Source organism: Acipenser ruthenus, chromosome 2 (assembly GCF_902713425.1).
Source record: "Acipenser ruthenus chromosome 2, fAciRut3.2 maternal haplotype, whole genome shotgun sequence".
Lineage (NCBI taxonomy): Eukaryota > Metazoa > Chordata > Actinopteri > Acipenseriformes > Acipenseridae > Acipenser > Acipenser ruthenus.
Window position 1 is genome coordinate 48,475,148 of NC_081190.1, and position 72,089 is coordinate 48,547,236.

Consider the following 72,089-nt stretch of genomic DNA (forward strand, 5'->3'; position numbering starts at 1 on the left):
GTGGAAGCTGCATCACACTACCCAGGCACTGCCAAGAAAAGGCCGTCCCTCAAAACTCAGAGCTCAAACAAGAAGGAGACTTGTGAGAGAAGCCAACAATCACTTTGAAGGAGCTATAGAGTTCAGTGGCTGGGAGTGGAGTAATGGTGCACCAGTCAACCATATCAAGAGCTCTGCATAACACTGGCCTGTATGGGAGGGTGGCAAGAAAGAAGCCATTACTCAAAAAGTACCATCTGAAAGCACGTCTGGAGTTTGCCAGAAAGCATGAGAGTGACCCAGCTGCGATGTGGGAAAAGGTTTTGTGGTCAGATGAGACCAAGATAGAGCTTTTTGGCCAAAACTCAAAGTGCTCTGTGTGGCGCAAACCTAACACTGCCCATGTCTCAAGACACACCATCCCTACAGTGAAGTATGGTGATGGCAGCATCATGCTGTGGGGATGCTTCTCATCAGCAGGGACTGGGCATCTTGTTAAAATTCAAGGAAGAATGGATGGAGCAAAATACAGGGAAATACTGCAAGAGAACCTGCTTCAATCTGCTAAAAAACTGAAGCTTGGGAGGAAATTCACCTTTCAGCAGGACAATCATCCCAAGCACAAGGCCAAAGCAACACTGGAGTGGCTCAAGAAAAAGGTGAATGTCCTACAGTGGCCCAGTCAAAGTCGTGATCTCAATCCCATTGAGAATCTGTGGCACTATTTGAAAATTGTGGTCCACAAGTGTCGTCCAACCAACATGAACAACCTGGAGCAAATCTGCCAAGAAGAATGGGCCAAAACTCCGACACTGTGTGCAAAGCTGGTACATGTATTTGTATTTGCTTGCGATTGTAAGTCGTCCTGGATAAGGGCGTCTGCTAAGAAATAAATAATAATAATAATAATACTTACCCCAAAAGACTTAAAGCTGTTCTTGCAGCGAAAGGTGGCTCTACCAAATATTAATGTGTGGGGGTTGAATACTTATGCAAGCAAGATATTTCAGTTTTTTATTTTTCTTAAAAATATTTCCCAACATAAAACCAATGTCACCTTACAATAATTGATTTATTTTGAGTTTCAGTGTTTTAAAATAAAATATCAAACAGAATGAAATTTCAATGTACCATTTGTAATTCAGTACTACGAGAGAATTGGTCAGGGGTCTGAATACTTTTGCAAGGCACTGTGTATATATATGTATAGATATATATTATGATTGCTATACAGTGCCTATAGAAAGCCTACACCACCTTTAAAAATGTTCACCTTTTGTTGGCTTTTAGTCGGGAATTAAAATGCATTCAAATAGTTTTTTTTTCCCATTTGTCTACCCCACAATTTCCAAGTGAAAAAAATATTCTAGAAATTTGCAGAAAATTAATTAAAAATTAAAACTGAAATAGCTTGGTTGGATAAGTGTCCACCCCCCTTGTAATAGCAATCCTAAATTAGCTCAGGTGTAACCAATCGCCTTCAAAATCACACACCAAGTTAAGTGGCCTCCACTGGTGTTAAATTGTAGTGATTCACATGATTTCAGGATAAATTCAGCAGTTCCTGTAAGTTCATTTCAAAGCAAAGACTCAACCATGAGCACCAAGGCGCTTTCAAAAGAACTCTGGGACAAAGTTGTTGAAAGGCACAGATCAGGGGATGGGTATAAAAAAATATCAAAGGCTTGAATATCCCTTGGAGCACGGTCAAGACAATTATTAAGAAGTGGAAGGTGTATGGCACCACCAAGACCCTGCCTAGATCAGTCCGTCCCTCCAAACTGGATGATCGAGCAAGAAGGAGATTGATCAGAGAGGCTACCAAGAGGGCAATGGCAACTTTGCAAGAGCTACAGGCTTTTATGGCCAAGACTGGTCAAAGTGTGCATGTGACAACAATATCCTAAGCACTCCACAAATCTGGCCTGTATGGCCCGTATGGCCCGTTTGAAGTATGCAAGAAAACACTCAGGAGATTCTGTAGCCATGTGGCAAAAAGTTTTGTGGTCTGACGAAACTAAAATTGAACTTTTTGACCTAAATGCAAAGCGTTATGTTTGGCGCAAACCCAACACAGCGCATCATCCAAAGAACACCATCCCTACTGTGAAGCATGGTGGTGGCAGCATCATGTTATGGGGATGTTTATCATCAGCAGGGACTGGGGCACTTGAAAATGAATGGAGCAACGTACAGAGAAGTCCTTGAGGAAAACCTGCTGCCCTCTGCAAGAAAGCTGAAACTGGGACAGAAGTTCACCTTTCAGCATGACAACGACCCAAAGCACGCAGCCAAAGCTACACTGGAGTGGCTTAGGAACAAAAAGGTAAACGTCCTTGTGGCCCAGTCAGAGCCCCGACCTAAATCCAATCAAAAAATTGTGGCATGATTTGAAGATTGCTGTCCATCAACGCTCCCCAAGGAACTTAACAGAACTTGAACAGTTTTGTAAAGAAGAGTGGTCAAATATTGCCAAATCTAGGTGTGCAAAGTTGGTACAGACCTATCCCAACAGACTCACAGATGTAATTGCTGCCAAAGGTGCTTCCACCAAGTATTAACTCAGAGTTATGATCTTTCAGTTTTGTATTTTTTATATATAATTTTTTTCGCAATAGAATTTTTTCCCCCTTAACAGTGTGGAGTATGGTGTGTAGATAAGTGGAAAGAAATCATCATTTAAATGCATGAAACTCTGAGGCACTGACAAAACAAAATGTGAAAAAAGTTCAAGGGGGTGTAGACTTTCTATAGGCACTGTAGTTGTTTAGTAACATAGTATAGATGTTACTTTGTTGCCTGATTTTGTCTTGTACAAAGTAATATTGTTGCTGCTATACAAATAAAGGAAACTGAACAGATAATTTGTGTCGGCTGCGTGAAAAACCTAAATAAGGAAAGAACCCTTCTATCCACTTGGGGAGGGCAGCACCTTGACAAACTGCTAGTCAAGCAAGATATTTTGCAACTCCTTATAAATAATATGAATTTAACAAATTAATCACAAAAAACGTGTTCAATGTTCAACAGTTTAACACATTTGCCAGCTACAGATATAATTTATCAATGTAGGTTTGTAAGGTTTTGTTCTTAGTTTAAAAATTAAGTTTACCTGTTTCTGCCATACAATGCACAGAGTACATGCTCCATGTGTTGTCAACAGGCTCTTCATGTGTAAGGAGGGCCTTCAGCAGGGGATTTGTGGACATGTATGGAGGCCAGAAGCATTTTCTTGCCCCTCTCATCCATTTGGTGCTTATGACTGCCACCTCATTTCTTCCAATGAATTCTGCTATTTTTGTACATTTCCATCTGTTTAAACAAATTGTCCTTAATTTAAAAAAAAAGAAAAGAAAAAAATGTATAAAGGCCTTTTTATTCACGCTGGGTATGCGTGTGGGTAAGTGTGATATGTTTTTATTTTCACAGATTATTCAAAGTGTTCACAGATAAAACAAATACTCTGATGAAACAATTCACAAAGTGTCTTCTTTCATTTAAAGCTGATTTGAAAATGCTAGCTGCTGTATTGAAGCATTTCAAGCCCTTCCAGTCACCCCAGGTAGCCTTTTCAGTTTACCTCAGAGACTGAACATTCTAACTGGCGCTCATCGTTTAAGTCAGACTAGCGAACTTCAGAACATTTCCCCCCATCATCCTCCTGCTCAAGTATCTATGGTAGGGATGAATGGGAATGTAGTGCGTTTGAAGCAATTTTAATTCATGCCGGTATGCATTTACGTCCACAGTAGCGAATATCACTGAAAAATACTGCTAAATAATATGCTACACTGACACATTTGACAAAAAAGGCACTTGAACAGCTGTCGTTATTTGACACGGCAGACATAAATTACACTATCATAATTTACAGTTTTCAAATTACATAGCTATACATTTACCAATTCAATTATACAGTATCCTTAACTTGAAAAACGTTGCCTCTTTTTCTGGAGTTTTTAATATAATAAACAAAATCTAACTATCTAAATCTAACTATCTATCTAATCTACCTATATCTTAGATATATTCTATTAAATCTGTCTATCTATTCTATTAAGATAGTATTAGTCACTGTCCTCCTCTATCGAACTGTCGCCAACGTCTAAGAATTCGCTCGAGCATCAACTTGATTTAAGCAACTGGAGACGAACTTGAGCGTGTGCGTGCACCCCTCCCCCTTCCCCTTCCCCTTCCCCATTCTCTATTAAACTTCATACAACATTTAAAATAACTATAGTCATGTCCTATCAGTGCTGTGAATTTAAAGCTTAAAGAATACACCAAAATATATTTAATACTTAAATTGAATTAATCAAGTTAACTTGACACTTATTGCAATTCAAAAGCTTAGCCTATTTAATAATGCTTGTGATCACAAGAGACACAGTTTACACTTGTAATTGCAATACTGAGAGAGTCAGCGAGCGCCAAATCTTTTTTTATAGATTTAGTTACAGTGTTTTTGGCATCAGAAAAAAATCATACAAATATGTAAATGAACACACTTTTTTTTCTACCGTTGTTATAGCTTCGGTTTTAGTGTGTACTGGCCCAGCATTGGCTCAGCTATGGTGGCTGTATTCTGCTGTACCCGAATTGGGCCAGTGCGGGTTTTGCATGGGCTGAACATGTCCAGGTGCCCATGCTTTGCCCTCATGGGCCCAATATGTAGATGTTTGCTGGATATAGATGTCAGCGGGACATGGGAATTAATGTATGCAAACAATGAGAGATGAAATGCGCTTTATTTTGCGGCAAAGTAACGTAGCCTTAATCTATAATTATTAATGTGATTTTTACCGATGCTCGTGCCTCATAGCTGCCTACCTTGAACACGCACTTTACACTTTACATAAATATTACTTTACACTGACTCACTTATGAAGTCTATTAACTACTACATGTACACATACGAGTGACATTTTTTTTATTTTTTATGTATGCTGAAATGGAAAAACCATTATCAATATCACACAAATATAATTGCTAAACATCAACAGCGAAAAGATGCGCACTCGCTGTACTCATGTACCATATTCTATTTTCCTTTTCTTGTGTAAGACCGGGACATGAATTGCATAAAAATAAAGTGGATGAATTACTATTTAATACGTTAACAGTACATAATACGTTACTGAGATCATTTAAACACGAGAAGTTTTGTTTCTACCTCTCTGTTGGTAAAGCAAATGGGTTTTGTCACGTGATTTACACGGGGGCCATCCGCCTCACTTTTTTTATTATTTCAGATAGAACAATGTTATTCATGCATCAGCTACAGAAACGCCCCCCCCCACCCCCCCCGACTTTTGAAACCATAGTTACGCCACTGTCCGGAAATAGTACCGTATTAGCTAGTACGCAACTCTTAGTAAGCAGCTCAGTACTAACTCTGCAGTTAGTTGCAATTGACCCAGAAAGTTTGACTCTTCTCGCTTCATGTATATAAAGTATATAAACATGACGTAGAACATTGGTTTCTAAGTCTAGAAAGCAAAGAAACAGGAGAAAACCACAAAGACCTGCAAGTTAAATTTCAGACCATAGATCTAAAAACGGAGGTCTGTAGCTTCAGCAAAATGCCCTTAAACGCTATTTTTCTACCTAACCACATTTTTTTCAGAGAAAAAAGGAAGCAGCCAGAGCAGGTCATGTGCCTCCAGTCATACAGAACTGCACAGAAAGTTGCTCATTGGAAAGTTTCTTACCATTCAACCACATCCTGTGGCACAGAGCCCAGGCACCCAACATCACTTCAAAAAGCGAAGCCTTCGACAAAGCAGATTGTTTTTACTATAGACTTGGATAAAACGTTAGAAGCAAGCACTTGATTGGAAAGTGTTTTCTATCCAGGCAAGTAGATCTGGGGAACGTGTTTTCTATACAGGCAAGTAGAACTGGGGAAAGTGGTTTCTACGCAGAATTCGAAAATGGCTCGAACATTTCCGTTAACCTGATTGGTAAATATGAGGGCATTAATCTTTGGTAAAGGACCTCGAATGTTATGTTTTTAAACTAGTTTGATCACTGTTTCAAATCAATGCGCCCGAAAATAACGAAATACGGTATTTGTGTATTTTACCTTTTTTTCTGTTTGATGAAAGAAAATCTGTTCCGCCCTCTGAATGTTGTGCCATTGTAGACTAAGTCTGGTTCCTCGATGGTACTGTCTAAATTTAGTATAGCAAATAAAGTAAAAAAAAAAAAAGTAATAAAATAAAATCGAGAATAGTGTTTGCTGTCAGCGGCAATACGGTAACCACAATAGCAACTAGTCTCAGGTTTGAATGACGAGTTGATTACTTTCAGCAACTTTATTTCAGCATATCACAGTAAAAACAAAGTCAGGAAGCAGGCTTTGAGTAACTTGATGAACTCGCACTGTGAACAAGTTACTGAACAAACAGCACGATCAGCAGTAACACATACTGCTAGTTATGTTTATTACTAAAACTTTTAAAAATATATTTCGCTACTAAATGACGACCTAACGGTAACTTAAATAATGAAACTTACACACATACACGAACATGCACTCAAATCCCAATTCAAAAACAAAAAGTTAGCTGTACTTTTATTATTTTATTGTTTTACAAACAGTTAACAAACCATGTTCCTTATTCGTACGAGGTACCTGAACTGAAGAGCAGTTCCTTGGAGGTATGACACAGGCCCGGTTTTTGGGATGGAACCGCATAACAGTCTCGCGTTTTGATTGGTCCATATCTGTCACATGAATATGTCGTCACACGAGTGGAAAAGCGGGCAGGCATTTTTAACATTGTGATCAGATAGAGAGAGTGATCTGCTTTCCACAACCTTACCATTAAAATATATTGTGGTATTACACTGTACTGATATTACAAACTATGAGGAATTACTTTATATAAATTATCATGTTATGCACGAATGTAAGAATTGGCTTTCTGTGGTGGTGTACTTTTTTCTTTCAAGTAGCATATATCGATAATCGTTTTTGCGATATATTTTAATATAAAACATATACGCTATTGCAGTTTTGTTACAGGATACATTAGTTTATCTCTAATGTAATCACAGTTTTACATATAGACTGCCCCTGTTTTCATTTACGTCGCAAATTCTGGACCGCTTTACTTTTCAGATAATGTCCCAAATTCTGGGCCGATTTGGTTTGCAGATAACATCCCAAATTCTGGGCCGCTTTGGTTTTTAGATAACGTCCCAAATTCTGGGCCGCTTTGGTTTTTAGATAACGTCCCAAATTCTGGGCCGCTTTGATAACATCCCAATTTCTGGGCTGCTCTGGTTTTCAGATAACGTTCCGAATTCTGCATTTTCGAATTCAGGCCAGTTTTTGAGATATTCTGCTTAGCTGACAGCCGAGTTTCTAAGTCATGCATGCACAGTTTACCATAAACTGGACCGTTAATTCATTTAAGAGAACATGAATCAAAGTTAATGTATTTTTTACTCTCCTCAGAAAACATTTAGGAACATGGTATACCAAAAAAAAAAAAGGACATCTCATTTGCTTATGTAATGTCCATCAATATATAGTGAGGCATTATTATTATTATTATTATTTATTTCTTAGCAGACGCCCTTATCCAGGGCGACTTACAATCGCATAGGGGTTTATCAGAACTTCTGGGTTTAAGAGACCAGTGCCCTTCAACAACTTCAAATAAATCCTATTGTATTGTATTAGTCAGCATTTCCCTTATCTATTCCTGATCATTTATACTGTAGGTCAGGGGTTTTCAACCTTTTTTTGAAACTGTAGCCCTTCTATCTGGAGGTTTCAGCTCGAGTACCCCTTTACAATTTTCGCTCAACTGAACGGTACCTCAGTTACAATAAAATGGAGAATAATCTGATGACCCCCCCCCCCCCCCCCCCCCGTTTATTTAATAAATCTGGGTGACAAACTGCTGGTTTAGGACAGAACAACAAACAGTAAGCTTAATTCTTAAAACTTTTAACTACAAGTATTTGGATGCACAGAATTAAAAAGACAAGTATTAGGTTAGGAGCACACCTATTTTTTTGTAACTTTGACGGCCTTTTGTAAAAGTTTGAAGACCTTTTGATACCCAGCATACACTGCAATACCCAGCAAAGTTATACACTGATATTCTGATAGCACAGCAATTCAAATGAAGTTTGTAATTGGTTGTGTTCCTCAAATACACAATAAAAAGTGATATTTATAGGGTATACAGTTATACAGCGATACAGTGGTTTCGGACATCTAAGAACAGGTACTGCGAGCATCTGGATTCATACTCAGAGGTACTCTGTAGCCTCCTGGGACATTCACAGCTTGTTTGACACCCTCTTGTAGTTGCCCGTTACTGCATATAAAGCAAAATGCTGTTTGTCAATCTCTCTTTTTTCTTATAAATCAGTCTTTGCAAGAATCATTCCAAAAACACTTGAATCAGTTAGGCACTACAGGCCTTTAAATTGCAGTACCAATTTGCAAGTTGCTAAGTGGTTGTGTTCCTCAAATTTGCAGTGCAAAGTGATATCTTAAAAGAATAGGGTATGTAGTGCTTTTTTTCGCTTCCCCTCGCTTTTGGTGCAAAATTGTGCTCCGATACACTCAGGCTGATGATGTGATCACAAAACACTTGGAATGGACTTAAATTGGTGCTTCTGTACTCTTTTTAGATGCACAACAATCTTAGCTAAAGAAAATGGGTTCCTTCGAGTTCGTAAGACCCACGACCGCCATTAGCTGAGCCTTACCCCGATGGTGTTTTTATAATGGGATTTGCCATAGGGAAGGGGGTGGTCTCTTATCGTACCCGTATCTCTACGACCCCTGGGCCAACAAACTCAGAAGGACATTCTTTGCATGCACAAGAGTCTTAGCTAAAGAAAGACATCAGCCACGGGTTCAAACGCCACCCCACCGCCAGATGGTGGCCGTTGCCCCAAAGGGGTTTTATAATGGGATTTCCCATAGACATTTTTCAGGGTGCTGTATCTCGGGTTCCGGGGGTCCCCAAGACTTGAAAATCGGTATGGAGGTCTACCTCAGGGCCCCTGTCGATCCCACCAAGTGACGTGTCCCCAGCTAGAAAGGACACCAGTTTAGACTTTTTTTGCCAACCTGGAGCTCAAAAGCTATTGGAAATGCAACCTTGACATGCCATCATGCTGAAAATGTGAAAATTTGTTGAAAATGTAGCATTTGAAAACGGGTTGCTCCCTGTGAAAGAGGGCCCCCAGACATGACCCTAGGAAGTTCAACCCGGTTTCTAGGCCCCGGGGTCATGGAGATATGACCCCGAAAAGGGTAGTTTTTGGACATTTTTGACAGGGCGTATCTCGGGTTCTGTGGGGGTTAGGAACTTGATTTTTTTTTTGCGTTGGGGCCCCATGGGGCCCCGCACAAGGAGTCACTATTTTTATGGTTCAAATGCCAGGACGGCTTGGCAAAGTGAATTTTTTCGTCATGACATGAGTTTTTGGGTCAACCACCACACCTTTTTAGGGGGTGCTTTGGGGTGCTCCCCTGAGTCTATATCACTTTGAATGGTGGTTCTACGGTTCGAGAGATATGCCTGAAAATGTGTTTTATAACACTGCCATAGACATGAATGGGGCTGAATACCCGAAAATATATTTTGCAAAGAATTGCTAAGGTGGGTGTATGCGTGCAGGGGTTGTATGGTGGGTGTATGCGTGCAGGGGTTGCATAGTGGTGTGTGCGTGCAGGGGTTGCATGGTAGGTGTATGCATGCAGGGGTTGCATGGTGGGTGTATGCGTGCAGGGGTTGCATGGTGGTGTGTGCGTGCCAGGATTGCATGGTGGTACACGTGTGTGGAGGGGAATTGGAGTTCAGGTTTTGCGCACAAGAGGGGCGGGGAAAAGACTGGGAAGGGTAGGGTAAAAGAAAAATGACTACAATCATTTATTTTCACTTTCGACTCCCAGTCTCCTTTCCCTCACTTTATAATTTTATTTTGTGATTATTTAATTATTGTCAAAATAAACGGCCTTCATCTACTCACAGTTGCAGTCTCATTTCTGTCCATAAAGAACCTGAAACACTACAATATATTGATGGACGTTACATAAGAAAACGAGATGTCCTTTTTTCAGAATACCATGTTCCTTCCCAAAAATGTGTTTTAATATTAGCCTTTAATAAAGGAAAACGACTGCTTAAATTAATTTTCATGTATCTATTTCAGTGCAATGTAGTTTCTTCATGTAATAAGAAATACGTTTTTTTAACATTTACATTTTTGTTTTTTTCATTAAAAAAAAAAAAAGATTTCTGGGGAGAGTAAAAAATACATGAACTTTGATTAATGTACTAAGGGTTACTCTCAAATGAATTCACGATCCAGTTTATGGTAAACTGTGCATGCATAAGCTCGGCTGTCAACTGATTCCCCAAAACTGGGCTGAATTCAGAAATGCTAAGCGGCCCAGAATTTGGGATGTTATCTAAACCAAGGCTGCCCATAATTTGGGACGTTATCTAAAAACCAAAGCGGCCCAGAATTTGGGACGTTATCTAAAAACCAAGGCTGCCCAGAATTTGGGACGTTATCTAAAAACCAAGGCGGCCCAGAATTTGGGACGTTATCTAAAAACCAAAGCGGCCCAGAATTTGGGACATTATCTGAAAAGCAAAGCGGCCCAGAATTTGGGACGTAAATGAAAACAGGGGCAGTCTATATGTAAAACTGTGATTACATTAGAGATAAACTAATGTATTCTGTAACAAAACTGCAATAGCGTGTATGTTTTATATTAAAATATATCGCAAAAACGATTATAGATATATGCTACTTGAAAGAAAAAGTACACCACCACAGAAAGCCAATTCTTACATTCGTGCATAACATGATAATTTATATAAAGTAATTCCTCATAGTTTGTAATATCAGTACAGTGTAATACCACATTATATTTTAATGGTAAGATTGTGGAAAGCAGATCACTCTCTCTATCTGATCACAATGTTAAAAATGCCTGCACGCTTTTCCACTCGTGTGACGACGTATTCATGTGACAGACATGGACCAATCAAAACGTGAGACTGTTATGCGGTTCCATCCCAAAAACCGGGCCTGTGTCATACCTCGTTCCTTGTAAGTAGAAGCATTTACGTCACAAGGCGGGCCTTATGAGACGGTATAGCCATTTTCTTCGGGTTCTATTGTTTAATAGAACCGGGGAAAGTTGTTTCTATACAGGGAACTAGATGGACCAATGTTGATTGGTAGTTTTTTTTTTGGGGGGGTGACATGGTGAGATGCAATAATATCTATGGTCTATGATAATAATAAAAAAAGCTGTAGATTTTATACAATATACTTAATACTACATTTGCTGTAGTAGAATGTGTTAGATTTTTTTTTATTTTTTTTTTATTTTAAGATAATTCACTTGCTGCCTGTTGGTATAGATACTGTTTATGTTAATTGGACTGAATGTCTAATTGTCTTAAATATATGCATCTTATACGACTGGTACTTTGTTACAACTAAACTGCTGCTGCAATGTAGTTTTCAGCATCCCATTACAAAATAAATGGTTGTATCTTTCAGAATTGTTCAACACTTCCAATATGCGAATGTACACTATAACACCTGTTTCTTAAAAATTCTAATTACACGTGGTGAAGAGATTTGAAAACTAGTGATTTTATGTTATGGTTAATCTAATGCAGAGTATCAAGTAACACTTAAATGACAAAGTTATGAGTGCTTTTGTTCTTGACATAGTAACTTATGGTTAAATACAGGTTCCTTTTTTCCAATTAACATAAACTGTATGCATACAATATTGTGTCAGTGGGTGGACTTTTTTTAAAATTTCTTTGTGAATTAATGTAGGGATGCAATGGAAAGTCATAAATGCTAAAATACTAAAGCCCTTTCACACTGGCACGCTCTACCCGGGTTCAAAAACTACCCAGGGGGCCGTTTCCCAAAAGCAACTTAAGCCATACGAACATCGTAACACCATCGTAAGAGCAACGTGTCAAATCTGATGCGTTTCCCAAACACTGTTGTTAGTTAAGTAGTTCGTGAACAACATCGTAGGTCTACGAGTGATCTGGGGAAATCGTAAGGAGATAAGTGTGTCGTGAAAGTACATATAAATGCATTGCAGGGATTGCTACTCAGCGTCGTCTCATATGCAACGACTTTGACTATTAAACAAGGACACAGAATTCCAGTTATACCATAACCTTTTATTTGTTTGTCACATTTATAAATTATTTTGTACAACTCAAATGTCAATAAACAAGAACATATGATTTGTTACAGATTATATTATATGACATAATAAAAAGGCACAAATGTGAACGTAGGTGTCTAAGCGATTGTCAAACATAATATAAATACATGTGTAACGAATAGATCTTATTGGCTTGTGTCATGGGGGATAAGAACATAAGAAAGTTGACAAATGAGAGGAGGCCATTCAGCCCATCTTGCTCGTTTGGTTGTTAGTAGCTTATTGATCCCAGAATCTCATGAAGCAGCTTCTTGAAGGATCCCAGGGTGTCAGCTTCAACAACATTACTGGGGAGTTGGTTCCAGACCCTCACAATTCTCTGTGTAAAAAAGTGCCTCCTATTTTCTGTTCTGAATGCCCCTTTATCTAATCTCCATTTGTGACCCCTGGTCCTTGTTTCTTTATTCAGGTCAAAAAAGTCCCCTGGGTCGACATTGTCTATATCTTTTAGGATTTTGAATGCTTGAATCAGATCACTGCATTGTCTTCTTTGTTCAAGACTGAATAATTTATATTCTTTTAGCCTGTCTGCATATGACATGCCTTTTAAACCCGGGATAATTCTGGTTGCTCTTCTTTGCACTCTTTCTAGAGCAGCAATATCCTTTTTGTAACGAGGTGACCAGAACTGAACACAATATTCTAGGTGAGGTCTTACTAATGCATTGTAAAGTTTTAACATTACTTCCCTTGATTTAAATTCAACACTTCGAGCATCTTGTTGGCCTTTTTTATAGCTTCCCCACATTGTCTAGATGAAGACATTTCTGAGTCAACATAAACTTCTAGGTCTTTTTCATAGTTCCCTTCTTCAATTTCACTATCTCCCATATGATATTTAAAATGCACATTTTTATTGCCTGCATGCAATACTTTACACTTTTCTCTATTAAATTTCATTTGCCATGTGTCTGCCCAGTTCTGAATGCTGTCTAGATCATTTTGAATGACCTTTGCTGCTGCAACAGTGTTTGCCACTCCTCCTATTTTTGTGTTGTCTGCAAATTTAACAAATTTGCTTACTATACCAGAATCTAAATCATTAATGTAGATTAGGAATAGCAGAGGACCTAATACTGATCCCTGGGGTACACCACTGGTTACCTCACTCCATTTCGAGGTTTCTCCTCTAATCAGTACTGTCTGTTTTCTACATGTTAACCTCTCCGGTCTATTGAAGGTAAGGATGTTGATGGCGCTGGGGCGCTAGTATTTCCACACTTCAGTATCAAGGGGCAATTACTGTATAGGGTAAACCTTGCCGCGGGCACAGGACAGCATGTAACACAATTATTGGTTCCCCCGTCTTCTCGGACCGAGGTCATGAGGCTGGTGCTTGATATCCCTTTTGCGGGGCACTTCGGAGCTGATAAGACAAGGGAACGGAGGCTGTGTGGTCCAGTGGTTAAAGAAAAGGGCTTGTAACCAGGAGGTCCCCGGTTCAAATCCCACCTCAGCCACTGACTCATTGTGTGACCCTGAGCAAGTCACTTAACCTCCTTGTGCTCCGTCTTTCGGGTGAGACGTAATTGTAAGTGACTCTGCAGCTGATGCATGGTTCACACACCCTAGTCTCTGTAAGTCGCCTTGGATAAAGACGTCTGCTAAATAAACAAATAAATAAACAATTTCAGTATCTCCCATATGATATTTATAATGCACATTTCTATTTCATGTGTGCAATCCTTTACACTTTTCTCTATTAAATGTCATTTGCCATGTGTCTGCCCATGCTGGCATCCTTGGGCAGTGCGAGGCTGGCATCCCTGAGCAGTGCGAGGCTGGCATCCCCAGGCGATGGCGAACTGGCATCCCCTGGCAATGCAAGACAGGGCGGCAGCGGTCCCTCAGGAGGCGACGGTGACAGCGGACCCTCGGGAGGCGACGGTGACAGCGGACCCTCGGGAGGCGTTTGCAGGAGGGCAGCCAGGACCAGTGGTGGTGCTGGGGTTGGCCCTCTTCTCAGCCGCGGCGCCCCGGCGGTTTTCCCCCTTGCTCTTCTTAGCAGCCTATTCAAGGGCAGCTGCAGACTGCCAGCATCTTGTCCCGGTCCTCCTGGCGAAGGCGGCAGAGGCTCCTCCCCTTCAGGCTGCGAAGGCGACAGGGGCTCCTCCCCTTCAGGCTGCAAAGGCGGCAGGGGCTCCTCCCCTTCAGGCTGCGAAGGCGACAGGGGCTCCTCCCCTTCAGGCTGCAAAGGCGGCAGGGGCTCCTCCCCTTCTGGCTGCAGTGGTGGAACCAGCAGGTACTCTACCTCTGCTGGTGGAACTGGGCACAGCAAGCGCCCCTCTGGTAGGAGGGGGCAATTGAGTGGGGTATGCCTCCGCTCTCCGCAGATGGGGCACCAGCAGGACGCCTCTACAGTGCGGAGGATGGCCTCCCAGCTGATCTCCTCTGGTGATGGTGGTGGGATCAGCAGCCACTCTTCCTCTGTTGTTGCAGGCTTGGGCGATGGGCATTCGGGCTCCTCACTCCTGGGCATTGAGGACACCTGGGTATGGTCCACTGCCCAGAACCATTCGGCGGCGTCCCCAACCAGGCCCTGGTTCCAGGCCTCCTCGTACTGGGGATCACCGTAGGGGCAGTCCTCCTTGTCATGCCCGAACTCACCACAGGCGTCGCACATGGGGGCCCCTTCAGCCCTCCATTTTTCCTGCTCAGCTGCCCAGTTCGGGGGTCCAAACTGAGTGGACACCCGGGACCACCATCTCTTTCTCTGCTGTGGTTGCGGTTGCTGCTGCTTCTGCTGTTTTTTGCAACTCTTCCTTCCCATCCTCCTCTTCCTCCAAAAAGTTATATACAAAAAAAATGAAGAAAAAACAAAACAAAACTGCAGTATCCTACTCTGCCTGCGTCCAGGAGGCGCTGGAGATCCCACGCAGGACACACGTGTGACAGGGTGGCTGAGTCGGTGACATCACGGCAGAAGCAGGAACGTAAATAAACTGACACCAGGCACTGCAGTTTTCAAATTAAATGAAAGACGCGGCTGCGCCGTTTTATTTAAATACAAAAATAAATCAAAGATTTGAACAAAAAGAAACTTGCTCACAGAGCAAAAATAAAAGTTCAAACAAAACAAATCTCAAACATTAAACAATACAGGTCAGGCTGTAGCCTTCACTGATCCTGTATTTAGTCTTCTTTTAGTTTCGTTTTCTCTCACTGCTTGCTCTCTCCTCTCTAACACCCACTGGCCGTGGGGGACGGGCCGTGTCTTATTAAATTCAGTATTTGGGGGATAGGTGGCAGGGCGCCACTGTGGAGCGCGTTAATTATTTAGTATTATTCAGTCATGGTTTGGCAGCCTCGTCATTTCGGGGACAGGTGGCCACAGCCACTTCCTATCTGCGGCATTGCAATGCATGTAACTTCTCATCTTTTTCCAGCTGGCCTCACGCAGGTAGCCGTCGGGCACCCACAGACGAGGCCTCCAGCCAGATTTATCTTTCACTCGGGCCCTGAGTGCCCACCACAGTCATCGGACCCTGAGCGCCCTTCACAGTTCATAAATCATCTGCAATTGCAATCATCATCATTTGTTCATTGTCATTCAGTAATAGCGGATTCTCCGTGCTGAAACAATGATTTCGGTTTTATAGTTTTGTATGTACAGAGACCCGTTTACACCTGTAAACGGGTATACGTACATACCCATTTATTTTGAAATGTGCATTTTATTATATTTTTTCACTGTTTGTAGTGGTGCTATATATGCGCTCATTTTGAAAATAAAGCCTTTTAATTTTACATTTAAATACGGTGTTTCTGCGATGCAAATGTTAGATATGATGTTCATGAATAAACCTTTTGAGTTGTATCCGATAGTATGTCTTTCATTTTCATAACAAAGCAGTTTAAAAATCTGGCAGTTCTAGTGTTAATAAATAATAAAACATTTTTAAACAAAATGCAAGAGCAATTTGACGCATATAACTATTAGCGGTCAAGTCTAAAAGAATAAGAGCTTTTTTGAGTGTGCAACCAATCTTGTCTCTACGAGTGTCATTGAGCAAAATACACATGGCTCATATGTCGTTGTAAACCATTTTTTAACTCTGTAGAGACATTAATATATAAAGTGCCTTATAGTCAGCACCTCTCTTTGAATAAGTTTTGCTGTGCATGAACGCCTTCAAGAGTATATATATTGTAGTGGTGTGGTAGCGCCACTCTAGTTAGGGTTGAGTAGGCAGTTTAATGTAAAACCCCAATTTCTATACAATAACTTTGATCCCGCTTAATGCATTTGCACAACAATTTGGATGTGTGGCCCCTTTGGTTAGATCTCTTGATTTTGGCCATTTTGTTCTGCTCGGATAGTCCTATTCCGAGATCAAGATAGTGGGGGAAAAAAAAAAATGTCAATCTCCTCCTCCAAAACAGTTTGGAATTTTTGTTTGACAATTTTAGGGTAGGCCCAGAATAGTTTATTTTTCTGATTTGGTGAAAAAATATCAATCTGTTCCTGAGTTATAGGGATTTGAAATGTTGGTTCTGAGCATGCTCAGTACAGTTCTTGATGTTAGATGCTTGATCTTGTAAAAGAATTGGCCTCACTACAAAATATCCTTTTTCGCAAAGGTCTAATCTTCTTTCGCTAAAAAAAATCTTTGTTCATGAGGCAGACATTTTTTTTTCAGTTTATACCCCCCCCCCCCCCCCAAAAAAAAAAACTTGTATCTTTAGTAAACCATGACATGTCTGTATATAATTGGGACTCCATAAGATTCAGTGTAACATTGTCTTTTCACACATTCACAAAAAAGGAATTCTTCTCATGAAAAAAGCAGCTGTTCTGGCAAAAATAGAAGTACTGGCAAAAAAGGAATTTAATCATGAAGGGGATCTTCTTTCGTGAAGTTCTTTCATTCTCATGAAAAAATATGTATTCTGGGGAAAAAAGATTGTGGACAGCGACCACTGACTCCTTGGGAGAGGTTTGCCAGAGACAGGAAGCGGTTCCCGGGGCAGCAGTGTGAGGTACCTCCCTTACATTTGAATTGCTGATATATCAGCCTCTGTTTGAGTTAAAAATACAAGAGACCCCCTCATTTTGTTCCTCTGCTCTCCCTCTACTGGTGAAAACCGAAAAAAACCATTAACCGCCACTGGGTCCTTAGCTAATAATAAGGGGCGGGCATGCAGCTGGAGTCTGTAGTGTAGAGGTTAGCATGTTTGCATAGTATGCCAGATCAGTAGATCGAAAACTGGTGAAACAGCTATGGCCACAACTTTTGCATCATACACATTTTTTGGCAGTGTGGAGTAGTGGTTAGGGCTCTGGACTCTTGACCGGAGGGTTGTGGGTTCAATCCCCAGTGGGGGACACTGCTGTTGTACCCTTGAGCAAGGTACTTTACCTAGATTGCTCCAGTAAAAACCCAACTGTATAAATGGGTAATTGTATGTAAAATAATGTGATATCTGTACAATGTGAAATAATGTATAATGTGATATCTTGTAACAATTGTAAGTCGCCCTGGATAAGGGCGTCTGCTAAGAAATAAATAATAATAATAATAATAATAAAAAAAAAAACCTAGATGAACAGAATTTAGATGTTTTATTTAATATCATGTAATCAAAGAAACTACAGAACGATATCACACAAGTCTACTGGAAGCCATAATAGTTGTACAGCAGTATTTAAGACATGTTGGTTTTCAAAATGTCAAAGTTTTTCGTGAAGTATGGAAAACTACAAAGCGGTAAGTAATTTAGTATGTTAACGTAGCATTATTCCACAGGCTTCATTCGACTCTGTGAAGCAAAATGATTTAATTATATAGGGAGATGCAAAACTTTTGGCCATAGCTGCACTGTATTCTACTAGATAAATGACAACAATAAACGCAGCCTCGATTTATGATGGTCTGTACTGTACAGCGAGATGTCTACTTAACAGTCTTGCACCAGGGCCCAGAAAAAAAATCATAGCGCCAGCACGATGTGAGGGGTGGGGCTAGGATCACTAAACACTTGAATGAATCCTGTGTATTATATATAAACCTGTGTTTAACATATACACCTGTAACGTGTTTAATCAAGTTTACAGATATAGCCAGTTTTTTGTGCTCTATAATAGATTATACAGGCTTTCTAGCTATAAATATATTCTCAAAAAGGAAGGAAATTGTTTGTAAAAAACGTAATTAATGCATCATTTAGGGGGAATCGTATATATCTTGGCACTGCTTATGCAAGTTTAGTAGGAGACAGATGCATAATAGTGGCACCAACATCACACTGTACCTCTATGAATTCCACTGCCATGATTACTGTCTAGTTTGGCATCCACATATTTGATGTGCATCATTTTGTTGGGTGGGGTGGTGGGGAACTGCATGCAGGGCAACATGAGGGGAAGTGTATATGTATGGCAGACTTGTAGCACTTGAGTCCGGGACTTGGACTGGAGTCAGACTCGAGTTGCATTTTTCGTGACTCGGACTCGAGTCATGGCCTCAAAAGACTCGGACTTGGACATTCGGACTCTGTGGCTCTGAGATATTAACGACAAGTCCTTTTTAATTTCTATTACACAAGTAATATTACAAACTGCACAATAAAAACCCACCCAACAAAACATTATCCAATCACTGGTTAGCCCTGTTGTCTTTGCAGCCAATCTTAGTAAGAATAAGAAATTGGAAGCAAGTTAGGTTGTAGCGTAAACACACACTCACACAAATCCAACTTCAACCATCGCAGACCAAGTATTTTTTTTCTTTTTTGCATTAAGTTTTATAAAGAATAAAGAATGTCAGCATGGTAGACAAGTAATTATCTGTCTTTCTCTTTACTACTTTAAACCATGTTCCAAGTTTTTTAAGCACTAGAAATACATTTCTAAAACTGCATTCTTGAAAAATACATAATTTCATTTTGCTGAGCTCCCTGAATCTTCCTGAATTTATTTGTTTCCACTGAAAACAACAGAACATTGGTCACCTTAATAATTTTGAGTTTGAGGAAAAAAGAATAATCATATAAGTGATAATCATATTTTTAGAGCTTCTTAATTCATATCAGAAAGTCGCTGTGTGATTAAATATTATGTTCTTTGCTTCTAATCTCCACTCATTCCCAGCACACGCCATCACTGTTTGCAAACAACGTCAATTAATTCACCTGGCAAATTCAGTGTAAAACCAGGCACTAAAGTCTCAAATTGAAAATTGCCTACCATCAAACAGGCAGATACGGTATATCAGACTGATATGACAGAAGGACTGATTGATAGCAAAAACAAAATAAAAGATGATAGAATAACTTAATACCACTTAATTTACCAAAATGAAAATAATATATTATGGATGCAAGAAAAACACATTAACAATATGCTGTGCAGCATCAACCTAGAAATCTGTCTGTGTGAATTTTTTTATTTCATTATGAACTTACACAAAGGGGAAATACAGATGAACCTGTTTTATATCACCTCGCTTAATATGACACCCTGTTTATTATCAAGGTTTTTGAAAAACTACTCGCCAAGTTCTTTGAAAAATGACCTCTCTTAATATAATCTCACAAACCTGCTTACTGTCACGTTTTGTGCAGCCTGTCAAATGCTGCATGGGAGGGCTTTACTAAGTAACCACAGGATATAATTAATTTCCAAGGCAACTAACAACCAATAATCATCTCAGCTGATAAATGACATTTTGTGCAGGCTGTCAAATTCTGCATGGGTGGTCTTAACAGGATACAGTTCAGTTACAAAACACCAACGTCACCAAATATTAACAGTCAGTCATACAAATGCACAAAAAAAACACACCATATTGATAGCTCTTATCAGTCGACAATTCAATTCAATTCAATTCAATTCAATTCAATTCAATTCAATTCAAGCCTTTTTTAGATACTGACACAAACTATTTTGTTCCACTCGGTTTATATCATGACCTGCTTTATATCACGAATTATGCCTGCACGGAATATGATATAAAGCAGGTTAATCTGTACATAAATATAATATGTGTTTGTGTAAAAGAGAAAAGATAAATGAACTGAAGCACAATCTCATAAATTTATCATTGTATTACTTAATAGACTTAATAAAAGTACAAATGCAATGAAAGTGAAACATAACGTTTCTGTTTTGCAAAACAAATAATACTAAATGTACTATTTAGAACACAGTATATATACAGTTCTGGTAATGTCTAAAGCAGATTTTATTGGAATTGAAGTCAAAGTAGATGCTACTTTGGTGAAAGTAACTTTAATTTCTTACCGCTGTAGTGTTATTTTCAGGTACGCATTAAAAAGTGGTACTCGGCGCACTGCGCTTGCTCACGCATGCCTAGAGCAATGCAAAACGTTTGGCCATAGTGATAGATGAATGAGAGAAGTATAGATGAGTTTGTATTTCACAGGAGGTTTACCAGTATGGTTATATTGGTTATGCAACAACAGCATTTCACTTTTTACTGGTATGGTGTATCTGCTTTTTAGGTATTTTCAGTTATTTATTATCCGATTACCCGGTTGTGATTTATAATTGTAGTCCGTGTTTGTGTTTTATATAAAGAAAAGAAAGAAAAAAGAAAAAAATGTGGCTAAATTATTAATGCTGAAATAAGGATACCAGAAACCAGCATCAGAGGGTCTATAGTAACTACACTTTCAATTTAGGTTGACGGCGGTAAAGTGATGTTTAAGCAGGCTACAAAAGACATTGCCAGTGAGCTGGACCCCTATGGTATGCTGGTGCCTGTACCAGGGGCAAATGATTCCTTCAAGTTTGAGCTGCTCTATCTGGTTAAAAAGGTTGTGTCTCTGTGGCCATGGAAACCAGTCAAATACCTGCCAACTGGTGTGAAGCTGGAACAGGTTCTAGTGAAGGGAGACACTGTCGATATAGGTGAGGATTTTCTGTTTATTTTCTTTTATTTAATGTTGTTTAACCTGAGAGCTGAAATTGGCATAATAGTATCCTTTTGCCCCAGGGCAAGGTTTAATGAAACTATAAAACTGTTAAAGCAATGATACAGAATCTGGAACCGCATCCAGTACCATTTGTAAAAGTAAAATAAAGCTGCTAATATTCCAGAATTAAACTGTGTTTGATGAATATTTTATATGCAGATGTATGCTCCAGTATGTCTCCGAGCAGAATCATCTGCTCTTCTTTACCTATCTAGTGCTACAAGCTGTAACACGCTCATGTGTATTCTAATACTTGTGTACCAACTATACAGATGTTTCTATAATTAATAAAATCATGCACTGACCAACAGTACAGATATTTCCCTATCAAGTACGAAATCTAACCATTATCGAATGGGTATTTACCTGCAAAGATCCCGGAACCTGAATAGAATACCAAAGCTGCGCGCAAGTGCCCATGACGTAGCCATGCTCGCCTGCAAGAGCATAAGAGGGCTACAGACACAGGTACTAGTATCATTTTCCTTTCAGATCCTGAGGGGAGAGCATACAGATAAGTATCAGTTACTTTTATCTGCATATATTTCGCTACTAAGGCAATAATTATTTTTTAAACGTTGTATTTTTAGTTTAATAATTACACTTTTTTGCACACAGCCTGTTGCTCGAATAACGAAGACAGATTAACTAACTAAAACAGAGGTCAGAGAGTCATTGGCAAACTCGGACCACAACATGGTCTTATTTGAAGTGTTTTTTAAAACCCCAAAATTAATGACTAAAGCTAAGGTTTACAATTTTAGAAAAGCAAACTATGAAGGTATGAAACAGAGACTAACAGAAGTAGATTGGAGTAAAATAGAGAAAACATCCACAGAAAAAGGGTGGCTGTTTTTTAAAAAAGTAGTACTAGAGGCACAAAACAATTACATCCCAAAAGTAGACAAATCTAAATCTAAAACAAAATGGCCAAAATGGTTTAACAGATCAATTAAAAAAAATATTCAGCAAAAAAAGGCACTTTATAGAGCGTTTAAAAGGGACCAAAAACAAAGTACACAGAAAGAGTACTTGGAACTGCAAACACAAGTCATAAAGGAAGTTAGAAAGGCCAAGAGAGAGATAGAAATCAATATTGCTAAGGGGGCTAAAACCAATTCCAAAATATTTTTCCAATATTATAACAGCAAGAGAACATTTAAAGAGGAGGTTAAATATCTAAGAGACACAAATGGCAAAATCATAGACGAAGAAAAAAAAATAGCAAATATATTAAATGATTACTTTTCACAGGTTTTTACAAAGGAAGACACGGACAACATGTTCCTATCCAGTTTTAAATAATTTTAGCATAACAGAGGCAGAAGTGTTAATGGGACTAGGAGCTCTTAAAATAAACAAATCCCCTGGGCCAGATGAGATCCTCCCAATAGTACTCAAAGAAATGAAAGAAGTTATTTACAAACCGCTAACCAAGATCATGCAACAGTCTCTTGACACAGGGGTTGTACCGACAGACTGGAAAATTGCAAATGTAATACCGATCCACAAAAAGGGAGACAAAACCGAACCAGGTAACTACAGACCAATAATATGTGACTTCTATTATATGTAAACTTATGGAAACTATAATAAGATCCAAAATGGAAAATTACCTATATGGTAACAGTATCCTGGGAGACAGTCAGCATGGTTTTAGGAAAGGGAGATCGTGTCTAACTAACCTACTTGATTTTTTTGAGGATGCAACATCGACAATGGGTAATTGCAAAGCACACGACATGGTTTATTTAGATTTCCAGAAAGCCTTTAACAAAGTCTCGCATAAAAGATTAATTCTCAAACTGAACGCAGTAGGGATTCAAGGAAATGCATGCACATGGATTAGGGAGTGGTTAACAGGTAGAAAACAGAAAGTACTGATTAGGGGACAAACCTCAACATGAAGTGAGGTAATCAGTGGTGTACCACAGGGATCAGTATTAGGTCCTCTGCTATTCCTAATCTACATTAATGATTTAGATTCTGGTATAGTAAGCAAACTTGTTACATTTGCAGACGACACAAAAATAGGAGGAGTGGCAAACATTGTTGAAGCAGCAAAGGTCATTCAAAATTATCTAGACAGCATTCAGAACTGGGCAGACACATGGCAAATGACATTTAATAGAGAAAAGTGTAAAGTACTGCACGCAGGCAATAAAAATGTGCATTATAAATATATGGGAGATACTGAAATTGAAGAAGGGATCTATGAAAAAGACCTCGGAGTTTATGTTGACTCAGAAATGTCTTCATCTAGACAATGTGTGGAAGCTATAAAAAAGGCCAACAAGATGCTCGGATATATTGTGAGAAGTGTTGAATTTAAATCAAGGGAAGTAATGTTAAAACTCTACAATGCATTAGTAAGACCTCACCTAGAATATTGTGTTCAGTTCTGGTCACCTCGTTACAAAAAGGATATTACTGCTCTAGAAAAAGTGCAAAGAAGAGCAACCAGAATTATCCCAGGTAGTTTATCTGTCCCTGCAGAATTTTCTACAGGAGGTTCAAGGGAGACGCGTGCTTGTCTGGACAGACGACAGGAGCTCACTACCTAGCAGGAGAATTTTTGAAAGGAGCTCGGCAGCTTTGGCCACCTCTGAAGGATATTGTTCCTCGCTGGAGGCTTAACATCGTGCTTGAGTCATTCATGAAGCCTCCATTTGAGCCCTTACATTCAGCTGAGCTGAAATTTTTGTCACTTAAAGCAACTTTCTTGCTTGCAGTCACCTCCGCTAAGCGAGTGAGTCAGATGCAAGCATTTTCAATTTGCTAAAGCCTGTTTAGTTTTCTCAGAAGCCAGGACAAAGGTTACGCTTCGTACCAGTCCTGCTTTTTTGCCTAAAAACTATCTCGGCATTCCACACCAGTCTGTGGAATTGGAGACTTTCCATCCACCTCCTTTCCAGTCTGACAGGGAGTGACCGCGCTATACGCTCTACCCTGTGCAGGCACTAGCTTATTATGTGGACAGGACACAAAGTTGGAGGTGTTCCGAACAGTTTTTTGTATGTTAAGTCCCATGGGCAAGCCCTGTCTAAACAGAGGCTATCAAAATGGATAACAGACACAGTCATATACTCCCCATACCTTTACAGGATTCTATCGACTGAATGTCATGGATCCCCAAAACCCTGGCTTTGGAACTAGAGTGTTGAGGGCAGTTTCAGGGTCAACCCTGACAACATAACATAGAAATTAGTTCTGCCTCACTTTTTTTGCCCTAGCTACTTGTTACTGGGGTTCCGAATGCTAACGCACAAGGCGCAGTAGCAGTCCGGTCGTTATGCAATATTGCCTTGCAACGGCTTTGGTACACTCACCCATTTGGTAATGGTTACATTTCATAGTTGATAGGGAACGTTGGGTTATTATCGTAACCATGGTTCCCTGAAATAGAAATGTAACCATTAACCTTCAAGGTCGCTGCGTCCATGATTGCAGCAGGTTTGAAGGAAAAATTATACTAGTACCTGTGTCTGTAGCCCTCTTATGCTCTTGGGGGTGAGCATGGCTACGTCATGGGCGCTTGCGCGCAGCTTTGGTACTCTGTTCAGGTTCCGGGATCTTTACAGGTAAACACCCATTCAGTAATGGTTACATTTCTATTTCAGGGAACCATGGTTATGATAATAACCCAATGTTTTCACATATCCATTTGTATACAAACTATTACATGAAAGATGCTATTCCCCTTTACTCCAGGGTTGCTTTGATTAAAAAAAAAAAAAAACATTTATATATTAGACTTTATGCAGGGCAGAATAAATACCAGGTAACCAGTTATTCGTTATTTCTTCTAGGAATATATCTTAAAGTGGTTATAGCTGATAAAAAAAAAAAAAAGAAAAAAAAAAAACTATTGTGTTCTCCTTTTTGCTATATGAAAGTAATTACAAAATGAAAATGCATATTTGCTGTAACATGAGTTTCTTTGCAAACTGCATATTTTAACCAGCAGTATATAATGAATGGAGGTGCACATGGCAGGTTATAGTTATGAAATTATTTTCTTACAAACACTTCAGTTGGAATGTCAAATGGTTGTAATTGAATACTACTATTTTTTTTATTTTTTTTTGGAAGCCTATGACTTGCTTTTTCTCTCTGCAGGGCAGATCAGTCGTCCAGTAGGGACAATAAGCTCAACATCATCCAGACATGCTGCACTTGAAGGGAAGGTCTGTGTATGTGCTGTAGAGACTGATGGCAAAGCTGGCATTACCATCAATAGATCATTGGCCTCAACCTGCATAGAAAAGGTGGAGGTCAGTCTGGATGAACTGATGAACAGTTTACTCAGAATGTAAGTAAAAAGACATACAGGATGCCAGTACTCTTTTTTTCTGTAATAAGGTTTCTATTCAGAGCTTGCTGAGACCACCAGAACTAATTTCACAGGCATGTATGGTCAACAAGTTAATTGAACTTGAGTCCCAGAAGAGTCTCTGTCATAGGTCATTTATTTATCAAACCACTCATACTGCTGCATTACTCTCATTTTATATCACTGAAAGTTGACTTATTTTACCAGATTTATTTGGTGTCATTACATGAAAATCTCCATTTATAAATTTTATTGTGCTTTTGCAGGAGGTTCGACATGTCTCACTGGTTGGTTAAGAAGTTACGTAAACAGAAGGTAGATGGGTTGTGTCTGGTGATTGAATCCATCCGGGCCAAGAACCAGTTAAAGCTACAAGAGACACAGTCTGCAGATGGGTCCATGAAATTCAGTGCACAGGCCACTGCCAAGGTACAACCTCAGGCCTTCAGCTTTAACTGCAAGGCTGGTCCTACCTCTCATTCATAGTCTGCTTCCTAGTCCTTCAGCAGTAACCACAAGGCCACACTGCTTACCTCCTTGCCCCACAGCTCTGTCCATTAGACCACACAATCAAATATACAGTTTGTGAATAAAACAACATTTAGCAAGGCTAGCATGTTATGAAGCTGTGGAATTACTATAAGTTTTATAAAGCAGATGTGTTATTATGTTCAATGTGCCATGTTAAGTCCAGCATGTGTATGCCCCATGTTTAGATGGGAGCCAACATCAATGGCAGATTTCAAAGAGAAATCATGGTGGATGAGGGCACAGTCCTGGCATTCAAAGTGTATGAGCTCTGCATCTCTGAAGATGGCAGACTGTGTAAGTATTGGCATGATTTTTAGAGGATACATCATTGTTTAAGTTGGTGATGCAATCATTATTTACAAAGCTAAAATGAACTAGTTATAGTTATAAAACTGTTAAAATGTGTATATAAGTTAATGTCCGGTTTGGATCTCTTGTACTGCCATCTGCTCTCTGTTGCTACTGGTGGTAGTTTTTTGTGCACTTGTAAAAAAGCACATTTGAATGTGGGTTGGAATGTTGTTTTGATTGACTTGGTAGGAATATACCCTGTAGTACTGTACCATAATGAAGAAAAAAAAATAGATAAATAACATTTGTGGAGAATGAAAATCTATTGATACTCAAACAAATAAGTATAATATTGGCGCTACTAAAACTGGATGAATTGCAATTTGTCTTTTGTCTCATGGCAGGTGGTGCTGCAACACCAACAAAGAAGAAATTGTCTTTTATTGAAAATGACGGTACTGTTTTCCTTTTCGTTCAATGATGAATGTTTTTATTTGATCCAATTTAATTAACATTTTTAGCTTAAATGTGAAATAAACTGAGCAGATGAGCTTTGCTCTGAATAATGGACTTACATTCCACCCCTACAAAATCTCAACATTTCCATCTTTTATAGATGTTCAGATCAAAACAGTTAAAGAAAATAAATTAGAAATGCACCTTCAACGCTTCATTAGATGTTTTATGAATTCCACTATCATAACCTACCATGCCTGTGTATAGCTCTTATATTCCACCACTGGGGGGTGCTTATACTCAGACATGAGTGCTAATATATACGAAACTAAAGGAATACCAATAAGCATAGGCCCATGCACCTATTTAAGCAATTATATGGTACTGTAGTGGTAGACCAAAATAAGAATCCTTTACCAGAGATACTATATTGTATGGTATACTGGAGTGTGCACTGGAAACTGTTTTAATTGCAATAATGGAGTGAGAATGAAATAGTTTGGTTAAGTGTAGTGTGTGTTTAATTACAATAATGCCAGTGAGTATGAATATCATCGCTTTTCATTTTGTTTGCAGGAATGGTGGACATTAAGGCTGAATTTTCAGGTAAGCTGCTTCCTCCAATAAGTGCGTTGTACTTGATAAGTTAAAATAAACATGTATTTGTTTAACAAGAAAAGAATAAGAGGGACTGTTTTTTCTTGTTTAGATTTTGGAAGCCTGAAGGCATATATTAAAAAGCAGCTCAATGAGTTTGATAACCTGGACAAGAGTACCAAGGTTCGGATCTGGACACCTCTGTCTGAGTTGCTGCTCCATCGCGAGGCCCTGGCTGTGCTTGAACATATGGTGAGTTTCCCAACATTTAATTTAATTTAATTTGTCATGTTTCTAACCATTTCTGTATCCACTGAATATATGTCGATCGCTCACCCAAGCTTTGTGTCAATGGCATCTGCGGATTGGAGGAGCGGATTCGCTCATTGACCAAGGGGTCATGGGTGACGTTATAAAAAGGGGACGTAGTGATGTGATCTGTTCCTTTGTGAATGGTTATATTAAAGGACCAGAAGGAGAACCTGTATTGTGAAACTTAAGTGTTTTGTTTGTTTTTGTTTGTCGTTAACAATACAGTTATACAGTTGGACGGCTAACACGATCCAGAGCTGTCGCCAAAGGCCAGCATTAAACCCGGATCAACAGCACTGCACTTTTGTTTAAGACTAAAGAACTGTATTCACCATGAGCACTAGAGCACTCACTGTGGACTGGGATTTGTGTTTGTGTATGTGTTAAGTGTGGGTGAACTAAAAACAGGACTGTTATTATTTTCGGCCCAACCCGCGGATTACAAATAAGCAATACACTCCATTGTATTGCTTCATTTTCATTGTTATTATTTACTGTTGTTTTGCCATCAGGCCATTGGATTTAAAAAAACATCAAACAACATTGCACCTGGATTATAACTGTCTGTCTGTTTATTGATCACCTGCACCTGCACACTGCTAACCACTTTGCCACAATCCCCCACTTGAATATGTGCTCTTTCTGCTCACCACAAAGCTATCAGCACACATCTCAATAATAAATTAAAAAAACTGTTTATTCAGCTCTACTATTCATTTAGGCTAGACCCTTTAAGATAAATCCCTGAACTGTCTTATGTCTATCCTCCCTCCATGGACTCATTTTCCAGTCTAAATTTTACAAGTTCAGTGTCATTTCTTCAAATTCTGCCTTTCTAAAGTTGTAAATCCGTGTTTTAAAGGTTGTTGGTTTACTTTTTGAATATACTTCAAGTTTCATCATGTTGTGGTTGTGTTTGATTGAAAAATTTAGTGATACAGTGTACTTTAATTTGGACATTTTTCCTAATCAGTGGGATTAAATTTATCCGAGACAAGTGATCTTCATGGAGAGAGAAAAAGGTGGTTTGATTTACTCCCCTTCTAAAGAAATATGCTTGTATACCAGTAAACCAAACAGGTGGAAATGTGGATTCCTTCTGTATTATTAAAGCTATGTTTGTTTTATCAGCTTGAAGACAGCAGTGTAGGGGATGACGGGGAGCCCTCACCTCTAGACTCTCTAGGTGATAAGGAGAAGCAGCCCATCCAGAAACTTCTGGAGTTTTTGGGGATCCCAAGCAATGATGCAGGCGACAACTACAATCTTGTTAAATCCATCAGTCTATTTGTCTGTGCATTGAACGGTAATAGCAATTTATTTTTTATTTGAATTAATTTCCCTTGAAAATGCCAAAATTAGATGTTTTCTGGTGTATGCTGGTGCCAAGAGGCTTGTTCATTGTTTTATGGCACATATAGACTACTGAGAGTTGCCTACAGGTTAGTAAAGTAGGCTTTAGCTTTTTCAGAAGTCATATTTAAAAAGGTTGATTTCAAAGTTCGGGAGCTTGTGCTTTTTCAAGCTGTGCTCCTAAACTGTGAACTCAATGAACTCTGAATGTACTAGCTATGGCCAAAGGTTTTGCATCACCCTACAGAATTAACCATTTCTGCTTCATAAAGTTGAGTGAAACCTGCTGAATAATGTTACTTTAACATATTGAATTGCATACCACTTTGTAGTTTTCCGTATAATGAAAAACTGAAAATATGACATTTCAAAATATAATATGAAATACTGTACAACTATTACAGACAAAAGCACAATTTTTTCACAAGAGCATCGCATGGGGTCAAATATTCAGAAAACAATCTGATGCTTCAAAAATACCTCAAAATACAGATAAATGTTATTTAAAATGCCATACTGGTATTTTAGGGGTTAGAATTGAAAGTTGTGAATATTGATATAGTTGGTCTGTGAATAAGTTGTGGAAAAAAAGATAAGACAGTGTCATAATGATGTCATGACATCATTTTAATGAGGGGATTACCTCCAAAAGAGCTGAAAAAAGTGATAAACAGAAAAAACATTCTTTAACAAGGTTTCTAGTACAAAATTATTTTTACAGAGATAACTTAAAGATAACAATGTGGTTATGGTATTTGCTCAGCTCAAGCTATGACAACCGACTATTTCTGACAATTGCAACTGCAAAGTTCAGTGCACTGCAATCCGGCTTTGGAGCACTTGCAGTTTCAACAACCTTGTTCAGACTTGCAACCGCATTTTCAGGAAGAGTTTTCCAGACAGACCGCCAGTGGTTGTCTTCCATTGTCCACCCCCATTCTTCTGGCATGGGAACCTTGGGCTGAGGTTCTGTAGTTGTAGTCCAAATGCCTCCCTGATAGACCACTCTCTTTATATATTGCAGCAGGGCACCCTAAAGAGACAAAGAAGTGTAATTTATATAAACAGAAACAAAATAATAAGAATATGCCTGTAAAAATGATACAGAATACTGAAATATTCCATTTGTAGGAGGAATGTTTTCCAGGCTCTTGCTCTTCTTGCAGAATAGCTCCCTGTGTGCCCCATTGACTGTGGCCAAGTTGCTGGTTTTATCATACATGACTGCTTTGAGCCATCTAGACTTTGGAAATCAGGAGAGGAGACTTTGACAGGCTCAAATGGGTTCTCTGTCAACATAAACTCCTAGGTCTTTTTCATAGTTCCCTTCTTCAATTTCATTATCTCCCATATGATATCTATAATGCACATTTTTATTGCCTGCATGCAATACTTTACACTTTTCTCTATTAAATTTCATTTGCTATGTGTCTGCCCAGTTCTGAATGCTGTCTAGATCATTTTGAATGACCTTTGCTGCTTCAACAGTGTTTGCCACTCCTCCTATTTTTGTATCGTCTGAAAATTTAACAAATTTGCTTACTATACCCTTGGTGGGGTTCTGGCCACAGTACTTCCTGCAGCGCACGTGCTGCAGTGGGAGCAGGTCTCCTGACCTCCCCCACGATCTCCGGCAACGAAACTGCTGCTGGGGTTGGTGGTCTCCGGACCTCCTCCCCTTCTTCAACGCCGGCAGCTCCCCTTGGTGGGGTTCCGGCCACAGTACTTCCAGGCGATGCGGAGCAACAGGCAGCCCCAGGCGATGCGGAGCAACCGGCAGCCCCAGGCGATGCAGGCATTGACCCTCTGCTGGTGGAAGTGGACCCAGCAGGAATTGACCCTCTGCTGGTGGAAGTGGACCCAGAGGGCATTGACCCTCTGCTGGTGGAAGTGGACCCAGCAGGCATTGACCCTCTGCTGGTGGAAGTTGCGGAGGTAGAGGCAGCCCCTGCTGCTCTGTTCCTGGCGGTGGAGGTGGCAGAGTTAGAGACAGCTCCTGCTGCTCTGCTCCTGCCTGTGAAGGTGGCGGAGGCAGAGGCAGCTCCGGCTGCTCTGCTCCTGCCGGTGAAGGTGGGAACAGCGTGTAGTCTCCTGGCAACGAAGGTGGGAGCAGCGTGTAGTCTCCTGGCGACGAAGGTGGGAGCAGCGTGTAGTTTCCCCCTATTGCAGGGGACTGGTGCGGCTCTCCCCCTATTGCAGGGGACTGGTGCGGTGCACCCTCTAGCTCGGAAGGCAAAACCAGCAATGGCTCATCTCCCGGCATTGGAAGCTCGTGCTCCCCCCGTCTGGGCACTGGCGAGCTGGCATAGGGGCATCCCGACCAGTCGTGTCCCCCTTCCTCACATCACCCGCACCAGCTCGGTGGCACCTCGGAGCAGTCCCTCCAGCGGTGATCCACCTCTCCGCACCAGGTGCACCAGGGGAACAGGTTCTCTGGCTCCTCTGGTCGCTGTTGCAGTTGTTGTTGGGGCAGTGGGAGCAGCAGTCTACCTCCCCCTGCTGGTGGTGGAGACTGAGGCAACCCCTGCTCCTCCCTCTCCTGATGGACAGGGCAGCAGGCCACGTAGTGCTCACCTCCGCAGATGGGGCATAGTTGGGGTCGCTGTCCGAGGGGGTACCAGGGGCAGTTGGTGCTGGAATGCCCAGGCTCCGCGCAGCAGTAACACCCGGACTGCTGTTCCTCCGGCTGGTGTTGTGGCTGCTGCCTTTTGCCGTTCTTTCCCATCTTTTTTTTAAATTTATTTATTTTTTATTTATTTATTTTTAAAACAAACAGTACTCCTTCTGGCCTGAGTCTTGGAGGCGCTGTTATCCCGGTTCCGACACCACGTGTCACAGGGTGGCTTTGTGAATGATGTCAGCCCAGAAAGGAATACACAGAGAGACAGTGGTGATGAGTGAAACTGAGACGCGGCAGTGCTCAGTGTTTAATAAACAAATAAATAAAAAGGTTGAACAAAACAGAAGACAGGACACAGCACTTGCGCCAAAATAAATAGACAAGCAAAACGGATTAGGCCTAACACTACACAGACTGGACGAACAGACAGACGAACACGGTGCGTTTTAAACAAATATCAATTATTATTTTAGTTTATTTCCCTTAACTTTACCTCCTTCTCCACACCCGTTCTCCACTCACCGAACACACAACCCTGAGTGAGTAAAACGTGCATCTATATATACTGTTGTGCTGGGATTCAATTACTAATTAATTATTCACTTGAATCCCAGCACGTGAATTAATTATGTGCAACCTCATGCTCACATATTAAATACTTTAAATGCACGTGAAGTGATGTGCAATCCTCATGCTTAAATACAATTATACATTTTTAAACATACATGAAACACAGACCCGTTTATATCCCGTGTACCAATGCCTATACACCAACATTAACACAGCACACGTAACATACAACACAGAAATGCACATAGGGGCAGGGCACATTGCCACAGTAAGTCTCTACCAGCTTTGCGCATCTGGATCCTGCCATTTTTGCCCATTCTTGGCAAAATTGCTCAAGCTCTGTCAAGTTGGATGGAGACCGTTGGTGAACAGCAATTTTCAAGTCTTGCCACAGATTCTCAATCGGATTGAGGTCTGGGCTTTGACTGGGCCATTCTAAGACATTCAGGTTCTTGTTTTTAAACCACTCCAGTGTAGCTTTGGCTGTGTGTTTAGGGTCATTGTCCTGCTGGAAGGTGAACCTCTGCCCTAGTCCCAGGTCTCTTGCAGACTGAAACAGGTTTTCCTCTAGAATTTCCCTGTATTTGGCTCCATCCATCTTGCCCTCAATCCTGACCAGTTTCTCAGTCCCTGCCGATGAAAAGCATCCCCATAACATGATGCTGCCACCACCATGCTTCACCGTGGGGATGGTGTTCTCAGGGTGATGAGCAGTGTTGGCTTTGCGCCACACATAGCGTTTTGAGCTAAGGCCAAAAAGTTCATTTTTGGTCTCATCAGACCAGAGAACCTTTTTCCACATGTTTGCTGTGTCTCCCACATGCCTTTTGGCAAAATCCAAACGGGATTTGATATGGGTTTTTTTCATCAATGGCTTTCTTCTCACCACTCTTCCATAAAGCCCAGCTTTGTGGATCGTCCGGGTTATAGTTGTCCCATGGACGGTTTCTCCCATCTCACCTGTGGATCTCTCTAGCTCCTTCAGAGTTACCTTTGGCCTCTTGGTTGCTTCTCTGACTAATGCCCTCCTTACCTGGTCACTGAGTTTTAGTGGACGGCCTTCTCTAGGCAGAGTCGCGGTTGTGCCATATTCTTTCCATTTTTTAATAATGGATTTAACGGTGCTCCGGGGGATGTTCAAAGTTTTGGATATTTTTTTATAACCCAACCCTGATTGGTGCTTCTCCAGAACTTTATCCCTGACTTGTTTTGATAGCTCCTTGGTCTTCATGATGCTGTTTGTTTAGATATGCTCTCTAACAAACTCTGGGGCCTTCCAGAAACAGGTGTATTTAATCTGAGATCATGTGACACTTTAATTGCACACAGCTGGACTCCATTCAACTAATTATGTGACTTCTGAAGGCAATTGGTTGCACCAGAGCTTATTTAGGGGTGTCACAGCAAAGGGGGTGAATACTTATACAATCAAGACTTTTCAGTTTTTTATTTGTAAATAATTTTGAAAAATATGTAGATTTTTTTCCCCACTTCGACATTATGGACTATTTTGTGTAGATCAATGACAAAAATTCCTAATTAAATCCATTTTAATTCCAGGTTGTAACACTACAAAATGTGGAAAAGTCTAAGGGGGATGAATACTTATGCAAGGCAATGTGTGTGTGTGTGTGTATATATATATATATATATATATATATATATATATATACACTACCGGTAAAAAGTTTTAGAACACCCCCATTTTTCCAGTTTTTATTGAAATTTAAGCAGTTCAAGTCCAGTGAATAATCTGAAATGGTACAAAGGTAAGCGGTAAACTGCCAGAGGTTTAAAAAAAAAGTTTAGGTTACCAAAAACTGAAAAATAATGTACATTTCAGGGAACAAGTAATGGGTTAACTTACAGCTGTTCTGCAGCAATGGAAGTAAATTAAGCCTTGAAAGTTGATGCTAACAATTCCTACAGGTGTCCCAACTTTTGTTGATTACTTACAAACCCTCTGTCTGTATAAAAGCAGTGTTGGAACAGACTGTGTTACTACACCCTCTTAAGCATTATTTGGACAGTATTGTACTGCAGGAAGTAGTATATTGCTCTCATAATGGCGAGAAAAAGGCAATTAACAAAGGAAGACAGACAGACCATTATAACCCTTAAAAGTATAGGTCTTTCCTTTAGAGAAATTGCAAAGAAAGACAAGGTGTCAGTGAGTACAGTTTTCCTACACCATCAAAAGGCACTTGGAAACTGGAGGAAACTCTGACAGGAAGAGGTCTGGCAGACCCAAAGCCACAACAGAATCAGAAGACAAGTTTCTGAGAGTCAACAGCTTGCGTGATAGGCGGCTAACAGGACAACAGCTTCAAGCACAGCTTAACACTGGTCGAAGTAAGCAAGTCTCAGTTTCAACTGTGAAGAGAAGACTTAGAGCGTTTGACAGGTCGAGTGGCAGTAAGAAAGCCATTGCTAACATGGCAAAATAAGAAAAAGAGGCTTGCCTATGCCATGAAGCACCGCCAGTGGACTACTGAAGACTAGAAGAAGGTCTTATGGACCGATGAATCAAAATTTGAAATCTTCGGTTCATCACGCAGGGTTTTTGTACGCCGTCGAATAGGCGAAAGGATGGTTCCTCGGTGTGTGACACCAACTGTCAAACATGGAGGAGGACGCGTGATGGTCTGGGGCTCTTTTGCTGGATCCAGAGTCGGCGACTTGCACAGAGTGAGTGGCACCCTGAACCAAAACTGCTACCACAGCATTTTGTAGCGCCATGCAATACCCTCTGGTATACGTCTAGTTGGTCAGGGGTTCATCCTACAGCAAGATAATGACCCAAAACATACCTCCAGGCTATGTCAGGACTACCTTAGAAAAAAAGAACAAGACAGTAGGCTTCAAATCATGGAATGGCCAGCACAGTCTCCAGACTTAAACCCCATCGAGCTGGTTTGTGATGAACTGGACAGAAGGATGAAAGCAAAGCAACCTACAAGTGCAACACTTTTGTGGGAACTTCTGCAACAGTGTTGGGAAGAACTTTCCGAACAATATTTGATTTCCATTGTAGAAAGAATGCCACGAGTGTGTTCGGCTGTTATATCTGCAAAAGGTGGCTACTTTGATGAGTCAAAAATTTAGATTAAATTTTGTTAAACAAAACGATTCCATGATTTATTTTTTATCTCCAATTGTTTATTTGTTTTATGCTTTAATTTCAGAGTACATTGAGACATTAAACTGCATAAATTTCAATAAAAACTGGAAAAATTGAGGTGTTCTAAAACTTTTGACCATTAGTGTGTGTGTGTATATATATATATATATATATATATATATATATATATATATATATATATATATATATATATATATATAAAATACAATGTCTACCATAAAACCAATACAGATTTAACGGGAGACTGCTTTAAAGACCCTGCAGCACAGGATAGGTTAATACAGCACCTAGAAAATTACACCCAGAAGAATTACAAAAGGTCTTAAATTGACCCTAATACATTACCACAGAACCTAAACCTCTGGGTAGGAGAGGATCCCTCATGTCCTTTGTGTTCATCACCTGCAACATTAAGGCACATTTTGACAGGATGTAAACTGACTCTTAGCCAAGGATGGTTTACTTGACCAGATGCTGTGATGTTTGGCCTTAGCGTTTGAAGACAAGCGTAACATGACCAATAAGTTGCCACCAGTTCCATCAAAACATTACACACAAAAGGCAACATTCCTCCGCCCAGGAGAGCAACCGCCAAGAAGCAGTGTTAAAACCAAGCCTCCCCCAGGACAACTGGAAGCTGCTAGAGACTGGAAAATGCTGGCAGATGTTGGTCAAAGGCTTATTTTTCCACCTGAGATTGCCACCACTAACCTTCGACCAAATATTGTCTTGTGGTCTGGATCAGCATGCCTTGTTCACCTGGTAGAACAGTGTCATGGGAGGATGCTGTGGATGAGGCGTATGAAAAGAAGGAACTGCAGTATGCTCAACTGAAGTGGAACAGTGAGGATGGAGAGTCCGGGTTTACCCAGTGGAGGTGGGTTGTCGAGGATTTGTGGCACATTGTACAACCCGGTTTCTCAGAGACATCAGATTCAGTGGCCAAGAGTTGCATCACACAGTGAAGAACTTATCTGAAGCAGCAGCGAGGAGCAGCAACTGGCTATGGTTGAGACGGAAAGATTCTGGTTGGGGATCTCAAGCACAATAAAAGAAAGAAACGCTGATATGGGGGTAAGTCAGCTGGGCTGAGTTGAGTGGGGGATGGAGGGGGTTGATGCTGGGATGCCAGATCACCATCGAGCGCTCTTGAGGTGTCGTGGGCTAGTCGACGAAACACCGAGGATGGAAGGTGCCCACTTGAAGACCCCAGAGATGTACCCTACTTGGCTCAATCCAGATGGTTGTCATGCTGATGCGCTGGGGAGGCAAAATAAGCTGATCCCCGGAGCCAGCATTACACTTCAGCCATCAACACCAGGCAGAAGGATATCTACATCATCATATGGAAGGAAACGCAAATGGATGGAGACACAGATGGATCACATTAGTTAACTGTAAAGCTACATCTTAGTTGGTGCTTATCTTGGCGAGAGCCAAGTTCAAATCAGCATGAAGTTTTTACATCTACTCTCATGTAAAAGAAATCTCAATATACAAGTGCACTAAAACCATTGTATTAAAGTTAAGATATTTAGACCAAGTTTTTTTATATTTGGTACTGTATTTTGGTTTATAGTTTACTATGACAAAGATTAATTCATATTATTTAGTATGATATATAGCATAACAAAATACGTACCCATCTGTGACTAGCCGGGACCCTGCCTGATCAGGGAGGCTCAGGCAGCCTACCAGGTCATGACGGACAACGAAGCCACCGACTACGACCTGGTAAAGCAAGACATCCTACGTCAGCTCAACATCATGGGGGAAACACACAGGGTATGATTCTGGGAGTACCAGCTGGGTTAGAGCCGCTGCCCCTGCCCTGCCACCTAGTAGTTGGGGTGGTGGAAAGGCTACCACACCCAATAATTCTGGGTCGAGACTGGCCAAATTATAAAGAATTGGTCAAATTAATGACAGACTCGACTGCACATGTAAACGTGGCAGAAAAGCAAGAAAAGGAAATAATTGGTGATATCTTTCCTTTTTTAAACCAAAATGTTTTCCCCCTTCTTTCGTCCTAGAAAAACTAATAAAGAGAGATGGATTAGAAAGTGGGAAGGAGCATTAATGAGACGAGGCTGGGGTCTGGTGGGAGAATGCATGGATGGTAACAAACAGCAATCAAAAGGAGTCGGCCTCATGTTTCACTCCTATGTTGATGACACCCAGCTCTACATAAAACTCGACCATGGTAGCCCCTCTGCCATGGTCTGGCTTTCGGCTTGCATTCAAGACATCGAGGCCTGGATGTCTGCCAATTTTCTTCAGCTGAACACTAACAAATCTGAACTCCTTCTAGTAGGATCTAAAACTCAACTTAAGAATCTAAATATAGCTGCCCTGAACCTCGGAAACTGTCTGCTGCTGCCTTCCCCCACAGTACAAAGCCTTGGTGTACTTCTTGATAGCAACCTCTCCTTTGATGTCCACATCTCCTCAGTGATCAAATCTTCCTTCTACCGAAACATCTCCAAAGTCCGTCCCTACCTTTCCCTCCCAGATGTGGAGATACTTTGTCGTGCATTTGTCTCCTCTTGACTCGACTACTGCAATTCTCTATATGGTGGTCTCCAGGCACGCACCATAAACCAACTGCAGCTAGTCCAGAATGCCGATGCCAGGATCCTTACCAGATATAAAAAAACCTGATCACATCACCCCCCGTCTTGCCCAGCTGCACTTGCTACCTATAAAGTTCAGGATTATTTAAAAAACTCTCCTGCTCACCTACAATGCCCCTCATTACACAGGTCCCGAGTACCTCCTCAACTTGCTGACCCGCTATGTCCCTGCCGGCAAGCTGAGGTCCTCTGACTCTGGCCTGCTTGTTATCCCCAAGCAAAAGTGCACCACGCTTGGAGAACGCTCGTTTAGCTTCATGGCTCTGACTCTTTTGAACCCTCTCCCTGCTTTGGTGTGTGATGCTCCCACCGTCGCTCGCTTTAAATCAACTCTCAAGACACACCTGTTCTCTCTTGCTTTCCATGCTCTTTAAGCTTGATATCTGCTATTAGCTGCTGTGTTGCTGCTACTATTTCATGTATTATGCTACTATCATGTATTATGCACTTTCCACTGTATATCATGTATTATGCATTTCTCTGTATTTAAAGTATTATGGATTTTCTTGTTGTTACTGCATCTTGTAAAGCGCTTTGTGATGGTGGTCCACTATGAAAGGCGCTATATAAAGACTGATTGATTGATTGACTGATCTAGGGCAGATGCTACTCCAGTCCCTCTCAATATACCGGACATGTGGCACTCAAGTGCGGACATAGTGTGGGGACAACACAATGACCCCTGACTAGTGCACACTTGGGGACAGGTTCGGTCTATTGAAGGTAAGGATGTTGACGACGCTGGGGCGCTAGTATTTCCACATTTCATTATCAATGGGCAATTACTGTATAGGGTAAACCTTGCCATGGGCACAGGACAGCCTGTAACACAATTATTGGTTCCCCCGTCTTTTTGGACCGAGGTCATGAGTCTGGCGCATGATATCCCTTTTGCAGGGCACCTCGGAGCTGACAAGACGAGGAAACTGTAAGGACCAGGAGATTTCCCCAAATTAAAAAATAAATAAAAGTTTGTGAGTGCTTTGTTTCTTTTGTCTGTTTAGTAATTGTCTGTGTTTTTGTTATATAGCACTAGATGGCTAAACACCAATCTGGAGCTGTTGTGCACTACCGTAACGATTACCATTGTTATCAGCACTTCTTTCACCAATAGCACGTATTATATTGTACTTCACCAGCAATGCTCGGATAACTCGGTGGTATCTAGCATTGCAGCCCTTCATGTACCACATGGTACACCATGTGGGGAAAGACCACCAAAATGCAGATTATTTTTCCCAGGAGGGGGGAGTAATGGGTAAAGTAGATTTAGCCGAGTGTTCCTTCGGCTCCACTCTGAGCAGTGGGATATGTGACAGTGATTGAATGATTCTTGGTGTTAGATCTCCTTTCCGATCTGTGAGGGTGCTGAGTAAAGGGAACAGAGTACCCTGGACTGGATGGCCCGATAGTTCATTCCCAGGGTTAGGCAGAAGTCAGGCAGAAGTCAGACATCTAGAAAGCATTCGTTTTATAACAAAATAAATATTAGGCCTATTACATGGTTATCTTTCCTGATGTATTGACTTTTTTGCTGTGAGAGGAGCTGCAGCTTTCTCTGGAGACGAGACGCTTCAGCTTTGCTTCAGCCCTGCTCCGGCAGCCGAACCTGGGGCGAACCCATTCCCTCTTCCCCTCTCCCGACCCGCTCTCCTTCTTGCACTTGGTTTGTTCATCTGTCGCTTCAATCTGAACTCCCGACCACCGTTTAGCCAGGCTATTTATAGTTTAAAAACTGCTTATTAAAATGATCCACCAGTGGAAATGTTACCTTTTTTTTTGTTTTGTTTTTGTCAAAAATATAGCGTTGATTACATGGTGCTTTATACATGGTTAATTCACAGAAAGTTACATGTTTGCTTCACTATATGTGCAATATAGAGAGGGAGTTATTTTATTTTTTATTTTATTCAGATGTGCGATATAAGAACATAAGAAAGTTTACAAACGAGAGGAGGCCATTCAGCCCATTTGGGACACATTTGTATGTGACCCACAGCGCCCCCCACTCCCTCCCCCGTTTATAACGCTCTTCGGTTATAACGCTCATATTGTGTGTCCCTCGAGACCCGCGTTATAGCGTGGTGGCACTGTATATAAATAATTATTGTTGGTGTGTAGGTCAGTTTTATGTAGCCGTGTTTATGATGTGAAAGCGCCACTCTGCCTAAAACCGCAGTGTAAATGTATATATATTATTTTCTGTTAAACTGTTTGTTTTGGCCCTTGTGCCTGTTTGTTTTGTGTTTTAAATATTATTTTGTATTAAAGTGCCCAAAAGTGCATTAAAACCCCTGTGTCTCTTGACACAGGGGTTGTACCAACAGACTGGAAAATAGCAAATGTAATACCAATCCACAAAAAGGGAGACAAAACCGAACCAGGTAACTACAGACCAATAAGCCTGACTTCTATTATATGTAAACTTATGGAAACTATAATAAGATCCAAAATGGAAAATTACTTATATGGTAACAATATCCTGGGAGACAGCCAGCATGGTTTTAGGAAAGGGAGATCATGTCTAACTGACCTGCTTGACTTTTTTGAGGATGCAACATTGAAAATGGATAACTGCAAGGCATACGACATGGTTTATTTAGATTTCCAGAAAGCTTTTGACAAAGTCCCGCATAAAAGATTAATTCTCAAACTGAACGCAGTAGGGATTCAAGGAAATGCATGCACATGGATTAGGGAGTGGTTAACAGGTAGAAAACAGAAAGTACTGATTAGAGGAGAAACCTCAAAATGGAGTGAGGTAACCAGTGGTGTACCACAGGGATCAGTATTAGGTCCTCTGCTATTCCTAATCTACATTAATGATTTAGACTCTGATATAGTAAGCAAACTCGTTAAATTTGCAGACGACACAAAAATAGGAGGAGTGGCAGACACTGTTGAAGCAGCAAAGGTCATTCAAAATGATCTAGACAGCATTCAAAATTGGGCAGACACATGGCAAATGAAATTTAATAGAGAAAAGTGTAAAGTATTGCATGCGGGCAGTAAAAATGTGCATTATAAATATCATATGGGAGATAGTGAAATTGAAGAAGGGAACTATGAAAAAGACCTAGGAGTTTATGTTGACTCAGAAATGTCTTCATCTAGACAATGTGGGGAAGCTATAAAAAAGGCTAACAAGATGCTTGGATATATTGTGAGAAGTGTTGAATTTAAATCAAGGGAAGTAATGTTAAAACTCTACAATGCATTAGTAAGACCTCACCTAGAATATTGTGTTCAGTTCTGGTCACCTCATTACAAAAAGGATATTGCTGCTCTAGAAAGAGTGCAAAGAAGAGCAACCAGAATTATCCCAGGTTTAAAAGGCATGTCGTATGCAGACAGGCTAAAAGAATTGAATCTATTCAGTCTTGAACAAAGAAGACTACGCAGCGATCTGATTCAAACATTCAAAATCCTAAAAGGTATAGACAATGTCAACCCGGGGGACTTCTTTGACTTGAAAAAAGAAAAAAGGACCAGGGGTCATAAATGGAGATTAGATAAAGGGGCATTCAGAACAGAAAATAGGAGGCACTTTTTTACAAAGAGAATTGTGAGGGTCTGGAACCAACTCCCCAGTGATGTTGTTGAAGCTGACACCCTGGGATCCTTCAAGAAGCTGCTTGATGAGATTCTGGGATCAATAAGCTACTAACAACCAAACGAGCAAGATGGGCTGAATGGCCTCCTCTCGTTTGTAAACTTTCTTATGTTCTTATGTTCTTAAAACTTGCAGCTTCTGTCTCTGGGTCTCCTTCCTGCCAACACCATCCTTGGCTGTGACGCTACCCTGCCACAGGGTTTATGCTTATGCATCTCAATAGCCAGTGTTATTGTTTCTTACTGTGCTAAAATTATACATATAAATTGACAAGTGTACCTGACATTATCTTCTATGACTGCTCACCATGCATAGGTACAGTGCCTTGCGAAAGTATTCGGCCCCCTTGAACTTTGCGACCTTTTGCCACATTTCAGGCTTCAAACATAAAGATATGAAACTATAATTTTTTGTGAAGAATCAACAACAAGTGGGACACAATCATGAAGTGGAACGAAATTTATTGGATATTTCAAACTTTTTTAACAAATAAAAAACTGAAAAATTGGGCGTGCAAAATTATTCAGCCCCCTTAAGTTAATACTTTGTAGCGCCACCTTTTGCTGCGATTACAGCTGTAAGTCGCTTGGGGTATGTCTCTATCAGTTTTGCACATCGAGAGACTGAAATTTTTGCCCAATCCTCCTTGCAAAACAGCTCGCGCTCAGTGAGGTTGGATGGAGAGCATTTGTGAACAGCAGTTTTCAGTTCTTTCCACAGATTCTCGATTGGATTCAGGTCTGGACTTTGACTTGGCCATTCTAACACCTGGATATGTTTATTTGTGAACCATTCCATTGTAGATTTTGCTTTATGTTTTGGATCATTGTCTTGTTGGAAGACAAATCTCCGTCCCAGTCTCAGGTCTTTTGCAGACTCCATCAGGTTTTCTTCCAGAATGGTCCTGTATTTGGCTCCATCCATCTTCCCATCAATTTTAACCATCTTCCCTGTCCCTGCTGAAGAAAAGCAGGCCCAAACCATGATGCTGCCACCACCATGTTTGACAGTGGGGATGGTGTGTTCAGGGTGATGAGCTGTGTTGCTTTTACGCCAAACATAACGTTTTGCATTGTTGCCAAAAAGTTCGATTTTGGTTTCATCTGACCAGAGCACCTTCTTCCACATGTTTGGTGTGTCTCCCAGGTGGCTTGTGGCAAACTGTAAACGACACTTTTTATGGATATCTTTAAGAAATGGCTTTCTTCTTGCCACTCTTCCATAAAGGCCAGATTTGTGCAGTATACGACTGATTGTTGTCCTATGGACAGAGTCTCCCACCTCAGCTGTATATCTCTGCAGTTCATCCAGAGTGATCATGGGCCTCTTGGCTGCATCTCTGATCAGTCTTCTCCTTGTATGAGCTGAAAGTTTAGAGGGACGGCCAGGTCTTGGTAGATTTGCAGTGGTCTGATACTCCTTCCATTTCAATATTATCGCTTGCACAGTGCTCCTTGGGATGTTTAAAGCTTGGGAAATCTTTTTGTATCCAAATCCGGCTTTAAACTTCTCCACAACAGTAGTGTGTTCCTTGTTCTTCATGATGCTCTCTGCGCTTTAAACGGACCTCTGAGACTATCACAGTGCAGGTGCATTTATACGGAGACTTGATTACACACAGGTGGATTCTATTTATCATCATTAGTCATTTAGGTCAACATTGGATCATTCAGAGATCCTCACTGAACTTCTGGAGAGAGTTTGCTGCACTGAAAGTAAAGGGGCTGAATAATTTTGCACGGCCAATTTTTCAGTTTTTTATTTGTTAAAAAAGTTTGAAATATCCAATAAATTTCGTTCCACTTCATGATTGTGTCCCACTTGTTGTTGATTCTTCACAAAAAATTACAGTTTCATATCTTTATGTTTGAAGCCTGAAATGAGGCAAAAGGTCGCAAAGTTCAAGGGGGCCGAATACTTTCGCAAGGCACTGTATATAGCATATAGTGCAATACTAATGTAACAGTATTAGACTTTACCTGAAGACATCTATATAAACTGCTGTAATGTAATCCCACAAAAACACAATCACTTTTTTCTGACAGATCTGGATGAGCAAACTGTGACTAAGATCTGCAATCTTGACGAGGACGTTCACAAACAGCTTCAAATGGTGAGTAATGTGAGAAGATGTGGTTTCAGTGGAACTGAACAATATTGTTATGTGACTCTCCTGTAGAGCAGACCCAATGCTTCAGTCCCTATTCTTAGGTACAGTATGTCTCAGTTTTTGGAAAAAGGTTCCTCACAAGGATATTTATACAGTTGTAGTCAAACGTTTACATATAAAATGGACATTTATAATTTCTAGAAATTTCTCGAAAACAAATAATTATAAAAAAGCTTTTGTAGCAAAAGTTTTGCTTTTGTGGATGAGGAAAAAAAGTTTTGTAGCGGAGGGTTTCAGATGATTGGCCAATATCTTTTAGTGTGCTGTGGAATCCATTTTACAACGTAGTGGAACAAAATTTCCTGTGCCATTAGAGGAAAAACAGACCCAACAAATTTCACCAAACGCATTTTTTTAATCTATTAATTTTAGTAATTTATCATCATATACGGTAGTCTGTCGCGTATTTGACTGCTGGTGCCAAATTAAGGGCGGATGCTATAAAAACGAAGGGTTTAAGATTGCCACTGGGGCGGGTTTTATTCTCAGTCAATCTGGCGCTTAATTGGTGCATTCTGTGTTCCTGCTGTGGTATATATTTTTTAATAAAATGGCATCTCTAAACAAAGGAACGAGGCAAAGCCACGTTTGGAAGTATTTTGAGGAACCAGATGAGAAAACCGTGGCATGTAAATAATTATGCCAAACAAAATTGTCAAACACAAGCATAATGCTTCGTCATTTGAAATGAAAACATTCAGAAATTACTGTGGCAGTAAAAAGCAAACATCCATAATATAAACAGAATGCTCTAGATGGCGACTGACATTTATTTAGCCTTACATCCCTGTGAATACGTAGAATGATTTTAAAAGGAAATTTTATTTTTTCAATATTAATTATATTATAGGCTTTAATTTACTAGTACACTTTTACGCAATGTATGTAATTTGTCAACAGTAGAGTTAATATGACAATGTATTGGAATCTGTGCATTTGATATTCTGCAACATATGTAAGCTGTTTTTTTAAGTATTATTATTATTATTTATTATTATTTTTATTGGTTTTGTTTTGTTCTTTGAATATAATATAATGTTAAAAAAAAAAAAGGTTTAGTTTGTTTTATTCACTTTGTGTTCACAGGGCCAGTACAGGTAAATTCTCAATAGTGCAGTACAAAGAGAGACATTTACTAAGATACAAATAATAATACAAATGCTTTTAAAAAGACCAAATTCCCATAGTTTTTTTTTTTTTTTAATTCTATTAAATTCTATTAGTATTGCATGCAGGACAGCCGTTACCTTGAATCTACATGCGTGTACGTGTTTGCAATGTTAAAACGTTATTTGCTTATTTAGGGTTTCTTACTTAGAAAATACTAATCAGGGCTGTATACATCACTATACATGAGAATGTGTGTGTATGTAGATGTGGTTTAAACGCTGACACTTGCATAGCATTTAAACGTTCATAAAATGTACCAAAAGCACATCACATTATGTAGTCCCTAATTTTCTTAACAGTCCTCACCTAATTGAATAAATGTTATAATACAGTACTTTGGTTTGGGTCTCTGTTTTTTATGGACCTAGTGCCATCCTGTGATGGATTGTGGTTATTGCATATTGTGAACAAATGTAGTTTTTACGATAAAAGCGGGAGAAATTTGAATCTAACTTTATGTATCTCTGTGCGTATTTTTTTATAATTTTGAAGGTGGACAGCATTTTGGAACAGGGGTTGTACAGTACTTGTGCACTGGAACAGGACTGGACAAATGAACTGACAGGGGACGGATTGCGACTGGGGAAGGACCTCCTGACTTCCTGTGGACTGAATATCAGTGATGACACCAAACCAGGGCTCAACTTTGCACTTTTGACATCCCAGAAACCCCGACTCCTAGCTCTTTATGTGACACTCTGTGGAGTAGAAAGCTTAGGGCCCTGGTGACCAGAACAAGAACAAAGAACTACTGGTATAGAATAACTGGGAAGACTTTCCATTCATTACTGTAATGTAAGAACATAAGTAACACATTTATATGAAATTCAATTAAAACATTTAACAAAATGTATTTTTCAATGTCTTTATTACTTTTATGGTTAGTTTACCAATTATAAAATAATAATACCTCCAACTTATCCGCTTACAGTTTTGTTGGTTTAAAAAAATTTTGGAACTGTAGGACTAACATAAGAACATAAGAACGTTTACAAACGAGAGGAGGCCAAGTGTAATCCAATAATAAAATAAAAAAAATCTCAATACTTGAATATAATGGCCATTAAAAGGAACAGTGAGGCATTCTTTTTCAGTAGTGGAATATCGCGAGGCATTCTTTTTCAATAGTGGAATATCGTGAGGCATTCTTTTTAATAATGGAATATCGTGTCTCACTAGGCTGCAACTTGCAACTTAAGAAGATAATTGGTTGCTCGGCTCTGACCTCTTCCTGAGCAAGTACTGCTGCCAGACCAATGCGCCATGGCAGTCACATGGATTCAATGTATGTTGACTGCACATGAATTAGGTAATGTGAAAGATGGAAGGAAGAAAAAATGGATTAGAGTAAGTAGTTTATTGGCATATCTGCCAATACTGGTACAGTTCATTGCCCCTCCAACAAACTACTGGCACAGACTATTAAATATGCAACCACTGAAGTTTGGACATTTTTTACTTGGTTACTAAATATATTGGTATCCCTGACTAGATCAAAATCAGCAAATTGTCTCAAGTACAGTGGAACTCCCAAAATGTTATTCTTTTTATGCACAACAAGTGGGTGAAAATACATTTACTGCAGTCAACATATCACCCCAAATAATGTGTTTCAGCAATGGAGACAGACAAGACCAGTATGGCATTCAATGTGTGTTGAGTACAATGGTAATATGATTAACAAATGTTCCAGGGAGTTATTCTGCATTTGCGGGCCAATTCTGCATAGATATGAAGAGGGACTGATCTATTTAGATATTTAATAAGAATGGGTCAGAGTGTGGTATAAATGGGCAACAACCACCCCTATTCTTTCTACATGTATTCATCTGTACCATTATTTGGGGATAGTGTATATATACAAGCAGTAATCCAGAGTGAAATTTAGCTTTTTAACAATAAAACTCCAATAAGATAAAAATATAATTTTACAGATGACAAAATTATATCTAAATTATACCAGGAAGCTTTACAAATCAAGAAAGAGCAAAGTTATTGTTAAATGTTTAAAACCCTGAATCAAGTAAAAACGTAACTTTTATTCATCACATATCAGAAAAATAAATGTGCTCTTTAAAAATGAGTCAAATCACATCTGTACTTCAAAAGCATTATCACCGGCATGAAATACATATATTTGTATAAGAACACCAATAGTAAAATGAAAAAGGCCTAATCAGTTTGTATGCTAATAAACATACTTCTTCAAATCACAGCTTTTAGGTATGTATACTCTTGAATTGTGATTGTATTCTCCTTACAAACACTGCCAACATAGCCTGTCAAAATGATTATTGTTGGAGATTTCTGACAAATTGAAGTCATTAGCCCAAGCCTTAGATGTAAGTGGCTTGAACAGCAGGCATACATCTGAACTTTCATTTAATTACCTCTTAAGTGTTTGCATTGTCTGTGTTAGAACCTGCTTGCACTGACAGCTTCAATAATAATTGTATTTATTTTATGCGTAGAGCTGTCCACAAGGATTTGGGATATCCAACCAAACATTTCATAGAGATCCCACAATATTGTGTGAAACATTAAGAAATTCAATCCTAAGGGTGCACTGAAAACAAATAGCTGGTGTAATATATACAAAGGAGAATGTTCAGTTATTATCATAACCCTGGTTCCTCAGTCAGGCGCTGGTCACTTTGTGGCACCCCAACCCATCGAGCCTACTGCTCTGGATCTGGCCCCTGAATGGCTGCATTTGAGCCATCTGGGGTTATCAAACAGGGTGATTGACACCCTGCAAAACGCCAGGGCAGCCTCCACCCATTCCCAATATGGGTACAAATGGGGTATGTTTCAGGCATGGTACTTGTCTCGTGGGTTCGAACCCAAGACATGCCCCATGGCAGTTATACTGCAATTTTTACAGGACCTTTTTGATGAGGGGAAATCCCCAATGAAGCGTTGTATAAGCTATATTACCTCCGTGTGGAAACACACTAGTCTGTGTGACAAACATCGTCTGTCTAATTTTTCATAAGGAAGGAACTTGTACCTACTTTCGTTTTGTGTAGTAGACATCTTTCACACTGTACATGTTGATTAATGTTGCATTCAGTAAAAAAAAATAAAAACAAACAAACATAAAAAAAAGTCTGTGCTGTGTAAGTGGCTGCAGGGAAATGAAAACCCAAGTTCTCATTTCCAACTAATGAAGGGCCTACCCACAATTATGCACTGTGTTATTTCAATATATGTCCCCAAAGTCGTAGATATAGCTCCAGCTGATTCGCAGTGTTTGCAGAATGGACACGTATCAAATAAACTAGCAAATGAGATTCGAAAATGATGTATTTCCTTTCGGAATGAGGTCTTTGAGGATAATCCGACCTGAAAAACCGACCGAGCGTGGCGATGCCGAGCGCTGAACGGGCGTGAGGGAGCGTCCCTGGAATGACAGGCCAGCCGACAGTCCAGCGTACTAATCGACATTAATCATGTAGATTCTGTATAATTCAGAACAGGGCAGGAACGTGTAAGGAACTGCACGCAGGCAATATAAAATGTGCATTATAAATATCATATGGGAGATACTGAAATTGAAAAAGGAATCTATGAAAAAGACCTAGGCGTTTATGTTGACTCAGAAATGTCTTCATCTAACCAGTGTTTCCCAACCCTGTTCCTGGCGGCACACCGTGTCTGCTGGTTTTCGTTCCAACACAGCGCTCGATTGCTTAATTGAACCCTTCATTCAACTAATAAAGTGATTAACTGGGCATATTCCTGTTATTTTCAAGCTCTTCGTTTGTTGATATGGTTCAATTAAGCAACTGAGCACTGCATTGGAATGAAAACAAGCACACACGTTGTGCCGTCAGCAACAGGGTTGGGAAACACTGGTGCAGACAATGTGGGGAAGCTATAAAAAAAAGGCAGACGAGATGCTCGGATATATAGTGAAAAGTGTTGAATTTAAGTCAAGGGAAGTAATGTTAACTTTACAATGCATTAGCAAGACCTCGCTACAAAAAGGATGTTGCTGCTCTAGAAAGAGTGCAAAGAAGCACAAACAGAATTATTCTGGGTTTAAAAGGCATAGGATATGCAGACAGGCTTAAGAATTGAATCTATTCAGTCTTGAACAAATAAGACTACGTGGCGATCTGATTCAAGCATTCAAAATCCTAAAAGGTATCGACCTGAAAAAAGAAACAATCAATCAATCAATCTTTATTTTATATAGCACCTTTCATAGTGGACCATCATCACAAAGCGCTTTACAAGATGCAGTAACAACAAGAAAATCCATAATACTTTAAATACAGTGAAAAGTGCATAATACATGATAGTAGCATAATACATGAAATAGTATCAACAACACAGCAGCTAATAGCAGATATCAGGCTTAAAGAGCATGGAAAGCAAAAGAGAACAAGTGGGTCTTGAGAGTTGATTTAAAGCGAGCGACAGTGGGAGCAACACGCACCAAAACGGGGAGAGAGTTCCAAAGAGCCATGAAGCTAATGAGCGTTCTCCAAGTGTGGTGCACTTTTGCTTGGGGATAACAAGCAGGCCTGAGTCAGAGGACCTCAGCTTGCCGGCAGGGACGTAGCGGGTCAGCAAGTTGAGGAGGTACTCATGACCTGTGTGATGAAAGGCATTGTAGGTGAGCAGGAGAGTTTTTAAAATAATCCTGAACTTTACAGGTAGCCAGACGGGGGGTGATGTGTTCACGTTTTTTACATCTAGTAAGGATCCTGGCAGCGGCATTCTTGACTAGCTGCAGTCGGTTTACGGTGCGTGCCAGGAGACCACCATAGAGAGAGTTGCAGAGTTGCTTAAAAAGATCCAATAATATTTGTCACTTTTAAAACAGAATAAACAGGAATATATAATGCTTTCACATAACTATAGTTTAATACAGAGCATAGTATAACTTTTTGTAAGAACAGTGTGTTTTAGCAATGTGTTTTAACAATTTCTGGCTTTATATTCTTTAAAACGCAGTACAATTATTACAACATTTTAACACACATGCAGTTTCACAAATGTTCAATTTGTATCCCAAAGATCAGCCTGCTTCCAGTAGCTGTCACAGTCTTGGGTCAGTTTCTGCTCTCTTTAAAAGCCTGATACCTGCAAAAATGTAAATCTTGTTAGCAGGACTCCCATCTCTACATTCCCATTCCCATCATCAATGGGAAGACTTCAAATAAATTCAACTGTTTCTATCAAAGAGACATCTATCTCTGCCGCATACACCTTTCACTCAAAAAAGGTGATCGCACCTTATACAAGGGAAGACGGGTTTAGGGTCACTCCGTGACAACGTACATGGACAACAATGCCATTTTCCTTTTCAGCTGATCCTGAATACAGACACGAGACTTGGAAGCAGAGTTTGCTGATAGCTACACTAATACAGCATCACGCTGTTAAAGTAGGCACGCTTACAGCCGGAATGAGAAGTGAACACTGTTGAACAATTATTATTATTATTATTATTATTATTATTATTATTATTGTTATTGTTATTGTTATTGTTATTGTTATTATTATTATTATTATTTAACTCCGGTCGAGTAGACAGAGAGTTCTAAGGATCCCAGGAAGGAGAGCACTTGCACCACAGGATTCCTGCAGGGCAATAGGCCGCAGCGGGACTTTACCAGCACTCGTCTGAAATACAAAACAAGTTAGAAATAAACAATTTTTACTTCAGCGATTCAATATTATAAATTCAGCGTTTAAAAGCAAAGCTAAAAATGTGAAAGAAAGGTAATTAGAAATGTGATAATTTTATATCAATGCTCTGTCAAGTATTCTGAAAAGGAAAATGGCATTGTTGTCAGTGTGCATAACTGCTTTATGCTCTCGGAGGCTGACCGAACAGGAGATGCCAGTGACAAGAACTACTGTGCGTTCTCCTGGGCCACTTTTGGACTACTAAGAGCACCCAGGCTCAATCTTGCCTGATCTCCATACACAGTGGAAGCAGTGGCAATGGTGGGAAAGCATAGAGCAGAGTTGTGGGCCAGCACGTCTATGGCTACCTGGTGACCGCTCTCCAGTAGGGAATACCAGTGGGGACAATGAGTGGACTCCTGGGTCGCAAAGAGATCTATCTGCGCACCCTAACCTCTCCCAAATGAGGACGTCCGCTGCCCAGTTCCTCACCCCTGGAAGATGAACTGCTTTTACTGAAAGCAAAAGGTCGTGAGCCCATAGCAAAAGCTGCTGGGCAACCAGATTGACACCAAGCGACCGGAAACCCCCCTGGTGGTTGATATAAACAACCACTGTGATGTTGTCTGTACATATCAGCACATGTCTCCCTTGTATCTCTGGAAAAAAAAATTGTGGCACAGCCCACAGCTACAAAACATTTATGTGAAGATGGGGGTTCCCACACTCCCCGTTACAGACAGCGTCCCAACGAGAGAGCCTCCATACAGTGATGAGACACTGAGTAAGCGGTGGTGTTCTAAGACAGGGTGTCGGACCTGTTAGAGGTGGTTGGCGACCAGTCTTGTGTGCAACACTGCCTGTGCTGGTGACTTGGCACATATCAGCCAATCATCCAGGTAATAGATCACTCTGATGCCTTTTAGTCTCATTCGGGGCCAATATAGCATCAATGCAGATTAAAAAAGTGCGAGGAGCTAAAGAGAGGACCGAACGGCAATACACAGAACTCATACGCGGTGCCTTGAAAGGCAAACCGCAAGTACTTTCTGTGGCCAGGATGTGAAAGTAGGCATCCTTGAGGTCCACTGTAGTCAACCAGTCGCCTGACTTTAGTGACTGCAACAGCTGCCTTGTTGTCAGTATCTAGAACCTTCGAATGTAGTACAGATTGAGCTGTCTGAGGACGCTGATCGGTCTGAGGCCGGCATCCTGTTTCGGCACCAGGAAGTATCTGCACCAAAGAGGAGGTGGAATCTGGGCCAGGCACAGCTTATCTGTATCGTGCATCCTATACAAACTGTCCAGTGACCTGGAGACAGTCGAGGCAGCCGGGGCAGAACGCTGACGCACAGCAGCTGGTTTTTGTAGCTGGTTCATAGCTACAAAAAGCTTCTCTGTTTGCCCTGCAACCTGATCAGTACCAGAATGCCTTATACAGTGGCTCCTATTCCTCTTCCTTGGAGGAGAGGGGGAGTTCTCTGAGCCAGATGAGGAAGAGGACGATTTAGAGGAGTGCAGACTCTTAGGTCTGCACCTACCTCTAGCGGCTCGTTTCCTAGCTTGTGGTGTATCAGGGAATGGGAACTCTGTTGACCGCACTGCAGGAGACGAAAGGGGTGAGTCATGCTGCGCTGGCGTCAAAGATGCAGATCGGTCCCTGGATCAGCAGGCTAGCCTGCTTTCCAGTGTCCTTCTAGACTAGAAATGAGCACAAGACGTGCAAGAGCTGCAGTCTTTAACTGCTCCCTCTGCATGCTCCCCTCCCAGACAGTGTGCACCTGTCATGCTTATCAGCTGGAATGTTTTTCTTGCAACCAGCACAATGGTGAAACCCAGGCATGGTGCAAGGCTGAAAAAACAGTTCAGCTGTGCAATGAAAGCTGTTTTGTACGGTGTACACAAAAATGGAGCATGGGTAACGGTCTTAGTTTCAAACCGGACCAAACTGGGTCACTGGTATCGATTCTGGTATGAGCCAGGTGACTGGTACCTAATTTGGTACCATCCAGGTTACTGGCACAGGCCCTGGTTCTGACTAGTCTCAAATAAAAAATCGCCTACCTTCAACAGGCAGATATATCAGACTGATATGGCAGAAGGACTGATTGATAGGAAAAACAAAAAAAGACAGACGGAATAACTTAATACCACTTCATTTACCAAAATGAAAATAATTTATTATGGATGCTGGAAACACACATTAACAATACGCTGTGCAGTGTCAATCTAGAAATATGTTGGTGTGAACTTCATTCCATTATGAACCTACACAAAGGGGAAATACATACTGTAAATATAATATTGTTTTGTGTAAAAGAGAAAAAATACATGATCTGAAATCAAACTGAAGCATAATCTCATAAATGCATTATTGTATTACAGACTTAATAAAAGTGCAAATGCAATGAAAGTGAAACATTATGTTTCTGCTAATAAAATAATACTAAATGTACTATTTAAGGACACATTATATATTGTGAAAGGACTGGTAGTGTGGTGCTATGGTACACCGTCGTTTTCTTCCTGATGGACAGACTTGGACTCACTGCGTGTTCAGGTGCGTAACTTTATTTACAATCTTTATACAGGATATACTTAAACAATATGTATTATGCCCTGTACAGGCTACTAACTAACTCACTTATTCTCCCCTTTCTATGCTAAATCACAATGACAAGCGGCCACAGAACGTCTGGGTCCGGGAACACAGGCAAGCAATGAAGAATGTCCTCTCCGCCTGTAAGTAAGCCAGAAACACAGGTTGGTAGCTGTTTGGCTCCCTCTGGTGGAGTGAGCTGGGAACACAGGTAAGTTGAGTGCATGCTCCCTCTGTTGGAGTGAGCTGGAAACACAGGTAAGTAGTTGATGGGAGAACCTCTGGTGGAGTGAGCCGGTGACAGGTAAGCAGGGTATGGGCTCCCTCTGGTGGAATGAGCCGATAACACAGGTAAGCGGGGTATGGTCTCCCTCAGGTGGAGTGAGCCAGTAACACAGAAAGGCAGGGTGTGGGCTCCCTCGGGTGGAATGATCCGGTAACACAGGTAAGCAGGGCGTGAGCTCCCTGATGTTGAGTGAGCTGGTAACAAAGGTAAGCAAAGTGAAAGCTCTCTCGATGGTAATCGCCTGGGACACAGACAAAGAGATAAGAACGGGCTACCTTTTGTTAGAGTGGGCCAGTAGCACAACCGTGTGGGAGCAGGAATGCATGGCAAGGTTCCTGCCACTGAAATAATCCAGAACCTCCACCAAGCAATTTGGCCTTCTTCAGTAGATTAGCGGGGTACTGGCGCCCCCTTCCCAGGAACGGTTGGGGTCTGGATAAACTAGTTTCAAGCAGTAAATAAACACTTTACCAAATCACAGTCCTGTGTCTGAGTGACTGGTTCTTTGTGTACTTTCCCAGCGTCTTGCCGTTTGCTGTTTCATTAACTCATAAGACATAAATCTGACCCTAACCAGTCCCGGGTCTATTTCTCTTTGTTTACAGACCCTACTAGTAATTCACCGTACAGGCTGCTGTAAATATGCAGCAACAAGCAACCTATTCTCCAGGGGGTGACACCTATTAATGGTGGCGTGGCAAACAGTCACGTAGAAAGCAAATAACTAAACAGGATTAAACCAAAATAAAGAATACGACCTCAACAAGAGGTCAAAACGCACTCTACTTGCACAGTAAAGGCAATACAGCGAATGTCGCTTTTATAAGCCCCGCCCCTTTTAAGTGATATATGACCAAACCCCGCCCCTTTCACACATTTTGATTGCTGTATGTCCTAAACCCCGCCCCTATTGGTTGATTTATGGCCTTACGCCCTGCCTCTGAGTGATTTATGACCCTTAAGCTCCACCCCCTTTTCCCACGCGTTTGAGTAATTTATGGCCCCTTTTTTCTGGCATTAACCGGATATCCGTCAAAAATACCCCTCTCCTAAAAATGGCGTCTGTTGTGCCCCCGGTTTATAGACTATTACATAGAAAAAAAAGACAAAGAAAAAAAGATAAAGAAAATGTTATTGTAGTGCATTTCTTTTTTGACCATATTCAAAACCCTCTATAATAATAACCAAGGTTATTAACAGACAAATAGACCCTAAACATACAAAAGAGTTTCATAATCAGTATATTATATAGATATTTTTATAAAAATTAACCCATGATGGTATGCTGCAAATTCTGTTGGTTTTCCAGGTCGTGGTAGGTATCGGTGTCTTGCCATAACACACATGGTTCTATATAATGGTTGCTAATAATATTACAACATCCTCTAAAAAACGCTTTAAAGTTATTTTTGATGCAAAAAATGTTAGCACAGGTTGAATTGTAAAGGTTTTAGGGTTTTTTAGAAGCCTACCCATAATGCACCTGTATCTGCATAATGGCTTCTATTAATATTACAGCGTCCTCGAACTGAATATAGTCTAAAAACCCATTTAATGTTATTTTAGAATCTAAAAAATGTGACCACTACATTCTTTGGCTTAATATGATTGTTTTAAGACCAAATAAGGCGTGATTATGAATAAGGATAATCTTTTTCTGTTCAAACGCAATAAATGCTGTAGGCTTCATTTTGTCTTGATTAGCCATTCCGCATACTGCCATCTGTTGGTTGATTTTTAATATTGCAGTGTACTCGAACTGATGTCAAAATATAGTTTATTTTAGACGTTGATAAATGTTAGCACTACATTCTTTGGGTTAATACGGTTATTTTAAGACCAAATAAGACATGATTCGGGGGAGTAAGGGTCCTCGTTTTCTGTTAAAACTGACTGTATTTTGTGGTTAAATGCTGGGGTATTTCTCAGGACAAATAAGAAATTATAGAGAAAGAAAAGAGTCTGTTTTTTTGACCAAGCAGCATGGTTATGGGGAACATGGTGAAAAGACCCTGTCTTTTGGCCAAGGAGAGAGAAAAGCCATGGAGAAATATGGGATATCGCCGTCAGGCAGTAGGAATTGACTGAGCTATATAGCAAAGCTGTGGCGAGACCCAGTGTGGAGCCTGCTGCTGCAACCACTCCAGCAAATACCACCCGCATGGTAACATCACAATGCGTGGTAGCTGTAGGGCTGTAGCCCACCTTACAGTTATTGTTTGCACTATTACAGTGCTGCTGCAGTTCCTCTAAAATAAATAAATAAATAATAAAAAATATATATATTTTTCCCCATACAATATACAAGGAAGACAACCGCCAAGTGCACTTTTCAGTTGCCCCTTTTAACATAGGTAAATATAGCACAACAACATTGTCTTTTAGACTAAGACACTGTACTAGCACTTAGCGTCTCCACTCTACGGGTCAGCTGACGTTTCGGCATCAAGTGCATAGTGTCTTGACGCTCAGTACATGTGCGTCGGCGTTTTTCAGTGTCAGCGCCTTGGTGCTTTGGTGTAGCGCTTCAGCACTCGGTGCTTAGTGCCTCAGCACTCGACGCTCGGTGCATGCATCTCGACGCTCGACGCTTCGGCATTCGACACTAGGTGCTTAACGTCTCAGCGCTCGCTATGCGCACTTTTGTCGAACCCATCGACACACGACGCTTCGGCGAGTGAGGTGTCATAAATATGTCTGGGTTCCATCGCTGTGTCATCTGCGAGGCAAAATTGCCAGCTAATGACCCGCATGAGGACTGTGTGGCGTGCCTGGGGCCAGAGCATGCTGCGTTGGCCTTAGCAGACAGAAAGTTCTGCTCGTTGTGTGCGAATTTTCAGACGCGCACTCTGCATCAGAGGGCCAGGAAAACAGTTGGGGGGTCATTCCCCCTCCTCAGGGTCTTCACACACCCTATCTGCCCCGCCGTCTTCCTTGGCATCCCCGCCAGTAAAGTTACGGTTGTCCAGGAGCCCGTCCTCCCAGCTTACCTCTGGCCAAAGATCTCCTGACACCAGAACCGTTCCCGCAGCCTACCCATGCAGCCGCAAGGTCCCTCCCCTCATAGAGAGCGCCCCCGCCGGACCTCAAGGTTCCATTCCGGGTCACCTTAACGAAGAGGACATTCTCGTTCTCCTCGTCGGGACAGGCGAGGCAGAGAGAGGTCGAGCGTCACAGAGCTCACCTCCAAGATGTCCCAATTTATGGACAAATGATGGGTCAGCAATCGCTGCTCATGTCCTTGGCCAAAGCACGGTCCACGGATGAACTGGTCGGGTCGATTACCAATCAGCCAATGGTCCCACCACAGCCCCTGTCCGTCCCAGTTGTGCAACAGCAAGACGCATGGGACATGGATGCCATCTCCAGGGATGCATCGGAAGAGGAGCCTCTTCTCGAAGAGGACAGTGTGGAGGCAGAGTTAGCGTCCCACCACTCAGAGGCAGAGTTGGAGGTGTTAGACACCAATGACTCCCTATGATGGAGCGGGCAACTCGCCATCTGGGGATCGAATGGCCTGCTGTAGAACAACCTTGGTGGTCTCTCTTCGAGTCACCTTCGGCACGGTCGCAGCAGCCAAGGATGCTCCTGGCCTTATCAAGGAGGTGCAGTCCACGTGGGGGACTCTGGCCTCTTCCCCTGCAACTTCACATAAAGCTTCTGCCTTTGCAATGCAGGGAGCGAGTGAGGCGGGGTTGGTGTTCTTCCCACCAGTTGACGTTGCGTTCGCAGAAGACACCAACGCTCTCAGGGCTGGCAAAAGATCCTGCGTGCCCTATGTGAGGAAAGGATAGCGTCGCCTTTAAGAAAAGGCGGCGCTAAGGAAGAAACTACACAACCCAGAAATCCGAGTGTCAATTAATGGGGTGGGGTTTCTGGGTTTAAAAAGGAACAGGGCAGAGCCATAGGGGGGAGGGTGGGGAAAACGGCCCGGTTGTCCTGAAAGGAAATAGCGTGCAAGCTCCAGTGTGTTGGGAAAACAACTAAAAAGAAAGAGAGCACAAGGTAAAACTATCGTTTGTGTTAAAATATAGTCGGCGTTTAGTTTTGTTTAAAGTGCAGTTTTTCCTCTTGTTGAGGTAGCCTTTTGTTTGTTAAAATTTATTTTTATTTTTATTTTCTGCTGTCGGGGTGAGACTTGAAGATAGTATACTCCGTAGCAATTTAAAAGAGACCCGCGGTATTCTGTGCTATGCGGTTGTGCGCCGCCACAACCATAGCGTGTTGTGCTATATGCTTTATAACCCAGAGAGGTATTGGTTGTTTACGTGTTGCTGAGACAGTAAATAATAACCAGAAAGAACGGGCTTGCGAGACTGGAAGTGCAAGACATTGTTTATTCATAACACAGACACAAGACACGTTGCATATAATGAATACAAAAAAAATGGACACTGGCTTTTAGAAGAGACACCATTTGCTTTTGTGGATGACCGGGAGTTGGCTGCAGGGGTTCTTTCTCCACAGCCCGGATATAACTTGTTTTATCCTTGTTCATTTCTCTGGACGTCTGGGGTCATCGCTGTTGTTTTTCTGGAAGTCTTCATTAAAAACGGATTCATTCTTCCACTTACCTGTGTCCCAGGATTACTCCATCAGAGGGAGCTGGTCTTGTAATTACCAGTGATCTAGAACCACTCCAGCAGAGGGAGCTTGCCTTGTTCTTACTTATGTTACAGGACTACTCCAGCAGAGGGAGCCTGCCTTGTTCTTACCTGTGCTACAGGACTACTCCAGCAGAGGGAGCCGATCTAATACTTACCTGTGTTACAGGACGACTCCAGCAGAGGGAGCCTGTCTTGTTCTTACCTGTGCTACAGGACTACTCCAGCAGAGGGAGCCGATCTAATACTTACCTGTGTTACAGGACGACTCCAGCAGAGGGAGCCTGTCTTGTTCTTACCTGTGCTACAGGACTACTCCAGCAGAGGGAGCCGATCTAATACTTACCTGTGTTACAGGACGACTCCAGCAGAGGGAGCCTGTCTTGTTCTTACCTGTGTGGCAGATATACTCCAGCAGAGGGAGCACAACCTACACCTGCCGGTGACTCAGGCCAGCTCTAGGGAGGAGAGCTGGCCCTGTTCTTGCCCGCGGGCTAACCCACTTCGGTCGGAGGATCCTTGGACTTCTTTCGCTATCTCCCTATCCTGATATAGCTAGAGAGGGTTGAAGAAGTGAGTTAGTCAGTGGCCTGTACAGGGCGAGAACCGTGACAGAAACTGTTTATTTTATGTAAATATTGTAAATAAAAATTACTTGCCTGCAAACGTATTGAGTCTGTGCTAGTTGGTGGAACGGGAAAGAAACAGTTCAGCAGCACGTGTCTACGGGATCGTTTACACCTAACAAGCAGTGCAGGATCACTGAGGTGAACCTCAAGAAGGGCTATTTGGCAGCTACAGAGGCGGTTAGATTGTCCAATGTGGCCAGCCTCCTCTCAGTTTATCAGGCGGCGCTTGTAAAAGCTCCCAGAATACCCTTCGGTGTCTCTTAAGGACAGAGTTGGGGCTAGTCGCTCAGTTCCTGGTGAAGCTATCTCAGCTGAACGCACGGGCTCAAGGCAGGAGTATTGCGTCCCTAGTGGTGGCCAGAAGACAGCTCTGGCTCTCGCAGATGCTCCTATCACACCAGGGCACACGTTTGGCCCAGCGGTGGAAGAGATGCTGCAATGCTCTGCTAAGGCTCGAGAGGCATCGCAGCAGATGGCAAAAATGTGGCCCCATAAGCCTTTTCAGCCAAAACGGCTACAAGACCACCAGTGGCGTAGGACACTACCGCAACATCAGACGCGACTACTACTAAGATCTCTCCTGTTAGTGCGGCAGCACGCGGGCAGCCTACATTTGTAAGGCCACAGCGTGGAGGTTGGTGTCCTAGATGAGGCAGTAGACCACGTCCTTGTGGCTCCGGTCAGGCCCCTCATGAGCGAGCATAGCCAAAGCAGCCTGAGACATCCAGCCAGCTTTCAACCCACCACGACACTCTCCCACAGCTCCAATTCTGGCAACTGTACACCAACGACATCTGGGTGCAAAAAAACATTGTCACCGGTTATACCCTTTAGTTCCGGTTATACCCCCCTGTGGCAAAGTGCCCCGCCCCTGTGTGCATTTGTGTGTTTTGTGTATGTATGCGTGCGTATGTTAATGTTGGTGTATAGATTGGTACACGGGATATAAACGGGTCTGTGTTTCACGTGTATTTAAATAGTGTATATTTGTATTTAGGCACGAGGAGAGCACAAATCACTTCACGTGCTGGTTAAATGTAATATGTGAGCACGGGGTTGCACAGAATTAATTCACGTGCTGGGATTCAAGTGAATAATTAATTAGTAATTGAATCCCAGCACAATAGTATATATAGACGCACATTTCTTGCACTCAGGGTTAGGTGTTCGGAAGAGGAGAACGGGAGAGAGAGAGAGGAGAGTTAAAGATCGTAAAAGTAAAGATAAGTGTGTACTCACCGTGTTTGTTTGTCTCCGTGCACCGTTTGTGTTTAGTGCGTTTTGTCTGTCTTTTTATTTTGGCTACAAGTGCCGTGTCCTGTTTTGTATTCCGTTGTTTAAACCTTTTATTTTGTTATTAAACGCTGAGTGCAGCCATTGCACTCAGCTCATCACAACCACCGTCTCTGTGTCTGTGTATTCCTGTCTGGTCTGACGCCACCCACTCCGGCCGTCTTTGTGACACCCCCCCTTCGGGGAGTGGTGGTAACTGCAGTGAAGAACTTCACTCAGTCTTCAGCTCTGAATGTGGAAATACAAGCATTGCTCAGCAAGCATGCTATTCAGCAAGTAGACCCTGCTCTGATCGAGCAAGGGTTCTATTCAAAATACTTCCTAGTGCCGAAAAAGGACGGTGGGTTCCACGCTATTTTAGACCTGTGAGCACTGAACAAATACCTACGGGTGTTATCGTTCAAGATGCTTACACACTGGCACATCATCCAGTCTGTCCGTCGCGGCGACTGGTTTACCACCGTGGGCCTAACAGATGCGTACTTTCACATTCCCATCTGCCCGGGTCACAGGAAGTACTTGCGTTTCGCCTTTCAGGGCAAGCATACAAATTCTGTGTCCTTCCATTCTGCCTGTCACTGGCTCCTCGAACCTTTTCGAAGTGTATGCATGCCATTTTGGCTCCCTTGCGGACTCAAGGCGTCTGACTGCTGAACTATCTGGACGACTGGCTCATCTGCGCGCAGTCGAAGGATCAGTTGGCACAGCACCCAGTGATGGTTACAGATCATCTTCAGCGGCTAGGTCTGAAGGTAAATTCAGAAAAGAGCCACCTCGTGCCAAGCCAGCAGACTGAGTTTTTAGGCCTGCATATGGACTCGGTGTCCATGGAAGCGACCCTGTCGACACAAAGAGTTGCCTCGATGGAGCAGTGTCTCTCTCTATTCAGGTTGAGAGAAACAGTGAGCATGGAGCTGTGTCAGTGCATGCTAGGGTTGATGGCTGCCGCCTCGCAAGCCCTTCCCTTGGGCTTACTACACCAGAGACCTCTACAGGCCTGGTTCAATGCCTTCACATTACATCCACGGAGAGACAAACACCGCAGGTTGAGGATTTCCAAAACCTGCTGGCAAGCTCTACGCAGTCAGACCACACCACAGTAGTGGCGTATATCAACCGCCAGGGCGGTCTACTGTCCCCTGGTCTTCACCGGATGGTAGCACGGTTGTTGCTATGGGCACAACCATGGTTAACCTCTCTTCGAGCGGTTCATCTACCTGGCAGAGTGAACCATGCAGCGGATCTCCTGTCCAGAGGAGGTCCCCTCGCGGGTGAATGGCGCCTTCTCCCTCAGGTGGTAGAGCGCATTTGGGAGTGGTTCGGCACAGCACGAGTAGACCTCTTCACTTCATGAGAGTCCCCTGTGGTTCGTGGTGAAGGACCTCGACAGCCCCCTAGGGGTCAATGCACTGGCCCACAAGTGGCCGCCAGGGCTCCTATATGCTTTTTCACCGATACCGATGCTCCCTGCCTTCCTAGGGAAGGTCAGGGTAGAGCAGGCAACGGTGATTCTGATCGATCCTCGGTGGCCTCGGAGAATATAGTTCCCAAACCTGGTGCAGTTAGTGCACGGTCGCCCGAGAGAACTCCCTCTATGAGCAGATCTGCTATCTCAAGCCCACGGAGGGTTATGGCACCCGAATCCCAAGCTCATGCAGTTATGGGCCTGGCCCCTGAATGGGAGCGCCTGTCAGCCTTAGGGCTATCGACAGCGGTTATTTCCACTATTCAGAGCGCAAGAACGCCCTCTACTAGGTCATAGTATACGTACAAATGGCAGTTGTTTCAAGATTGGTGTCTGGCTGAGGGCCATGACCCAGTATCTTGCCCTATGGCAGTGATATTACAGTTTCTACAGAAACTGTTAGATGAAGGGAAGTCTCCCTCTACACTTGTAGCCACCATATCGGCTTGCCATATACGTATTGACGGTTTATCTCCAGGTTACCATTTTCTGGCATCTCAGTTCCTAAAGGGCGCAAGGTGCTTGCGATCTTCAAGGACGACCAGTTTACCGTAGTGGAGCCTTGACGTGGTGCTAGAAGCCCTTACCAAGGCCCCGTTCGAGTCTCTCCACAGTGTGGATATGAAGCTCGTGTCTATGAAGACCGCGTTTCTGCTGTCAGTGGTATCAATGAAACGTGTGGGCAAGTTACAGGCACTTTCAGTGCATCCATCTTGTACTCACTTTGCAGGAGACGGATCTAGAGTCTCCATGCGTACAAATCCAGCTTTCTTGCCTAAGGTCATATCCCCATTTCATGTGAACCAGTCAGTGGAGTTGATGGCGTTCCATCCTCCCCCCTTCTCTTCGCCAGAGGAAGAGCAATTACACGTGCTCTGCCCTGTGCGGGCATTACGGTGCTACATCGACCATACAAGGAACATGAGGCAACGGAACAATTGTTCGTATGCCATGGTTCTAGGACTCTGGGTCAGCAGTTGTCTAAACAATGCCTTTCCCGTTGGATAGTGGATGCTATTAAGTTAGCATATGAGTCAGCGGACCTTACGCCGCCAGGGTACCTGAAGGCGCATTCCACTAGGGGGGTGGCGACATCCTGGGCCCTCTTCAGAGGAGTGCCGGTGTCAGACATCTGCGCTGCAGCCAGTTGGGCTACACCACATACTTTTACAAGGTTTTACCGGTTAATGTACTGGATTCGTCTGCTCCACTATTTGGAGCAACTGTATTACACTCTATGATGCCTCAGGATGCGGACATATAGAGTGGCTGACAGTATGGTGTTGACTATTCCACCTTAGGACAGGTGTCATTGCGAGCATAGACGCTAAGGCGCTGCTCCGCATATGCGTAGATGGTTGCCTACGCAGTTGTGTTATGACATAAGCCTGTCCTACTGCCGAGAATCCTCCCTCGCGACGGCTTGGGTACACTGTTCCCATATTTGATGGTTATTTTCGAATTGAAAGGGAATGATAGGTTGCAGATGCAACCCCGGTTCCCTGAAAGAAAAAATAACCATCAAGCCGTGAGGTCGCTCCAGAAGCCTTCACGGCCTGAAGAGCAAAAGAGGAGACAGAAGTTATTTGGGCCTCATTTATTTTGGAATTGTTTATTTTCTGTCAGATTTTTTGCTGTCAAATTATAATAGATGTGTTATAAAAGAAGAAAGATTAAACCAAGCATACATTAACTGGTAGAATGACTGGGCATTTACAAACAGTATGAATGAGAACAAAAAAGCATATTGTATAAAGAGTATACAAAATACCCTTTACAAAGGGAATCCTTTCAACCTTCACCATGGTATGTATAAAGAAAATCAGCATATTTCTAAACTAGCTGTTTTAAAACAGAAAGCTTCCTGAAACGTAACACCACAATCAGCATATCTCTAAACTAGCTGTTTCACATTCTTACAGAATACAAACCCCAAAGAATAATATATTTAGAAGCCAGGCGACAAGCATACCATATTCTGACGATGTACAACTTTCTAACACAACACCAGCTATATAATCCAGATCACGGCTTATATTAAAGTGAAAACACCGTCCACAAACTTGAACATAAAGCTTATCTATAAACTTCAGGTAATTTCAAACAGTATTCCAAAATAAAAGAAGATAGAGACAGACAAGTTGAAAAAGGCATGCAAATAGAATAATCTAACTAGAAAAAAAAATATTTTTTTAAATTTATTTATTTGTGCATTCTTCCTTTGGGATATCAGACAATGTCCGTTAGGTAAACTGATCCCCCGCTGCTAACACTAGTTGAGTGAAAATTGATTTGAGTTTGTTTCAAGGACTCGAGACTTGAAGTCAAGGACTCGTGACACGGACTCTGACCCTGATTACTCAGACTCAGACTCGAGGTTTGAGGACTCAACTGCAAGTCTGCTTTTTAGTAATATTCACCAATTGGATAAATCTGTATTTAGGTTCTAACTGGCTCTTTATTAACTGCTTGGATTCATCAAAACCACACCAACACTTTAGGGACACATTTGAACATGTAAAAAGTATTATTATTATTATTATTATTATTATTATTATTATTATTATTATTATTATTATTATATAAGTAATTTGCAGACAAAAAAAGCCTTTCTATTTAAAAATAAAGATTTTTAGAAAGCAACACTATTTCAATAAGATCTTATTGATTTATAATTAATGATGATCCTAGAACAACCAAAAGCTTTATCCTGGCACCACGTGTTTTATATTGATATAAATTAGGCTTATGCACGCAACCGAATTATGCATAGCTACTATACACTGGCATTATATTTTTTGTATGATACATAATTTATTTATTATTTTGTTTTTTAAAGAAAATTATTTCAAATGATAGAAGGTCCTTCCAATGAGAGGTGGAGCTACCAGCACAACAGAACACAACAAAGCGAGGCAGTTCTTCCAGCGACAGCGTGGGAGCGACATTGTCGTTTTAAAAGTGCAGAGCAGTTAGAAGCAGTAAGGAGAAATTAAACCTGGAATTGCTTTCATCAGAAAATACATTGATTGGGGAATTAATGCAGCTTAAATTCAACAACTTGAATTGCTTTAATCAGAAAACACTGCAGTTTAAAGTCTAACAGCTGTGTGTCTTTTTCTGATAACGAGCTGAAACTTGGAGCAGCTGATTAAAATTCACCGCCGTTCTGAGACACGGGGGAGAGGCGGAGCCCGTAGCACAGAAACCAAACAAAAGGCAGCCACTGTTCACTGTGACAGCGTGTGAAGCGACAGCATGGGAGAAGTACAAGTGGACAAATAGAGAACAGTTACAAGCAATTTGAAAGCAGGTTGACAGCTGCAGAAGCTAAACTAAACTTAAAAAAAAAAAAGGTTTTCAATACAGTAATCTGTGACAACTGCATGATGTGGGAAATCCGAGAAAACCCAACAGAGCTCAACCAAGTGTGTGTAAAGTGCTGCAAAATCTAGGACTTGCTTAAACTAGTAAGTGTGCTAGAAATGGAGGTGGAGGAAATGAGACAGCAACAGGAGCTTGAGGAGCTGACACACCCACAATTCATGGAAGTCTACACCCCTAGCAGACCAGGGAGATGGAAGAGGGTTGAAACAGCTGGGTTCAGATAGGCAGACGCAGGGAAAAAAGAAACTTCGTCAAACACAGCCACCAGAAATCCAAACATCCAACAAATTTGAGTCACTTCAAAAAACCAACATCAAGAGAACAAAAGCAACAACATCCAGGACCATATAAACAGTGCTGGCCAGGCAGCAAAAAGAAGGGAGGTCATGATTGTTGGGGACTCCATATTAAGAAACTGTGGCAAAGTGGTAAAGACGTGCAGGTAAGTGCAGTGCAGAGTAATCACACGGACAACGTTTGTACAGGTGCAAGGGTGTTTATTTAATTTAATAAATGTCCAGAGCCTTAAAGGCAAACCTGCATATAATAACAGTGTTGGAAGGGATACAGCGGCGTGTATCACTTCGGTTTGTAATCCCACGGGTTTGACCCGTAACCCAAAGTCCCGTTCCGTCACCCACACAAAACACAAAACACAGACACAATTAGACAGTGCGTGATTCTAGTGCTAGTGGTGAAAACAAAGACAGTTCCGGTAGTGGGAAAGGTGAGTGGTGAAGTCCGGGTTTTTCGGCTGCAGCTCCGGATCGTGCTCAGTAATCTTTAGTGAAAACAACACACAAGACACACAGTGTTAATACACAGACACGAAACACTCACAGTTTGTTTTACAATACGGGTTCCTTCTCGGTTATGTAATTTAACCATATGCAAAGGAACAGATCACTCAAGCCATGCCCCCTATTTATACCCTCGCCCATGACCCCGAGGTTAATGAGCGCATCCGCTCCTCCAGTCCTCGGATGCCACGCCGCTTACCCTCCGGGTCAATGAGCTTGGGTGCCGTAGCTCCGCCCCCTTCCTAAATGAAGCGACAGCATGTCGTGCCATTTAATTAAGGGTACTCTGTTCCTCTTGCACCGTGCCCTCACAGGTCGAGAGGGAGATCTAACACCAAGAATCATTCGATCTCTGTCACATATCCCACTGCTCAGAGTGGAGCCGAAGGAACACTCGGCTGAATCTACCTTTCCCATTACTCCCCCCTCCAGGGAAAAATAATCTGCATTTTGGTGGTCTTTCCCTGCACGGTGTACCATGTGGTACATGAAGGGCTGTAATGCCAGATACCACCAAGTTATCCAGGCATTGCTGTCCTTCATTGTGCTTAACCACTTGAGTGGGGCGTGGTCAGTGACGAGATCAAATGAGTGTCCCAGCAGGTAGTATCTCAAAGAGTGAGTAGCCCATTTGATGGCCAAACACTCTTTTTCTAGCTGCGCTCCCGAGGGAGCATTTTTTTACTTATATACAGAACATGATGTTCTACTCCGCCTACCATTTGGGACAGGACTGCACCCAAACCGACATCCAAAGCATCGGTGTGGAGGATGAATCTCTTAGTGAAGTCTGGAGTGATGAGAGCAAGGGCCTGGCAAAGTCTCTGCTTAACAATATCAAACGCCTCCTGACATTCTTCTGACCATTTAATTGAATTTGGTGCGCTCTTTCTGGTGAGGTCAACTAAGGGATTAACCACTGTGGTATACTCGGGGATAAAGCGGCGGTAATAACCGGCTAACCCCAATAGAGACCTCACCTGAGCCTTGGTTTTGGGGATTGCCGCGTCCACCAAGGCCTGGACCTTGGAGACAACAGGTTTCACCCTGCCATTCCCCATTATAAATCCCAAATATTGTGTCTCTTTCTTGGCAAACGCACATTTTCGCAAGGTAGCTGTCAGCCAGGCTGCCCTTAGAGACTGAAGGACGGCTGTGATCCTGGCCAAATGCTCTCGCCAGGTGGAGCTGTAAATAACCACATCATCAATATACGCTGCCACATATTCACGATGTGGGTGTAAATCCTGGTCCATCAGTCTCTTGAAGGCAGCAGGCGCACCATGTAACCCAAACGGCATGGTTGTAAAATGAAACAGACCCTCTGGTGTTGAAAATGCGGTTTTCTCTCTAGAACTACGAGTTAACGGGATCTGCCAATATCCCTTCGTCAGGTCCAGAGTGGAGATAAACCTCACCATCCCCAGTCTATCTAGAAGTTCGTCGACCCGAGGCATGGGATACGCATCAAACTTTACCTTGCAGAAATCAACGCAGAAGCGGTTGGTGCCATCCTTTTTGGCCACTATCACAATTGGACTGCACCACTCACTCCTGGAAGGCTCAATACCCCAAGTTCGAGCATGTCCCATACCTCTTTGCGAACGCCACTCCGTCGACTTTCCGGGATCCGATAAGGTCTCTCTCGCACTGTGACACCTGGGGGAGAGATAATGTCATATTCAGCAAGGTTAGTTCTACCGGGCGTGTTAGAAAAAACATTGCTAAATTCCTCAATTAACATGCGTAGTTCACCTTGCTGATCAGGAAATAATTGTTCCCCCATCGAAATGTTCTTTGTGCCAGAGGGTTCTAGCTCGGGCCCCAAATCATCCTCTATATTGCCTGGGGCTATGAATAAAACCTCTCTTGCCTGCCAGGGCTTTAACAAATTTATGTGATAAATTTCTTTTTTATTATGGCGATTGGGCTGTCTAATTTCGTAATTCACCTTTCCTATAGCCCGAATCACCTCATATGGCCCTTGCCATTTAGCACATAGTTTGGATTCTGATGAGGGAAGTAGCAGCATTACCTTGTCTCTAGGCCGAAAGGTTCGGATTAATGCATTTTGATTGTAATGCTGCTGTTGTCGATACTGAGCCGATCTGAGATTGTCTTGGGCAAACGACCGACCAAATCTAGGCGATCTCTAAGTAGGAGCACATGCTGCACTACATTTTGGGATGAGCCTTTTTGCTCCTCCCACCCCTCTCTCAAGAGATCGAGAATGCTGCGAGGCTGTCAGCCGGACAAGAGCTCGAAGGGGGAGAACCCTGTCGAACTCTGCGGCACCTCTCTCACTGCGAAAAGGAGGTAGGGAAGAAGCGATGCCCAATGTTTTTGCTCTTGATTTACAAATCGTCTCAGCATCGCCTTTAGAGTCTGATTGAAACGTTCCACCAATCTGTCCGTCTTTGGATGGTAAACCGACTTTCTGATGGGACGTATTTTTAGTAGTTTATATATCTGCTGTAGCGTATTTGACAAGAAATTAGTTCCATGATCAGTCAGTATCTCCTTAGGGATCCCTACTTTTGCCATAATCTGCACTAGTTCTTTGGCTATCGCAGCAGCACTAGTGGACCTCAAGGGAACTGCCTCTGGGTATCGCGTTGCGTAATCTACCACCACTAAGATATGCGTATACCCAGAGTCAGAAGGTAGCAAAGGGCCGACTATGTCCACTGCGATGCGTTCAAAGGGTGTGGAAATAATCGGCAGTGGGACCAAAGGGGCGGGGCGCACTCGACCCGGCGCTACTCGCTGGCAGTCTGGGCATGTGGCTACATATTTTGACACTTTTTTATAAAGACCTAGCCAAAAAAATCGAGCCAATATCCGTTCCCTTGTCTTGTCAACTCCAAGGTGCCCTGCAAAAAGGATATCATGCGCCAGCCTCATGACCTCCAGTCGACAAGACGGGGGAACCAATAATTGTGTTACAGGATGTCCTGTGCCCGTGGCCAGGTTTACCCTATATAGTAGTTGCCCCTTGATAATGAAGTGTGGAAATACTAGTGCCCCAGCGCCTTCAACATCCTTACCTTCAATGGGCCGGACCTGTCCCCAAATGTGCACCAGTGATGGGTCATTTTTCTGCTCCCACACTAGGTCCACATTTGAGTGCCACATGTCCGGTATATTGAGCGGGGCGGGAGTAACATCTGCCCTTGATGGCCCAGTAACCTCGCCCTCTCGGTCACACTGTGTTCCGGCCCCCTTTGACTGACGTTTTTCACCATTATAGCAGGCTCCCACCAGGCCCCAGCCTTGTCTCATTAATGCTCCCTCCCATTTCCGCAACCTTCTCTCTTTGTTTGTTTTTCTCGGCCGGAACAGAGGAGAGAACATTTCCGTTTGAAAGGGAAAAACATTACCAATCATTTCCCTTTCTGCTTTTTCTGCCACATTTGCGTGTATGGCCGGGACTGCCCTTAATTTCACCAAATATTTGTAGTTGGGCCAGTCTCGACCCAGAATAACTGGATATGGTAGCCTTTCCGCCACCCCAACTACCAGGTGACGTTCAATGTTGCCATGTCTCCATGGATACAGGAGATCGCCACCTGACCTTGTGGCTGCCACACCATACCGCCTAAGACAGATGCTTTAATTAAGGTCTGACCACACCCTGTGTCCACTAATGCATGGGTTTTCACATTTCCCAAAATCACATTAACAATACAAGGCCCCTCCCGACCATTTTTCTCTCGCTTACCCGCTTCAGATGTCAGATTGCATACGGCCACGTCACACTCCATCGCAGATGGGCATGACCTAGCCTGATGACCCGGCTGGCGGCACCTAAAACAGGTAGGGGGAAAGGAGGGTACAGTGTTTAATGGTCTGTCCCGCTGCTGGTATGGCAACGGGGCAGGGGTAGCACCTCTACCCCAGCTGGGGGCCAACCTTGGTCTCCATGAAGAAGAGGCAAGGTCGCCCATTGGGGTCGGCGCTCTAGGAGGTCGTTGACCCGGTCCCGGTGGTGGGGTTGGTGGAGCAGAGAGAGGAGGTGGGGCTCGGCTGCTCCGTTGAGGTGGCAGGGTGAGTAGCCCAGTCTGGGCAGATACCAGGGAGTCCTCAAAGTCCTCGGCGAGTTTTACTGCCTGTTCTAGGATGTCGGGGTTGTGGCGCCGTATCCATGCTTGGGTCTCGGCACCGACCACATGACAAAACTGCTTGATCACAATGGCCTCACCCATCTGTGCAGTTGTTTTCAGTGCCGGGGTGAGCCAGTGTATCATGTGGTCACAGAGTTTCTGCGCGACCACCCTGGGGCGTATATTCGGGGACCTCCTGTACTCCCTGAACCTCACTCGATGCATTTCCTCCGTAATAATGAGACGGTGGAGAATAGCCAGTTTTACCAGGTCATATTGAGCGGCGTCGTCATCCCCCATCGCCTGGTATGCGATGGGGGATGCCTGTGCTTCCCCAATCAGGCAGGGTCCCAACTGGCTTGCCCAGAACTGTCAGGGCCATGACGCGGTGGTAGCCAACCGCTCAAATGCCACCAGGTATGCTTCTGGGTCATCTTCCGCCGTCATTTTGTGCGTCCTTGCTTTGGGCGCTATGAAGCTGCGTTCTGCTGACGCTGTGGGAGGTATCGCCAGCCCGACCCTCTCAATCAGCGCGGTGTACCTCTCCTCTCTTTGTCTCTCCTCCACCTCCCGTCTGCTGTCCAGCTGCTCCAGCAGCGCCGACAGTGTTGCATAATCCATACCTCACTCCTGACAACCACGTGTGGCAAAGTGGTAAAGACGTGCAGGTGAGTGCAGTGCAGAGTAATCACACGGACAACGTTTGTACAGGTGCAAGGGTGTTTAATTTAATAAATGTCCAGAGCCTTAAAGGCAAACCTGCAAATAATAACAGTTTTGGAAGGGATACAGCGGCGTGTATCACTTCGGTTTGTAATCCCACGGGTTTGACCTGTAACCCAAAGTCCCGTTCCGTCACCCACACAAAACACAAAACACAGACACAATTAGACAGTGCGTGATTCTGGTGCTAGTGGTGAAAACAAAGACAGTTCCGGTAGTGGAAAAGGTGAGTGGTGAAGTCTGGGTTTTTCGCTGGCCTGCGGCTGCAGCTCCAGATCGTGCTCAGTAATCTTTAGTAAAAACAACACACAAGACACACAGTGTTAAGACACAGACACGAAACACTCACAGTTTGTTTTACAATACGGGCTCCTTCTCGGTTATGTAATTTAACCATATGCAAAGGAACAGATCACTCAAGCCATGCCCCCTATTTATACCCTCGCCCATGACCCCGAGGTTAACGAGCGCATCCGCTCCTCCAGTCCTCGGATGCCACGCCGCTTACCGTCCGGGTCAATGAGCTTGGGTGCCGCAGCTCCGCCCCCTTCCTAAATGACCGACTTCCACCTACCCTACGGAATAAATTGTCGTGCCATTTAATTAAGGGTACTCTGTTCCTCTTGCACCGTGCCCTCACAGGTCGAGAGGGAGATCTAACACCAAGAATCATTCGATCTCTGTCACAGAAACACAGCAAGTTCAGTTTGCAGTTTGGACCCCCCTCACTACAACAGTGTGCTGCCTTCCAGGAGCCTCTGTCAAGCACATCACTGAGAACATGGACAGGCTCCTAGAACGAACAGGAGACGACCTGGTAGTAGTTGTCCACATTGGTACAAACAATATTGGAAGTAACAGGCCAAGATCCCTGCAAAACAAATTCAGAGAGCTAGGAAGGAAATTAAAAGACAAGACCAAAACTGTGGTATTTTCTGGGATACTGTCGGCACATTGCAAAGGACCATATGGACAGCTGGAAATACAAAATCAAAATGCATGGATGAAATCGTGGTGCACACAGAAAGGCTTCACCTTTCTTCACTTTTCTCCAAATTCCAAACTGCATGTTCATTATCTTGCGTGGAAAAGCCACCAAATTAAATAGAAGAAGGCTTTGTCTGAGGCTAGATTTTTATACTATTCTAACCTGATTGAAAAAAATAAAAAATAATCCTAGATTTCTTTTTGCATATATAGATAAATAAGTAAATCCACCTTCTATTACTTCTACCTCTAATATTGGTTGAAATTTTAGTTGCACTGAGTTTTTAAAATTCTTTCAAAATAAAATTATTGACACTAGAGGTCAGATCTTACAGACTCTTTCTATTATGGACCTTTCTTCCTACTTTGAATTAACTAGATCTGATAAAGTTATGATGGAGGCTTGCTCGTTGGTTACTTTGCAAGAGCTGACAGCGTTAGTTAGGTATATGAGATTGTGACAGAGATCGAATGATTCTTGGTGTTAGATCTCCCTCCCTACCTGTGAGGATGCTGTGTAAAAGGAACAGAGTACCCTTAACTAAATGGCATCACAATTTATTCCTTGGGTTAGGTGGAAGTTGGTCATTTAGGAAACTCAATGACT

The 72,089-nt window shown here is 42.1% G+C and overlaps 1 protein-coding gene across 3 annotated transcripts; it reads left to right on the forward strand.

Annotated features, from left to right (window-relative positions):
• Positions 1–5,635: 5,635 nt before the first annotated feature.
• LOC117408517 (uncharacterized) lies at positions 5,636–45,812 on the forward strand. 3 transcript variants are annotated; one of them, XM_034013559.3, is made up of 11 exons: positions 5,636–5,869; positions 20,879–21,107; positions 25,292–25,484; positions 25,772–25,934; positions 26,222–26,330; positions 26,732–26,782; positions 27,360–27,389; positions 27,493–27,632; positions 28,824–28,998; positions 43,669–43,736; positions 45,456–45,812. In XM_034013559.3, the coding sequence occupies exons 2-11, from the start codon at positions 20,897–20,899 to the stop codon at positions 45,690–45,692; spliced, it is 1,377 nt and encodes a 458-aa protein (XP_033869450.1). In that variant the 5' UTR covers positions 5,636–5,869; positions 20,879–20,896; the 3' UTR covers positions 45,693–45,812. The 3 variants fall into 3 exon arrangements, with proteins under 3 accessions (XP_033869450.1, XP_033869451.1, XP_058852688.1); XM_034013560.3 differs by having other exon boundaries at positions 5,637–5,835; XM_058996705.1 differs by lacking the exon at positions 5,636–5,869 and adding an exon at positions 5,924–5,942.
• Positions 45,813–72,089: the final 26,277 nt, after the last annotated feature.

Bases quoted from the DNA above. Each gene is read 5' to 3' on its own strand.
- LOC117408517 (XM_034013559.3), top strand. From the start codon at position 20,897: ATGTTTAAGCAGGCTACAAAAGACATTGCCAGTGAGCTGGACCCCTAT. The intron at 21,108-25,291 runs GTGAGGATTTTC...TTCTCTCTGCAG, and splicing joins GGGAGACACTGTCGATATAG to GGCAGATCAGTCGTCCAGTA. The intron at 27,390-27,492 runs GTAAGCTGCTTC...TTTCTTGTTTAG, and splicing joins CATTAAGGCTGAATTTTCAG to ATTTTGGAAGCCTGAAGGCA.